At 37.2% G+C, this 63,932-nt stretch overlaps 1 protein-coding gene and 2 non-coding genes across 3 annotated transcripts; 1 reads left to right on the plus strand and 2 right to left on the minus strand.

Moving 5' to 3' along the window:
- Positions 1 to 9,974: 9,974 nt before the first annotated feature.
- LOC112765813 (small nucleolar RNA R71) lies at positions 9,975 to 10,082 on the minus strand. Its single transcript, XR_003183929.1, has one exon. It is a non-coding gene; the product is annotated as a small nucleolar RNA R71 (small nucleolar RNA).
- A 10,215-nt stretch (positions 10,083 to 20,297) lies between these two features.
- Positions 20,298 to 40,376, minus strand: LOC140177130 (uncharacterized). Its single transcript, XM_072209729.1, has 4 exons — positions 40,266 to 40,376; positions 21,643 to 21,946; positions 21,442 to 21,526; positions 20,298 to 20,658 (listed from the first exon to the last, which is right to left on the minus strand). Exons 1-4 carry the CDS (start codon positions 40,374 to 40,376, stop codon positions 20,298 to 20,300), a joined length of 861 nt encoding a protein of 286 aa, XP_072065830.1.
- Positions 32,587 to 32,690, plus strand: LOC112766367 (small nucleolar RNA R71). Its single transcript, XR_003184301.1, has one exon. It is a non-coding gene; the product is annotated as a small nucleolar RNA R71 (small nucleolar RNA).
- Positions 40,377 to 63,932: the final 23,556 nt, after the last annotated feature.

The raw sequence follows: 63,932 nt of genomic DNA on the forward strand, positions 1-63,932 counted from the left end.
AGCTGTCCCTAACCATGTGCTTGTGTCATGAAGGTCCAAGTGAAAAGGTTGAGATTGAGTGGTTAAAGTCGTGACCCAAAGCAGAAAGAGTGTGCTTAAGAACTCTGGACACCTCTAACTGGGGACTTTAGCAAAGCTGAGTCACAATCTGAAAAGGTTCACCCAGTTATGTGTCTGTGGCATTTATGTATCCGGTGGTAATACTGGAAAACAAGATGCTTAGGGTCACGGCCAAGACTCATAAAGCAGCTGTGTTCAAGAATTAACATACTGAACTAGGAGAATCAATAACACTATCTAAATTCTGCATTCCTATAGATGCCAATCATTCTGAATTTCAAAGGATAAAGTGAGATGCCAAAACTGTTTAGAAACAAAAAGCTACTAGCCCCGCTCATCTAATTGGGACTAAGTTTCATTGATATTGTGAGATTCATTGTATATTCTCTTCTTTTTATCCTATTTTGTTTTTAGTTGTTTGGGGACAAGCAACAATTTAAGTTTGGTTTTGTGATGAAAGGATAATTTATATGCTTTTTGGCATTGTTTTTAGGTAGTTTTTAGCATGATTTAGTTAGTTTTTAGTATATAATTATTAGTTTTTATGCAAAAATTATATTTCTGGACTTTATGAGTTTGTGTGTTTTTCTATGATTTCAGGTATTTTTTGGCTGAAATTGAGGGACCTGAGCAAAAATCTGATTTAGAGGCTGAAAAAGGACTGCAGATGCTATTGGATTCTGACCTTCCTGCACTCGAAATGAATTTTCTGGAGCTACAGAAGCCCAATTGGTGCGTTTCAATTGTGTTGGAAAGTAGACATCTTGGGCTTTCCAGCGATGTATAATAGTCCATACTTTGCCCGAGATTTGATGGCCTAAATTGGCGTCAAAACGCCGGTAAAAGACCCTTTTCTGGCGTTAAATGCCAAAACTGGCATAAAAGCTGGAGTTAAATGCCCAAACTGGCACCAGAGCTGGCGTTTAACTCCAAGAGAAACCTATACACGTGAAAGCTTCAATGCTCAGCCCAAGCACACACCAAGTGGGCCCCGAAAGTGGATTTCTGCATCATTTACTTATTTCTATAAACCTTAGGTTACTAGTTCACTATAAATAGGATCTTTTACTATTGTATTTTCATCTTTTGATCATCTTTGATTGTGGGATCAGGTCTTTGAACCCTTTTTCAGTTGTTTCATGTATTTGGGAGGCATGGCCGTGTTCTTATGTATTTTCAACGGTGGAGTTTCTACACATCATAGATTAAGGTGTGGAGCTCTACTGTTCCTCATGAATTAATGCAAAGTACTATTGTTCTTCTATTCAATTCAAGCTTATTGTTATTCTAAGATATTCACTCGTACTTCAACCTAATGAATGTGATGATCCGTGACACTCATCATCATTCTCACTTATGAACGCGTTCCTGACAACCACTTCCGTTCTATTTGCAATAGCTTGATTGTGTATCTCTTGGCCTCCTGGTTCACGATGCATGGTTGCCTCTCCTGACAACAGAGTCTTCCATTCCGTGCGATCAGAGTCTTCGTGGTATAAGCTAGAATTAATTAGCAACATTCTTGAGATCCGAAAAGTCTAAACCTTGTCTGTGGTATTCTGAGTAGGATCTGTGATGGCATGACTGTGATGAGCTTCAAACTCGTGACTGTTGGGCACAGTGATAGTGTGTAAAAGGATCAATGGATCTTATTCCGACACGATCGAGAACCGATAGATGATTAGCCCTACATAACCCGTAGCCGGACCATTTTCACTGAGAGGACAGACGGTAGCCATTGACAACGGTGATCCCCCAACATACAGCTTGCCATGGAAGGGAGTACGCATGACTGGATGAAGGCAGTAGGAAAGCAGGGATTCAGAAGGAACAAAGCATCTCCATATGCTTATCTAAAATTCCCACCAATGAATTGCATAAGTATCTCTATCTTATTTTATGTCTTATTCATCTTTTAATTATTAAAATCCCATAACCATTTGAATCTGCCTAACTGAGATTTACAAGATGACCATAGCTTGCTTCAAGCTGACAATCTCTGTGGGATCAATCCTTACTCACATAAGGTATTACTTGGACGACCCAGTGCACTTGCTGGTTAGTTGTGCGGAGTTGTGAAGAAAGTGTGTGAGATCTCGATTTCGTGTACCAGTTGTCAAGGACAGGTTCTTTGAAGGTCTAGTAGGAAGCCCCTTCCAGTGACCTAGGTTACTAAGAACATGATTCTTAGAGTCTAGTAGGAAAAACCCTATTTATCTATCTTTTGTGTTTTCGCTGTGTTTTTTGGGTGTGCCCTTTACTGAATAATCCTGATCTATTGTGATAAAATCCCTAAGCCCCAATCAATTTCTTATCATTTGGTATCAGTTACAGGTCGTAGGTAAATTCTTATTTATCTGCACGTTCCAGGATTCTTGCTTAGTCTCTTTATTTTTCTCTTCAATTTCTGCAAATTTACTTCAGTTACTTCGAAAAAAAAAAACTAAAATTTCTTACTTAAAATCCATTACTTCAATTTCCATATATTAAAGTTAACATCTGCAAACAAAAAAAGGGATAAAAAATGTAAAAAAAAAGAAGCAAAATTTCAAATTTTTTTCACCTTTGTTTTAGCTTTCTAAATTTTCTTTGGGTTCCAATTAGGATTCAATTTTGCTAGTTTCTGTCATTTTAGTATCACTTCTTGTTTTCCTTCCTTTGTGACATATTTTGATTGTCTTCTTGTCAAGTTGAATGTCTCTATCATTCAGATTATCTTAGTTTGGTATTTCAATTTCTCATTTTATGAAGTACAACTTGTTAAAGTAATCCAAGAGTAGAAAAGGACAAGAGTGGTGAGCTCCACATAGGGTAAAAGCCACGTATTGAGTGTAAATACGAGTGTCATACTCCGAGTGATACACATGATAAGAGTGTTGTGAGGTCTTTTCTTTCACAGATCATTTATGGCTAACAACGAAGAAAATCCCGATCCACAACTAACAATTTGCATCGACACACTCGCTGGCATCCTTGCAAGAATTGAACAACGTCTTGATGACATGGATTCTCAAATCAATTCGTTTTTCCCTAGTCAAAGAGTGCGGTCCGAGAATTTATTCATAATCGTTTTGTGGAGTTTGAGGAGTAGTAGACTTCGCCCAGATCCCGACGTCATGGACCACGGGATGATATTGATAGTAACCTCAATGCTATCAAGATGCACATCCTATAATTTAAAGGCTAAAGTGACCTTGAACCTTACCTGAAATGGGAACGAAAGGTGGAGCTCCTATTTTAGTGTCACAACTACTCTGATGTGAAAAAAGTAAGACTAGCAGCTGTGGAATTCTCAGATTATGCCCTTGTCTGGTGGGCCGAGCTGGACAAAAAGAGAAGATGGAATAGAAAACCACCAATTCAATCTTGGGAGAAGATAAAGAAGGTCATGTGATAATGGTTTGTCCCTTCTTACTATTACAGGAGCTACATCAATGGTCACTTCAAGAAAAAGCAATATTTATAAAAAAAAATTGTTAACAAAAACCGAAATTTTGAAACAAAAAGAATTTGTAACAAAGAAAGGGCCGTTGCAGTATGTCCCGTTACAAAAAAAGTTTTGTAACAAAATGGAACTGTTACAATTCAAACTAATATTTTGTAACAAATATTTTGATACAAAAACCGAAACACGTTACAAAAGTGATAACAAATTTTGATTTTCAAAATATTTTTGGTGACAAAATATTTTTTTCTATCATGAAATTTTGTTACAAAATATAACTTGATTTTGTAACATTTTTTTCTTTAGTTACAAAAGCATAATATTTATTTTTTAATAATTTTTTACTTTTTTTTTAATACAAATTGCTTCCATAATTTACCAAATTATTTTTCTAATTAACTTATATATTAACTAATTTAATGAGCAAGTTGACATGTATATAATATGTAAAAGCATAGATAATTCAAACATGTTTCATTTAACTAAAATTGTTTTAAAACAAAATAGCATTAGTGTCTACGTTGATTAGTTCTACAAGTTATATTTCTTACACTAGTTCATCCAAAAGTTAAAAGTCCAACATAGATTAGTGTATCTATGAGTCAAAATATTCTTGAGTCCTTTAGGTAGTATGTTGTCACCATTTTAGCACTCCTGTAAATGAGAAAAAGCGAAACAAAAAATTAGAAACAAGATATAACACCAATTATAATTTTTTCTATTAACTTTTATCTAAATTTTTTAGAAAAATTTTGGCAAAACCTCCCGTAAAACTTGGATATTTCCACCATCTACGGTTCCATAAAAAACAGCCAATTCATTACTTATTTCTTAGCTAATATACAATAATAATTTCAACGCACAAGTTACTAAGATTGTGAATTTGGAAACAAAACAAAGGCCCTAGATAAAATTGAACATATGATATCTCACTAGTACCTGGATATAGACATGAAAAAACATATAACCATAAAGGTTTTAATTGTTCTTACTTTGGATACAAGGACTAATTCAACAAGCTTTCTAAATATAGAATAGATTGAGCAAGCAGTATTTTTCATTTCACAATATAGCCTACTATCATTCAGATAATATGAATCCCAACAGATAGCTTCATTTTTCATTTGCATACATCCTCCAAAGGTTGTAAGCCACATTTCATAATCATCAACAAATATGCAGGATTACTTATTACCTCTTAATCAAACATGTATAATCAAAATATTTTCAAAATGCTCACTAATTCACTATTCACATATCAACATTCAGAAGAACTTACAAGAATAGCGATTAATTTGCCATCAGGGCTCCACATGGCCTGAAAGTTTTCCCCTTCCTTTTGCAAAGAATATAAATCTCTCTTGTACTTCCCCAATCTCAATCTATGCTGCACCAACAGAAAATGCAATACACTGTCAAGCTTATATTCCATCCTTTAACCCCGCCCTCTCCCCCCCCAAAATAGATAAATCCTATCATAACATTATAGAAACTCTGCTCCATGACACCATAAACACAATTTCAAATGTGCAAAATAACATAATGTAAACCCCAGTAACCACATTCCACAATCACCTCCATCAAAATCCAATTATACATAATAAGTTAAAATCACAATTCTCAACTAGTCTCGAGTCACTTTCACGGCAACAACAACATACCAAACAACATTTCAACAGCCAACAATCAATATTTTAATCATCTACCACACATAGTTACACTCAATTCAATCACAACTCCAAACACAATCTTAACCACAATCCAACATTCATGTAATCAATCAATTACTCACAACTATTAATCTTATTCGCAATTATTCAATAAACCTTGTAGGCATTCTTAAATTAACACCATTTAATTTAAATCCCCTTCCTCAATTAGCTGAATTCACTTAGATTAAACGTGACAACTCCCTTCTCTTTTAATTTCATGGCAGCAGCAAGCATGCAACCGAAACAGTAGCAATGTCAATTTCATATGGCAATGACGATGGATGTATCAAGACAAGGATTCGAATTAGATAAGAATAAAAAACAAACATAACTCTATAAAATTCAAAACAAATCCAAGACTAAAATTGAATTAAAACAAGAACATGGCAATTAAAATTGACAAAACAGAGCATGCAAATTGTTTAAACCAAGGAACAGAACAGACCTGAATCAATGTAACAGAATCAAAACCAGCAGCAGCAACCCCTGGCAGCCCTTTTCCCATACTTAAATATTAGCATGTCCTCATGCTAAGTTCATGTGAGACAAAAGAGTGAAGGGAAAATGGTAAGACTTAGGCAATGCAGTTTAACTACAAGGATGCAACTACATGCTAAATGCTTCTAACTACTTGGTTAAAAGTAAACAAATTCTCCAAGAACACACATAAGCTGGATTCCACTAATTTAAATCTCAAAAATGAAGTAAAAGTATACTTGCAAGAACAAAGCTCATAAAAGCCAAAACAAAGAATCGAGCGTCAAACCCTCTCCGGACGTGTATACACTCGAATCACTCTGATGAGCGGATAATTTGTACGCTTTTTGGCATTGTTTTTAGTATGTTTTTGGTATGATATAGTTAGTTTTTAGTATATTTTTATTATTTTTTAGTTAAAATTCACTTTTCTGGACTTTACTATGAGTTTGTGTGTTTTTCCGTGATTTCAGGTATTTTCTGGCTGAAATTGAGGGACCTGAGCAAAAATCTGATTCAGAGACCAAAAAGGACTGCAGATGCTGTTGGATTCTGACCTCCCTGCACTCGAAGTGAATTTTCTGGAGCTACAGAAGCCCAATTGGAGCGCTCTCAACGGCGTTGGAAAGTAGACATCCTGGGCTTTCCAGCAATATATGATAGTCCATACGTTGCCCAAGATTTGATGGCCCAAACCGGCGTTCAAAGTCACCCTCAGAAATCCCAGCGTTAAACGCTGGAACTGGCACCCAAATGGGAGTTAAACGCCCAAACTGGCACTAAAGCTGGCGTTTAACTCCAAGAAGAGTCTCTACACGAAAATGCTTCATTGCTCAGCCCAAGCACACACCAAGTGGGCCCGGAAGTGGATTTTTATGTCATTTACTCATTTTTGTAAACCTTAGGCTACTAGTTCTCTATAAGTAGGACCTTTTACTATTGTATTAAGGGACTTTGGTAGCTATATTCATTTTTATGCTATCTTAGATCATTGGGAGGCTGGCCATTCGGCCATGCCTAGACCTTGTTCTTATGTATTTTCAACGGTGGAGTTTCTACACACCATAGATTAAGGTGTGGAGCTCTGCTGTACCTCGAGTATTAATGCAATTACTATTGTTCTTCCATTCAATTCCACTTGTTCTTGTTCTAAGATATCACTTGTTCTTCAACTTGATGAATGTGATGATCCGTGACACTCATCATCATTCTCACCTATGAACGTGTGACTGACAACCACCTCTATTCTACCTTCGATTGGGTGAATATCTCTTGGATTCCTGATTGCACGATGCATGGTTGATCGCCTGACAACCGAGTGCTCGTCTGACAAATGAGCCAACCATTCCGTGAGATCAGAGTCTTCGTGGTATAGGCTAGAACTGATGGCGGCATTCAAGAGAATCCGGAAGGTCTGACCTTGTCTGTGGTATTCTGAGTAGGATTCAAGGATTGAATGACTGTGACGTGCTTCAAACTCCTAGCAGGCGGGGCGTTAGTGACAGACGCAAAAGAATCGATGGATTCTATTCCGGCCTGACCGAGAACCGACAGCTGATTACCCCATGCTGTGACAGAGCATAGGCAAACGTTTTCACTGAGAGGATGGGAGGTAGCCATTGACAACGGTGAAACCCTACATAAGCTTGCCATGGAAAGGAGTAAGAAGGATTGGATGAAGACAGTAGGAAAGCAGAGAGACGGAAGGGAAGGCATCTTCATGCGCTTATCTGAAGTTCCTACCAATGAATTACATAAGTACCTCTATCTTTATCTTTATGTTTATTTCGTTCATCACCATATCCATTTGAGTTTGCCTGACTAAGATTTACAAGATGACCATAGCTTGCTTCATACTAACAATCTCCGTGGGATCGACCCTTACTCGCGTAAGGTTTATTACTTGGACGACCCAGTGCACTTGCTGGTTAGTTGTGCGAAGTTGTGTAATGCCATGGTATTGAGCTACCAAGTTTTTGGGGTTCATGACCGGGGATTATGAGAGTTGTGAAAAGTATTGTTCACAATTTCGCGCACCAAGTTTTTGGCGCCGTTGCCGGGGATTGTTCAAGTTTTGAGCAAGCTTTTGGTAACATCAGTGCCAAGATCCGGCAACAGCACCAAGTTTTTGGCGCCGTTGCCGGGGATTGTTCTAGATTGGACAACTGACGGTTCATCTTGTTGCTTAGATTAGGTATTTATTTTTTTTCAAAATTATTGAAGATGAATTCTAGAGTTTCATGATGATTTGTTGAAGTCTGGCTGGCTGAGAAGCCATGTCTAATCTCATTGGACCGAGGTTTCAACTTATCATCACAAAAGCTTGTTGATTTTTATCAATCTTGCTTTTGGAGCAGTGATCTGCTAAGGCTTGGCTGGCCTTTGGCCATGTCTAGTGTTTTGGACCAAAGCTTTCTTTGAAAGCTTGGCTGGCTGTGAAGCCATGTCTAATTCCTGGACCGGAGTCTTAGACTAGCATTGCACTGATTCCTGGAATTCTCATTAAGAATTTTGATACCTTTATTTTCTTTTTCCACTTAATTTTCGAAAAAAGCACAAAAAAAAATTTACAAAGTCATAAAATCCAAAATATTTCTTGTTTGAGTCTAGTGTCTCATGTTAAGTTTGGTGTCAATTGCATGCATTCATTCATGTGTCTTAGTGATCTTCAAGATGTTCTTGATGATTTCTTACACTAATCTTTAAATTCTCTTGACTTGAGTGTTTTGTGTGTCTCATATGCATTCTCATTAGTGTCAGTAGTATACAAACTGCTAAGTTTGGTGTCTTGCATGCATTGTTATTTGATTCTAGTTGCATTTTAATTATTAAAAATCTAAAAATATTTTTAATTTGTGTCTTCTCAAGTCAATAATACAGAGAATTGAAGATTCAGAACATGCTGCAGAGGAATTATACAGAAAAAGCTGGGCGTTCAAAACGCCCAGTGAAGAAGGACAGACTGGCGTTTAAACGCCAGCCAGGGTACCTGGTTGGGCGTTTAACGCCCAAAACTATACCCTTTTGGGCGTTTAACGCCAGGATGGCACAAGAGGGAAGAATCTGTTTTTCAATGCAATTTTTTTCAGGTTTTCAAAGTTTTTCAAAATCAAATCTTTTTCAAATCATATCTTTTCAATCATGAGTTTTCAAAATCAATTTCTTTCCATTTTCAAAGATACTTACTATCAATTAATGATTTGATTCAACACTTCAAGTATGTTGCCTTTTCTGTTGAGGAAGGTTTAATGTTTGAATCATATCTTTTCTTGTTAGTCAAGTTTTTAATTTTCAAAATCAAATCTTCTTTAAAATCAAATCCTTTTAAAATGTTTTTCAAATCATATCTTCTCAATCACATTTTTTTTAAAACTAATCAAATCTTCTTAACCATATCTTTTTCAAAATAATTTTCAATTAAATCGTTTTGATTTCTAATTTTAAAATCTTTTTCAAAAATCACTTGATTTCTTTTCCACTTTCATTTTCGAAAATTAAGTAATGTTTTTCAAAAATGTTTTCAAAATTTTCACTTAATTTTCGAAAATCACTTCCCTTCTTCTCACATCCTTCTATTTATGGACTAACACTATTCCTTAATGCAAAATTCGAACTCCATCTCCTTTGACAAGTTTGAATTTTCTACTTCTGTCTTCTGCTCTTCTTTTCCTCTGACACTTCAAGGAATCTCTATACTGTGACATAGAGGATTCCACATTTCTTGTTCCCTTCTCTCTCATATGAGCAGGAGCAAAGACAAAGGCATTCTTGTTGAGGCTGATCCTGAACCTGAAAGGACCTTGAAGAGAAAGCTAAGAGAAGCCAAAGCACAACTCTCTTTAGAGGACCTGACCGAATTCTCCAAAGAAGAAGAACACATGGCAGCCGAAAACAACAATGCCAACAATGCAAGGAAGGTGCTGGGTGACTTTACTGCACCTACTCCCGATTTCCATGGGAGAAGCATCTCTATCCCTGCCATTGGAGCAAACAACTTTGAGCTTAAGCCTCAATTAGTTTCTCTAATGCAACAGAATTGCAAGTTCCATGGACTTCCATTGGAAGATCCTCATCAGTTCTTAGCTGAGTTCTTGCAAATCTGTGACACTGTCAAGACTAATGGGGTTGACCCTGAGGTCTACAGACTTATGCTATTCCCTTTTGCTGTAAGAGACAGAGCTAGAACATGGTTGGACTCTCAACCTAAGGAAAGCCTGGACTCTTGGGAAAAGCTAGTCAATGCCTTCTTGGCAAAGTTCTTTCCATCTCAAAAATTGAGTAAGCTTAGAATGGAAGTCCAAACCTTCAGACAGAAGGAAGGAGAATCCCTCTATGAAGCTTGGGAAAGATACAAACAATTAATCAGAAAGTGTCCTTCTGATATGCTTTCTGAATGAAGCATCATAGGTATTTTCTATGATGGTCTCTCTGAACTATCCAAGATGTCTTTGGATAGCTCTGCAGGAGGATCTCTTCATCTGAAGAAGACGCCTACTGAAGCTCAAGAACTGATTGAAATGGTTGCAAATAACCAATTCATGTACACTTCTGAAAGAAATCCTGTGAACAATGGGACTAGTCAGAAGAAAGAAGTTCTTGAGATTGACACTCTGAATGCCATATTGGCTCAGAATAAAATATTAACTCAACAAGTCAATATGATTTCTCAAAGTCTGTCTGGAATGCAAAATGCACCAAGCAGTACTAAGGAAGCTTCATCTGAGGAAGAAGCTTATGATCCTGAGAACCCTTCAATGGAAGAGGTGAATTACATGGGAGAATCCTATGGAAACACCTATAATCCTTCATGGAGAAATCATCCAAATTTTTCATGGAAGGATCAACAGAGACCTCAACAAGGTTTCAATAACAATAATGGTGGAAGAAACAGGTTTAGCAATAGCAAACCTTTTCCATCATCTTCTCAGCAACAGACAGAGAGTTCTAAGCAGAATACCTCTGACTTAGCAACCATGGTCTCTGATCTAATCAAAACCACACAAAGTTTCATGACTGAAACAAGGTCCTCCATCAGAAACTTGGAAGGACAAGTGGGTTAGCTGAGCAAGAAAATTACTGAACTCCCTCCTAGTACTCTTCCAAGCAATACAGAAGAAAATCCAAAAGGAGAGTGCAAGGCCATCAACATGGCCGAATTTTGGGAAGGAGAAGAGGCAGTGAACGCCACTGAGGAAGGCCTCACTGGACGTCCACTGACCTCCAATGAGTTCCCCAATGAGGAACCATGGGAATCTGAGGCTCAAACTGAGACCATAGAGATTCCATTGGACTTACTTCTGCCATTCATGAGCTCTGATGAGTATTCTTCCTCTGAAGAGGATGAGTATGTCACTGAAGAGCAAGTTGCTAAATACCTTGGAGCAATCATGAAGCTAAATGACAAGTTATTTGGAAATGAGACTTGGGAGGATGAATCCCCTTTGCTCACCAAAGAACTGGATGACTTGTCTAGGCAGAAACTGCCTCAAAAGAGACAGGATCCTGGGAAGTTTTCAATACCTTGTACCATAGGCACCATGACCTTCAAGAAGGCCTTGTGTGACTTAGGGTCAAGTGTAAACCTCATGCCTCTCTCTGTAATGGAGAAGTTAGGGATCTTTGAGGTGCAAGCTGCAAAAATCTCACTAGAGATGGCAGACAATTCAAGAAAACAAGCCCATGGACTTGTAGAGGATGTTCTGGTAAAGATTGGAGACCATTACATCCCTACTGATTTCATAGTCCTAGAGACTGGGAAGTGCATGGATGAATCCATCATCCTTGGCAGACCCTTCCTAGCCACAGCAAGGGCTGTGATTGATGTTGATAGAGGAGAGTTGATCATTCAAGTGAATGAAGAATCCTTGGTGTTTAAGACCCAAGGATACCCCTCTATCATCATGGAGAGGAAGCATGAAGAGCTTCTCTCAAAGCAAAGCCAAACAGAGCCCCCACAGTCAAACTCTAAGTTTGGTGTTGGGAGGCCACAACCAAACTCTAAGTTTGGTGTTGAACCCCCACACTCAAACTCTAAGTTTGGTGTTGGGAGGTTCCAACATAGCTCTAAGCAATTCTGAGGCTCCATGAGAGTACTCTGTCAAGCTAATGACATTAAAGAAGTGCTTGTTGGGAGGCAACCCAATGTTTTATAATTAACTATTTTCTTTTGTTATTTTATATTTTTGTAGGTTGATGATCATGAGAAGTCACAAAATTAATGAAAAAAGCAAAAACAGAATGAAAAACAGGAAGAAAAACAGCACACCCTGGAGGACGCACCCACTGGCGTTTAAACGCCAGTGAGGTTAGCTGTTGGGCGTTTAACGCCCAGTCTGGCACCATTCTGGGCGTTTAACGCCAGAAAGGGGCACCAGACTGGCGTTAAACGCCAGAAAGGGGCAAGAAGCTGGCGTTAAACGCCAGAAATGGGCACCAGCCCGGCGTTTAACGCCAGAAATGGCACAAAACATGATTTTGCTTGCCATTTGGTGCAGGGATGACTTTTCCTTGACACCTCAGGATCTGTGGACCCCACAGGATCCCCACCTACCCTACCACTCTCTCTCTCTTCTTCACCCATTCACCAATCACCTCAACACCTCTTCCCCAAAAACCCCTCACCTATCAAATCCCATCTTTCTCTTCACCACTCACATCCATCCTTCATAAAACCCCACCAACCTCACCATTCAAATTCAAACCACTTTCCCACCCAAACCCACCCTCACATGGCCGAACATCCCTCTCCCCCTCTCCTATATAAACCCTCCTTCACTCCTTCATTTTCACACACCTTAAACACCATTTCTCTCCCCTTTGGCCGAATACAAAGCCATTCCATTTCTCCTCATTTCTTCTTCTTCCACTCTCTTCTTTCTTCTTTTGCTCGAGGACGAGCAAACATTTTAAGTTTGGTGTGGTAAAAGCATTGCTTTTTGTTTTTCCATAACCATTTATGGCATCCAAGGCCGGAGAGACCTCTAGAAAGAGGAAAGGGAAGGCAAAAGCTTTCACCTCCGAGTCATGGGAGATGGAAGGATTCATCTCAAGGGTGCATCAAGACCACTTCTATGAAGTTATGGCCTTGAAAAAGGTGATCCCCGAGGTCCCTTTTTCACTCAAAAAGGGTGAATATCCGGAGATCCGACATGAGATCCGAAGAAGAGGTTGGGAAGTCCTTACCAACCCCATTCAACAAGTCGGAATCTTGATGGTTCAAGAGTTCTATGCCAATGCATGGATCACCAAGAACCATGACCAAGGTGTGAACCCGGATCCAAAGAATTATCTTACTATGGTTCGGGGGAAATACTTGGATTTTAGTCCGGAAAGTGTAAGGTTGGAATTCAACTTGCCTATGATGCAAGGAGATGAACATCCTTACACTAGAAGGGTCAACTTTGATCAAAGGTTGGACCAAGTCCTCACAGTCATATGTGAAGAGGGTGCCCAATGAAAGAGAGATTCAAGAGGAAAGCCGGTTGAATTGAGAAGGCATGACCTCAAACCCGTGGCTAGAGGATGGTTAGAGTTTATACAACGCTCAATCATTCCTACTAGCAACCGGTCCGAAGTTACCATAGACCCGGCTATCATGATTCATAGCATCATGATTGGAGAAGAAATAGAAGTTCATGAGGTTATAGCCCAAGAACTCTATAAGGTGGCGGACAAGTCCTCTACCTTGGCAAGGTTAGCCTTTCCTCATCTCATTTGCCACCTCTGTTATTCAGTTGGGGTTGACATAGAGGGAGACATCCCTATTGATGAGGACAAGCCCATCACCAAGAAGAGGATGGAGCACACAAGAGACCCCACTCATCATGAGATCCCTGAGATACCTCAAGGGATGCACTTTCCTCCACAAAACTATTGGGAGCAACTAAACACCTCCCTAGGAGAATTGAGTTCCAACATGGGACAACTAAGGGTGGAGCATCAAGAACACTCCATCATCCTCCATGAAATTAGAGAAGATCAAAGAATCATGAGAGAGGAGCAACAAAGACAAGGAAGAGACATTGAGGAGCTCAAGCACTCCATAGGATCTTCAAGAGGAAGAAAGAGCCGCCATCACTAAGGTGGACCCGTTCCTTGATTTCCTTGTTCTTTATTCTTCTGTTTTTCGAATTCTAGTGCTTATGTTTATCTATGTTTGTGTCTTGTGATCATTAGTGTCTTAGTGTCTATGCCTTAAAGTTATGAATGTCCTATGAATCCATCACCTTTCTTGAATAAAAACGTACTTAAATTGAAAAAGGAAAGAATTGCATGAATTTTGAATTTTATAACAGTTTAATTATTTTGATGTGGTGGCAATATTTTTGTTTTCTGAATGTATGCTTAAACAGTGCATATGTATCTTGAATTTGTGGTTCATGAATGTTGGCTTTTGAAAGAATGATGAAAAAGGAGACATGTTACTGAGGATCTGAAAAATCATTAAAATGATTCTTGAAGCAAGAAAAAGCAATGAAAAAAAAAGAGAGAAAACGAAAAAAAAGAGAGAGAAAGAAAAAAAGAAAAAAAAGAAAAAGAAAGAGAAAAGAAAGAAAAGAAGGAAATAAAGTTGTGATCCAAGGCAATAAGAGTGTGCTTAAGAACCCTGGACACCTCTAGTTGGGGACTCTAGCAAAGCTGAGTCACAATCTGAAAAGGTTCACCCAATTATGTGTCTGTGGCATGTATGTATCCGGTGGTAATACTGGAAGACAGAGTGCTTTGGGCCACAGCCAAGACTCAATAAATAGCTATGTTCAAGAATCATCATACTCTACTAGGAGAATCAATAACACTATCTGGATTCTGAGTTCCTAAAGAAGCCAATCATTCTGAATTTCAAAGGATAGAGTGAGATGCCAAAACTATTCAGAGGCAAAAAGCTAAAAGCCCCGCTCATCTAATTAATACTGATCTTCATAGATAATTTTGGAATTCATTGCATATTCTCTTCTTTTTATCTTATTTGATTTTCAGTTGCTTGAGGACAAGCAACAATTTAAGTTTGGTGTTGTGATGAGCGGATAATTTGTACGCTTTTTGGCATTGTTTTTAGTATGTTTTTGGTATGATATAGTTAGTTTTTAGTATATTTTTATTATTTTTTAGTTAAAATTCACTTTTCTGGACTTTACTATGAGTTTGTGTGTTTTTCTGTGATTTCAGGTATTTTCTGGCTGAAATTGAGGGACCTGAGCAAAAATCTGATTCAGAGACCAAAAAGGACTGCAGATACTGTTGGATTCTGACCTCCCTGCACTCGAAGTGGATTTTCTGGAGCTACAGAAGCCCAATTGGCGCGATCTCAACGGCGTTGGAAAGTAGACATCCTGGGCTTTCCAGCAATATATGATAGTCCATACTTTGCCCAAGATTTGATGGCCCAAACCGGCGTTCAAAGTCACCCTCAGAAATCCCAGCGTTAAACGCTGGAACTGGCACCCAAATGGGAGTTAAACGCCCAAACTGGCACTAAAGCTGGCGTTTAACTCCAAGAAGAGTCTCTACACGAAAATGCTTCATTGCTCAGCCCAAGCACACACCAAGTGGGCCTGGAAGTGGATTTTTATGTCATTTACTCATTTCTGTAAACCTTAGGCTACTAGTTCTCTATAAGTAGGACCTTTTACTATTGTATTAAGGGACTTTGGTAGCTATATTCATTTTTATGCTATCTTAGATCATTGGGAGGCTGGCCATTCGGCCATGCCTAGACCTTGTTCTTATGTATTTTCAACGGTGGAGTTTCTACACACCATAGATTAAGGTGTGGAGCTCTGCTGTACCTCGAGTATTAATGCAATTACTATTGTTCTTCCATTCAATTCCGCTTGTTCTTGTTCTAAGATATCACTTGTTCTTCAACTTGATGAATGTGATGATCCGTGACACTCATCATCATTCTCACCTATGAACGTGTGACTGACAACCACCTCCGTTCTACCTTCGATTGGGTGAATATCTCTTGGATTCCTGATTGCACGATGCATGGTTGATCGCCTGACAACCGAGTGCTCGTCTGACAAACGAGCCAACCATTCCGTGAGATCAGAGTCTTCGTGGTATAGGCTAGAACTGATGGCGGCATTCAAGAGAATCCGGAAGGTCTGACCTTGTCTGTGGTATTCTGAGTAGGATTCAAGGATTGAATGACTGTGACGTGCTTCAAACTCCTAGCAGGCGGGGCGTTAGTGACAGACGCAAAAGAATCGATGGATTCTATTCCGGCCTGACCGAGAACCGACAGCTGATTACCCCATGCTGTGACAGAGCATAGGCAAACATTTTCACTGAGAGGATGGGAGGTAGCCATTGACAACGGTGAAACCCTACATAAGCTTGCCATGGAAAGGAGTAAGAAGGATTGGATGAAGACAGTAGGAAAGCAGAGAGACGGAAGGGAAGGCATCTTCATGCGCTTATCTGAAGTTCCTACCAATGAATTACATAAGTACCTCTATCTTTATCTTTATGTTTATTTCGTTCATCACCATATCCATTTGAGTTTGCCTGACTAAGATTTACAAGATGACCATAGCTTGCTTCATACTAACAATCTCCGTGGGATCGACCCTTACTCGCGTAAGGTTTATTACTTGGACGACCCAGTGCACTTGCTGGTTAGTTGTGCGAAGTTGTGTAATGCCATGGTACTGAGCTACCAAGTTTTTGGGGTTCATGACCGGGGATTATGAGAGTTGTGAAAAGTATTGTTCACAATTTCGCGCACCACACTCTAGTATTTGAGGGTCGATTCTCTCGGTTCTCTACTAATCTTGCTTTCTAAGGCTTGCTCTTCTTATACCAATCAACAAAATTTAATACACCAATACACATATCAAGAGGTCTTTTCGAGGGTTGTAATGGGGTTAGGGTCAAGGTAGGAATGTATTTGGTTAAGTGGACTAAAATCCAAATCCTTGATTAACCTAAACTTTCTACCTAACCTAAGACATTCCAAGTCATTACAATGCAAAACCTACTACCCATTTATTGTCTTTACACAAATTTACGCACATTTATATCTTTTGAGTATAAATCATATGCATTAGTTCAGTTATTAGCCTTGGGGCATTTTGTCCCCTTTTTATTGCTTTCTCTTTTTTTTCTTTTCCTTTCCTTATTTTTTTAGTGAATTAATGCATATGAGTAATGTGCTGGATGCATGAACAAGTGCCCAAACTATTTTCATATTTTCATAAAAGAATATAAAATACCCAATTTTCTAACCAAGTATTCCCCAACTCAGTTTCCCCACACTTAATTCATGTACATCTCACTAGTCTAAGCTAACGAAGGATTCAAATTAGGGACATTTATTATTTTCTGCTTAGTTATGTGCTAAAATAAAGAATAAATGAGGTGAAACAGCTCAACATTTGTTTGCAAGGGGGAATGATAGGGTAAGGCCATATGCATATGTGAGCTATAGTAAAACAAGGCCTCAATCACATAAGTGTATGCATACATCAAACAATAGAAACATAGAATCAAGCAAGACAAAGATCACAATTTTAGAGAGAATAACACACACCAAAATAAAACATTGGTTGATAAGATGCAACCAATCAAATAGGTTTAAAATCTCACTGATTTTGTGTGTTTGAGCTCGAAAACCATGTTCCAAAAATAAATTCCTTCAAGCAATGTTCAACAAAAAGTTTTTCAAATTAGTGAAATTCTTTAAAGCAGTGCCTTGTAAAAGAATTTATCACTTCAACAAAATAGTACCTAAATGCAAGCAACTAACTACTCATGCAAGTTATCCTATCTAAGAAAAGAAAATTACAAATTGGTGTTAAGAGAGAGTTGTTACCTTCGGGAGTCAGTTACCGTCCTTCCCTCACTTAATGCTTGGCACGGTCCTCCGTGCCATTAGTGATTCACAAGGTGGGTCTGGGATCGCCACTTCCAATGGCTAAATGATGGGAGGACAGGGGCTCCTCCATGTCCATAGCTTGATCACTTGCATCGCCATCAATAGAAGTAGAGTCCAAGGTGTCAGAGTCCTCTAAGTGAGTACAATTAATGAGCTCCTTCAAGTAGTTATAGTAGTGCTCAATCTGCTCAATCTGCCGGCCTTGCCAGTCCACCTTCTCAAAGATCTCAAGTAGCAACTGGTGGTTGGATGGTGGTAGTGCATGTGGTGTTGATGATGGTAGGGCAGATGATGATGGAGCCTCCAAAGACGGGTCATCATTCAGGCTCTTGGGTGGCACTTGTAGCATGATCCACTTTCCATGGGGAACCAGTTCATCTGCTAAGGGGATTTTACTCTTTATGTCATCCGCTTCGTGTGGAATGCCAGCTGCAGATGCTAGTTTTGTGATCAAGGCTGGGAAAGGAATGTTACCAACCGTGTGAACGCAGCCCATTGCCCGGCGGAGGAGTCTAGGGATGTTAAGCGGCCGCTCAGTCAAAATGCAACATACAAGCACGGCCATGTCTCCGGTAATAGTGGACTCATGAGTGCTCGGCTAGACATAGTGGGACATGATCTGTTGCCATACACGAGCCTCATCTGTCAAAGCATTAGCTAAAAGCCCCTTTGGGTTAACCTTGCTTTGCCCAAAAACCCAAATGCTTCTGGGTTTAACAATTGCCTTTAGGATGGGGTCCCAATCAAAAGTATAACCTTCGAGGGCAATTTCTGCTTCGTGGAAGGCGTCTAACCTTTCTAGATTTGGTGGGATGCCTAGCACTCGGTAAAGGGCGGCTTCTAAAATTGGGACTTGTTTCCGACGCATATAGATTGAGCCAAGGGTCAGGGAGTGGTAATTAGCATAAAATTCATCGACCTAAGACAAGTTAACTTCAATTGAATCTCAGTTTAAGAAACTCTAACGTCTCCTCTTCATTTAATCCTCCAGATATTGTCTTAAATGGTCTGGTACAAAGAAGAGGCACTCACAGTGGAGATTCCTCTCTATAATATTGGAATGAATCCTTTCACAATAAAGGTTGGCGAATCGCGCTGTATCCTTAGCGGGAATATTCTTGTCTAACTCATCAATGTGGATATCCACTTTTGATTTCTTAGAAGGCTGTCGATTGGTGGTTGACTTTAGTGCTTGCCTTTTTGAAACCGTTTTCTTAGAAGATTTATCCTTTCCTTTCGCGATTGTCATATTGAAAATGAGGGAAGAGGGTAATTTTAAAGAACGCGTTAGGATAGTGAAGAATGCATTAATAAGATAAGTGTAGCAAAAAAAAGTAGCAAAGAATGCAAGAATAAAAGCAAAATTAAAGTAAGGGTTCATTAAAACTTTTTCACAAACACGTGGTGTGCATTGTAATATTCAACAAGCAAGTTGATAAAACAAACCTATAACACTATGAAAAGAAAAAATATCCAACAGAGCAAATAGGACCAATCAATCCAATGAATTTATAAAATTAATGAAAATTAGTGATCCAATCCCAATTGCAAACATACAATAAATTAAAAAGAAAAGAACTAAGACTAAGCAAGAAATAAGAACATAAAGTGCAACAAAAAGAAAACAAAGTGATGAGATGTAACTACATTAAAGTAAAATAGAGAAGATAATGAGGGAATAGTGAAACCTTAAATGCAAGAAGGAGTAGTGGTAAGTGGAAGTAAGAGAGAAAGAATAGGGGGGAAGAAAGAAGAGGGATAGTAGAGAGAAGAGAAAAATGATGCTGGAGAACGGTGGTCACAGGTGGAGGTCCGCCGGAAAAAGGGGAAGGGTAGTGAAAAGGGAAGAAGAAAGAACAAAGAAGGAAGGGGGGAGAAAATAAAGGAAACAAAAGAAAGGGGGGACAGCGAAGAACTGGGTCTGCGTGTTCAGAATTTAAAAACAGATAGTGACGCGTAAGTGTCGGCCACGCGTACGAGTGGATTATGAAAGTGACGCGTACGCATCATTCACGCATGAAAGGATGAAATGGCTGGGTGACGCGTACGCGTCAGCGAGGCATATGCGTGGGGTGGGTTGTGTGCCTGGCACGCCACCCGCAGAGTTCCAGCGCAACTCTTTGGTTTTGTACCAGAGAGCGCCAGCATCCATATGACGCATGCGCGTCGATGACGCTTACGTGTGAGCTGCTTCCTTTTTTTTTAAACATAAAAATAATTTAGAACAAAAGGGAAACATGCTTATTTGAAATATTAACAAAGACAACTAATGAAACAAATATAAGCAAATAAATAAAATAGAACTATAAAAAAGGAAGATCACACCATGGTAGGTTGCCTCCCACCTAGCACTTTTCTTTAACGTCCTTAAGTTGGACGGTCCATAGGCTCAGTCCTCTTTCTTTGCTGGATCCTTCAAGAAGAAGATCTCTAGCTCCTTGTTGTTCTTCACTTTTGCACCATGATAAAGCTTTAAACGATGGCCATTGACTTTGAAGAAGGTAGGGCTTGAGGGGTGACTTAGGTGGACAACTCCATACGGCTCAACCTTCTCCACCATGTAGGGTCCATCCCACCTTGACCTCAGCTTGCCCGGCATTAATCCCAACCTTGAGTTATAGAAAAGGACTTAATCCCCAGCTCTAAACTCTCTTCTCTTGATGTTCTTATCATGTACCTCCTTCACCTTTTTTTTGTAGAGCCTTGAATTTTCATACGCTTCTAGCTAAAGGCACTCCAATTCCTCCAGTTGTAATTTTCTTTCAATCTCGGCTCCTCCCAATCCTGAGTTGCATTCCTTCACAGCCCAGTAAGCTTTGTGTTCCACTTCTACCGGAAGGTGACAAGCTCTTTTGTAGACTAGGAGGAACGGAATCATGCCGATTGTTGTCTTGTAACCTGTTCGATAAGCCCATAGCGCATCTCCAAGCCTAGAGCTCCAGTCCCTTCTATGAGGTTTAACAATCTTCTCGAGTATGCACTTGATCTCTCTATTAGACATCTCGGCTTGGCAATTTGTTTGGAGATGGTAAGCCGTCGCCACCTTGTGAATGATGCCATGTTTCTTCATCAAACCTATCATTCTTCTGTTACAAAAATAAGAGTCTTGATCACTCACGATTGCTCGTGGTGATCCAAAGCGACAAATAATATTATTCCTAACAAAAGAGACAACCATGTTAGTATCATCAGTACGGGTAGGAATTGCTTCCACCTACTTAGAAACATAATCAACAGCTAAGAGAATATATAAGAAACCATTCGAGTTTGGAAATGGACCCATGAAGTCAATAACCCAAACATAAAAAATTTCACAAAATAACATGAGTTGTTGGGGCATCTCATCCCTCTTGAATATGTTTCCAAACCTTTGGCATTAGTGGCAAGAGTCACAGAAAAGATTAACATCCTTAAAAAGTGTGGGCCACCAAAATCTGCAGTCTAAAATTTTTCTTGCAGTTCTTTGAGAACCAAAGTGTCCACCACTCTCAGAAGAGTGGCATGCCTCTAAAATAGATTGGATTTCGAATTGTGCAACACACCTAATTATTTGGTCAGCACCACATCTCGATAAATATGGGCCATCCCATATGTAGTACTCGGACTCGCTCTTGAGCTTATCCTTTTTATGTTTAGAAAAATTAGGAGGAAAGATGTGACTAACCAAATAATTAGCTATGGGTACATACCAAGGCACCGCCTTGGATATTTCCTGCAAGCTATCAAGTGGAAATACATCATTAATAGGAGTGGAGTCACTTTTAATATGTTCTAGGTGACTCAAGTGGTCTGTCATTAAATTTTGGGAACCTCTCCTATCTTTGTTTTCTAAATCAAACTCTTGCAATAGCAATATCCAATGGATTAACCTTGGTTTTGACTCTTTCTTAGCTAACAAGTATTTCAAAGCCGCATGATCTGAAGATACTACAACTTTGGTTCCAAGTAAATAAGCTTGAAATTTATCCAAGGCAAAAAAAATTGCTAAAAGTTCCTTTTCAGTGCTAGTATAATTAGACTGGCACCATCTAAAGTTTTAGAAGCATAAGCTATAATATAGGGATCGTTACCTTTGCGCTGAGCCAGCGTCGCTCCTACCGCATAGTTAGATGCGTCGCACATAATCTCGAATGACCTACTCCAGTCAGGGCCTCTCACAATAGGAGCTTGGGTCAAGGCAATCTTCAACTTGTCAAATGCTTCCATGCAGTCTTCACTCAAGTCAAACTCTACGTCTTTCTGCAGCATACGAAAAAGGGGTAGTGCAACCTTACTGAAGTCCTTGATAAAACGCCGGTAGAAACTTGCATGGCCAAGAAAAGAACGGACTTCCCTCACAGAAGAGGGGTAAGATAAACCAGAAATAACATCAACCTTTGCAGGATCAATAGATATACCAGTATCAGAAATAACATGGCCTAGAACAATACCTTGCTTTACCATAAAATGGCATTTTTCAAAATTAAGCACAAGGTTTGAACTAGCACATCTTTCTAATACTCTAGCAAGATTATCCAAACAAAGATCGAAAGAATCACCATATACATTAAAGTCATCTATAAATACTTCCATACAATGCTCAAGAAGATCCAAGAAGATACTCATCATGCACATTTGAAACGTAGCTGGTGTATTACATAAACCAAAAGGCATTCTCTTATATGCAAATGTTCCAAAAGGGCATGTGAAAGTAGTTTTCTCTTGGTCTTCTGGAGCAATATGGATCTGAAAATCACTAGTATAGCCATCTAAAAAGCAATAATGTGATTTACCTGACAGGTGATCAAGCATTTGATCGATGAAAGGTAGTGGATAGTGATCCTTGTGAGTAGCCAAAGTTTCCCACGGATGAGGTTGCTGTTTGGTTATATGCCTTCCCATTTTCTCTTGAGGGAAAGGCAAAGGAGTGGTTCTACACTCAACCCGAAACTGTTGTTACTAATTGAAATTTGCTTAGAAGGAAATTTTTGGACAAGTTCTTTCTACCAGAGGTCACAGATAGATTGAGAAAGGAAATTTCTTGCGTTATTCAACGTGAATCAAAAACTCTCTATGAGTATTGGGAACGCTTTAGGAATCTCCTTGATTCTGCCCCCATCACATGATTGACCAGTTGGTGTTAATTAGTTACTTCTTCCAAGGCATGAAGCCTCAAGATAAAACCCTCTTGGACGCTGCGAGTAATGGCTCTTTGACAAAGTACAAGATGGCAACGGAAGCGTGGCAACTTATCACCGATTTACCCGAGTCTACCTAACATGCAAGGCAAAGGAATAATCATCCCAAGGCTATTGCGGAAGTTTCTTCTAGTATGAGACTGCCACTCTCACCAAGACTTTGGAAGAAATGACCAATATACTCAAGCAAATCTAGCTCAATCAACAACAACCTCCACCCCCTCCACAATAACAATGTCAATAATTAGTCCCTCAGAGAGTATGTAGGATTTGCGCTTGCTATTCTCACTATACTGATGAATGTCCACAACTCCAAGAGGACAACACCTTGGCAGCTACCAATGCTTATTACAACCGTCCGACAAGGACAACAAGGATGGAGAGACAACTACAACCAAGGAGGCAGAGACAATGGTGAAAATCAAAGGTGGAACAATAACTACCAACAAAAGCAATATCAACAAAATCCTTCCTACCAACAATAAAACCAAGTCCAAAAATACCAACCACCTCAACTCAACCAACCACAAGTTTCCCAAATTACCTACCCTCCTTCTTCCTCCAACCAAGACGAAACACTCTGTTCTATTCTTCAAGGACAAAAAGAGCTTCAAACTTCACTTACCTCTAGCCTCACCGGTCTTACATCTACTCTTCATGCTCTTATATCCCATATGGAACCATTCTCTACCTCTAATACTCAACCTTCAGGCTCTAGTGCACTTCCCTCTAAACCTTTACCCAACCCCAAGGGTGGAATCAATGCCATCACTTTGAAGTCAGGCACTACATTGTAAGAGAGGAGTCCCGAGAAGCCAAGCACATGACCAGCCACCCAGGATGAAGATGTTGTTGAGGTAGAAGATGTGGCAGACGAGGATAAGGTACAAAAGGCAGTTGATGAGCGGATATTTTATACGCTTTTTGGCATCATTTTCATATAGTTTTTAGTGTATTTTGTTTAGTTTTTATTAAGTTTTTATAGGTTTTAGTGTTAAATTCATATTTCTGGATTCTACTATGATTTTTTGTGTTTTTCTATAATTTCAGGTATTTTCTAGCTGAAATTGAGGAGCTAGAGCAAAAGTTTGATTCAGAGACAGAGAAAGCACTGCAGATGCTGTCTAGATCTGACCTCCTTGAACTCGTAAGAGCTTTTCTGGAGCTATATAAGTTCAAATGGAGCTTTCTTAATGGTTATGAAAAGGTGACTTTCAGAGCTTTCCAGCAATGTATAATAGTCCATACTTTGCTTCAGATTAGAAGGCTCAAAACTAGCGTCCAACGCCAGATTCCTGCCCCCTTTCAGGAGTCCACAGCGCCCAAAGAGCAGAGACCAGCGTCCAAACGCCCAGAGAGGATCCCCTAGCCAGTGTTTCATGCTCTAGAGACCTCATAGCACATGGATCTCATCAAAACTCAGCCCAAACACTCACCAAGTGGGCCCCAGAAGTAGATTTTAGCACTAGATAGACTGTTTTACCCTTACTAGTCATTTGTTCAGTATTTAAGACTTATTTTACATCTCTCTAAAGGGGGAGATGCACATCATTCACATAATTTTCATTTACTACTTTGTATTTCCTATCAGTATGAGTTTATAAACCTCTTAGGTTGAGGGGAGGAGCCCCGTTGAGTCCTATGAATTAATAAAAGTATTACTATTTCTTCTTCGATCCGTGTTTGATTTATTTTTAAGATGTATACTCGCTCTTTAACATGGTGAATAGGATGATCACTAACAATCAACTCTGTTCATCATATTAAGATGAATGTGCATGACAAACACGTGCGTCTACTTGGGTTCATGTGAATACGTGACTGGAAAGCGCGAACTGCCAGCTATGTTTATACATCTCTCAAACGGCTAATTCATGACTTCGTTAGAGAATTCTCGAGACATCAGTTCAGCTGATTTTTGGGGAGATTAAGGTCTCTGTGGTATAGGCTAGAACCCAAAGAAGCAGCATTCTCTTATCCAAAAGATTCGACCTTGTCTATAGCATTTTGAGTAGGATCGCCAGGAGAATGAACTGCTAGAGCTTTAACTTTCGTCAGATTAGATGACCACAGCCAATGGCGTTCAATCTATAGTAGAGGAGATCAATGACCACGGCCCATGGCATTGATCACATACATCCTACAATTAAAGAAATCACTCACAAGTAAAGAAGACAGTAATACCAGAGTTAATCCAAAAAGACAAAGCAACTCCAATCCTCAACTATATTCCTATTACTGATTCTAATAATCCTAATACAATTTCGTATCCAACAACCTTTTGATTTTGCCTTACTAAGACCTGCAAGATAACCATAGCTTGCTTCAAACCACAATCGTCGTGGGATCCATCTTGACTCGCTCAGGTATTACTTGGACGACCCAGTGCACTTGCTGGTACAGCTGTACAGAGTGTGGGAATTTGTGCACCAGCAGTTGAATAAGAAGAATTCGCTCAACCAAGGGATGGAGTTTCTAAAGAAGACAATGTTTTGAAAGAGGCCATTCCCATTCCTTTTCCACACAAAGCTAGAAGGACTAAAAAAAATGGAGCTAGATCCCAAGATGGTGGATAACTTCAAGAAGGTTGAGGTAACTATTCCCCTTTTTGATGCTATTCATCAGGTACCTGAATATGCTAAGTTTCTAAAGGATTTGTGCATGAATAAGGAGAATGTAACACCCTAATTACCCTAAGCCTTACCTCACGTCATAAAGCAAAGATTAATCAAAGGTTACGATAGTTCTAAGCTCATACATATAATATATAGAAAGAAATAATATATTCTAGAAGCCTGATGAAGGATATAGCTCAAAAACAGGATTTGAAAAGCGCAAAACGTACTCACGAAGTTACAAACTTATCGCACAAGGTATAGATATGACATAACAAAATAATAGAGTATAGTAGTATAAGAATCTAGCCATGACTCGCGGAGTTTAAGCTGGCTAGCTATATACAGACCATATAGAAATCTGAAAGTTAAAACAACTTATACAAGTTTTTCTCTCAAAATAATGCCTCTAGGCAAAAGTAAAATACAAAAGATGAGAGACATATACAAAATAAACAAAAGACATCCAAAACAGAATGAAGATCCTCTGCTCTATCACCACTAAGAAACTCACCAAGGCGGGTTGCGACCTGCATAAAAAAATAACAAAATATGGTATGAGAACCGGAGGTTCTCAGTATGGTAACAGTGCCTAGTGATGTAAGATATAAGACCCCGGGATGCCAAAGGCAATCATAGAACTTCATATCCATCACAGATTCATCTTAAAGCATAACTAAAACAGTAATGCATAACTTAAAACCTCAACATAATAAAAGGGTAATCTAACTTAGGAGATTTTCTGGTCTAACAGTTCTCCGCTGTCCCACAGCCTTCACCAACCTATCCTCTGTGCGATCCCATCGCCACCGCCTTTCGAACATCCTCAATCCCAGTAGAAAACACAGATAATTTCAAAGCAAGTAAAACACAAGTATAAGCATATACAGCATGTAAATCAAGTATGCAATTAGGCATGTTATACAATTAGGCAAGCAATTACGAGTCGACAAAGCAAACAAACAGATAGAAGATGCACATGATGAATGCCTGTCCTATTGGCTGTGATATCACATTGTCGGTTCAACTGCCAAACCGACACATCTCCATGGAGATGTCGCCCTTCAAAATCATCATTGGGAACCCCCGAGATATGGTGCTCGGAACACGGTCCAGGATTTTGTGCCTGCACACTCTATTGATCCGAAGGGATACGAGCGGGATACTCTTGCCACAGACCTCTGGTGGACAAAATTGTGATTCATACTTAAATTGTTGTTCGAAATTGATTCCTGGTAATGGCCCCAAAAACTTGGTGCTCAATACCATGATCTAACATAATTTCACAACTTCGCTCAACTAACCAGCAAGTGTACTGGGTCGTCCAAGTAATAAACCTTACGTGAGTAAGGGTCGATCCCACAGAGATTGTTGGTATGAAGCAAGCTATGGTCATCTTGTAAATCTCAGTCAGGCGGATAATAAATGGTTATGGAGTTTTCGAATAATAATAATAAATAAACTGAAAATAAAGATAGAAATACTTATGTAAATCATCGGTGGAAATTTCAGATAGGCGTATGAAGATGCTGTGCTCCTTCTGAATCTCTACTTTCCTACTGCTTTCATCCAATCCTTCTTACTCCTTTCCATGGCAAGCTGTATGTAGGGCATCACCGTTGTCAATGGCTACATCCTATCCTCTCAGTGAAAAAGGTCCAAATGCTCTGTCATGGCACGGCTAATCATCAGTCGGTTCTCGATCATGTCCGAATAGAATCCCTTGATTCTTTTGCGTTTGTCATCTTGCCCAACAATCGCGAGTTTAAAGCTCGTCACAGTCATTCAATCCCGGAAATCCTACTCAGAATACCACAGACAAGGTTTAGACTTTCCAGATTCTCATGAATGCCGCCATCAATTCTAGCTTATACCATGAAGACTCTGATCTCACAGAATGGAAGGCTCGGTTGTCAGGCGAGGGCAACCATGCGTCGTGCATCAGGAATCCAAGAGATACACACTCTAGCTTTCGCTTGTAGAACGGAAGTGGTTGTCGGGCACGCGTTCATAGGGACGGATGATGATGAGTGTCACAGATCATCACATCCATCAGGTTGAAGTACGAATGGTATCTTAGAGCAGGAATAAATCAAATTGAATAGAAAATAGTAGTAATTGTATTAAAACTTGAGGTACAGCAGAGCTCCACACCCTTAATCTATGGTGTGTAGAGACTCCACCGTTGAAAATACATAAGTGAAGGTCCAGGCATAGCCGAATGGCCAGCCCCCAAAATATGATATGAATTCAAAAATAGGGAGAAGGACCTATGGTCAAAAGACCGAATGGTCAAAGACACCGAATACAATAGTAAAAAGTTCTATTTATACTAGACTAGCTACTAGGGTTTACAGAAGTAAGTAATTGATGCAGAAATCCACTTCCGGGGCCCACTTGGTGTGTGCTTGGGCTGAGCTTGAACTTTACACGAGCTGAGGCTTCTTTTGGAGTTGAACGCCAAGTTGTAACGTGTTTTTGGCGTTCAACTCTGGTTCGTGACGTGTTTCTGGCGTTTGACTCCAGAATGCAGCATGGAACTAGAGTTGAGCGCCAGTATACGTCGTCTAATAACAAATAAAGTATGAACTATTATATATTGCTGGAAAGCTCTGGATGTCTACTTTCCAACGCCGTTGAAAGAACGCCATTTGGAGTTTTGTAGCTCCAGAAAATCTATTTCGAGTGCAGGGAGGTCAGAATCCAACAGCATCAGTAGTCCTTTGTCAGCCTTTTATCAGAGTTTTGCTCAGGTCCCTCAATTTCAGCCAGAAATTACCTGAAATCACAGAAAAACACACAAACTAATAGTAAAGTCCAGAAATGTGAATTTAGCATAAAAACTAATGAAAACATCCCTAAAAATAGCTAGATTATACTAAAAACTATCTAAAAACAATGCCAAAAAGTGTATAAATTATCCGCTCATCACAACACCAAACTTAAATTGTTGCTTGTTCCCAAGCAACCAAAAATCAATTAGGATAAAAAAGAAGAGAATATACTATAAATCCCAAAATATCAATGAATATTAATTCTAATTAGATGAGCGGGACTTGTAGCTTTTTGCTTCTGAACAGTTTTGGCATCTCACTTTCTCCTTTGAAGTTTAGAATGATTGGCATCTATAGGAACTTAGAATTTCAGATAGTGTTATTGACTGCACTAAAGCTAAGGATTTATTTTCTTAGTTACATGAGTTCGATCCCTTTCTTGTCCTCTTCAATCTTTGAAAGCTCAGCCAATCCGAGAGTTTGTTTAAGATAAGAGTCTTTCTATGGGAATAAAGAGAGGGTACTGATCACTAGCCGAATCTGCTACTGTAGGAAAGAAGATCTATGTGACCAAATTTTTCTTTCCATCTAATCTACTAAGTTTGCGGAAAAGAGAGAGCAGACGGTTCTCGGCGTCATGATGCAAGAATGACATCTGAGATCGCTCATTCCATTGCTTTACAGTCATGATAGGAATGATTCTATTTACTAGAAAGAGACAGCACCCTATTCTTAGCATCGAAGAGGTAATTTTGTATTCTCCTAGTTAAGTTTGTTGATTCTTGAACACAGCTACTTTTATGAGTCTTGACCGTGGCCCTAAGCACTTTGTTTTCCAGTATTACCACCGGATACATAAATGCCACAGACACATGACTGGGTGAACCTTTTCAGATTGTGACTCAGCTTTGCTAAAGTCTCCAGTTAGAGGTGTCCAGAGCTCTTAAGCACACTCTTTTTGCTTTGGATCACGACTTTAACCACTCAGTCTCAAGCTTTTCACTTGGACCTGCATGCCACAAGCACATGGTTAGGGACAACTCGATTTAGCCGCTTAGGCCTGGATTTTATTTCCTTGGGCCCTCCTATCCATTGATGCTCAAAGCCTTGGATCCTTTTTACCCTTGCCTTTTGGTTTTAAGGGCTATTGGCTTTTTCTGCTTGCTTTTTCTTTTTTTCTTTTTTCTATTTAATTTTTTTCACTTTTTTTTTCGCAAGCTTTTGCTATTCACTGCTTTTTCTTGCTTCAAGAATCAATTTTCATGATTTTTCAGATTGTCAATAACATTTCTCTTTGTTCATCATTCTTTCAAGAGCCAACAATTTTAACATTCATAAACAACAAGATTAAAAATATGCACTATTCAAGCATTCATTCAGAAAACAAAAAGTATTGTCACCACATTAATATAATTAAAATAAATTCAAGGATAATTTTGAAATTCATGTACTTCTTGTTCTTTTGAATTAGAAACATTTTTCATTTAAGAGAGGTGAAGGATTTATGAAATTATTTATAGCCTTAAGATATAGTTACTACATATTAATTATCATGCAATAAAGACACAAACATAGATAACATAAAGCTTAAAAATCGAAAAATAGAGAATCAAGAACAAGGAAGTTAAGGAATGAGTCCACCTTAGTGAGGGTGGCGCCTTCTTGAAGGACCAATGGTGCTTTTTGAGCTCCTCTATGTCTCTTCCTTGCCTTTGTTGCCTGATCCCTAGTGATTTTGGTGCTCCTATCCTTAGTTGCTCCTAATAATTATGTGGAGGAACATGTATCCCCTGAGGTATCTCAGGGATCTCTTGATTTGCAGTCAAATGCACTACTACTGAGCTATGGATTCTTGAGATGAATCTCTCCATCTCTCATGACTCGGAGGTGGAAGCAATTGTCTTTCCTTTTCTCTTTTCTTTTTTTTTTTTGAGGTTTCTCTGGCCTTAGGTGCCATCAATAGTTATGGAAAAGCAAAAAAAAAGCTATGCTTTTACCACACCAAACTTAGAATGTTGCTCGCCCTCGAGCAAAAGAAGAAAGAATGGAAGGAAAAGAAGAAATGGAGGAGAGGGAGAGATGTGTATGGTTCGGCCATATGGGTGGGATTGGGTGGGGAAGAGATCGATGGAGGTGAGTGGTGAAGAGGTGATGGGGAAGAGGGATTAAGGTGATTGGTGAAGAAGAGAGAAGGTGAGTTGAGGTATGTGGGGATCCTGTGGGGTCCACAGATCCTGAGGTGTCAAGGATTTACATCCCTGCACCAATTAGGCGTGTAAAACGCCTTTGTATGCACTTCTGGCGTTTAAACGCTAGAGTGATGCTTGTTTTGGGCGTTCAACGCCCATTTGCAGCATGTTTTTGGCGTTGAAGGCCAGTTCCATGCTTGTTTCTGGCGTTCAGCGCCAGCTCTCCTCAAGGTATTTTCCTGGCGTTTAAACGCCAGGATGTTGCTTGTTTCTGGCGTTCAACGCCAGATCCATGCTCTGTTCTGGCATTGAACGCCAGCCAGATGCTCCTTACTGGCGTTTGAACGCCAGTAAGTCCTTCCTCCAGGGTGTGGTTTTTCTTCTGTTGTTTTTTATTCTGTTTTTAATTTTAGTATTTTTTCATGACTCCACATGATCATGAACCTAACAAAACATTAAAGAACAATAAAAGAAAAATAAAAATAATTAAAATAAAAATTGGGTTGCCTCCCAATAAGCGCTTCTTTAATGTCAATAGCTTGACAGTGGGCTCTCATGGAGCCTCACAGGTGATCAGGTCAATGTTGTAGACTCCCAACACCAAACTTAAAGTTTGAATGTGGGGATTCAATACCAAACTTAAAGTTTGGCTGTGGCCACTCAACACCAAACTTAGAGTTTGATTGTGGGGGCTTTGTTTGACTCTGTACTGAGAGAAGCTTTTCATGCTTCCTCTCTATTGTTAAAGAAGAAGATCCTTGAGCCTTAAACACAAGGTAGTCCCCATTCAATTGAAGGACTAATTCTCCTCTGTTAACATCTATCACAGCTCCTGCTGTGGCTAGGAAAGGTCTTCCAAGGATGATGCATTCATCCTCCTCCTTCCTAGTGTCTAAGATTATGAAATCAGCAGGGATGTAAAGGCCTTTAACCTTCACTAATACGTCCTCTACTAATCCATAAGCTTGTCTTACTGACTTGTCTGCCATTTGTAATTAGAGCATGGCAGGTTGTACCTCAATGATTCCCAGCTTCTCCATTACAGAGAGTGGCATAAGATTTATACCTGACCCCAGGTCACACAGAGCTTTTTCAAAGATCATGGTGCCTATGGTGTAGGGTATTACAAATTTGCCAGGATCTTGTCTCTTTTGAGGTAAAGTTTGCTGAACCCATGTATCTAGTTCACTAATGAGCAAGGGAGGTTCACCTTCCCAAGTCTCATTACCAAATAACTTGGCATTCAGCTTCATGATAGCTCCTAAATATTGAGCAACTTGCTCTCCAGTTACATTTTCATCCTCTTCAGAGGAAGAATAGTCTTCAGAGCTCATGAATGGCAGAAGGAGGTTTAATGGAATCTCTATGGTCTCTATATGAGCCTCAGATTCCCTTGGGTCCTCAATAGGGAACTCCTTCTTGCTTGAGAGACGTCCCATGAGGTCTTCCTCATTGGGATTCACGTCCTCTCCTTCCTCTCTAGGTTCGGCCATATTGATTATATCAATTGCCTTGCACTCTCTTTTTGGATTCTCTTTAGTATTGCTTGGGAGAGTACTAGGAGGAGTTTCAGTGATTTTCTTACTCAGCTGGCCCACTTGTGCCTCTAGATTTCTAATGGAGGACCTTCTTTCACTCATGAAACTTAAAGTGGCTTTAGACAGATCAGAGACTAAGTTTGCTAAGTTAGAGGTGCTCTGTTCAGAATTCTCTGTCTATTGCTGAGAAGATGATGGATAAGGCTTGATACTGTTGAGCCTATTTCTTCCACCATTATTAAAGCTTTGTTGAGGCTTTTATTGATCCTTCCATGAGAAATTTGGATGATTTCTCCATGATGAATTATAGGTGTTTCCATAAGGTTCACCCATATAATTTACCTCTGCTATTGCATGGTTCTCAGGATCATAAGCTTCTTCTTCAGAAGATGCCTCTTTAGTACTGTTGGAAGCATTTTGCCATCCATTCAAACTTTGAGAAATCATGTTGACTTGCTAAGTCAACATTTTGTTCTGAGCTAATATGGCATTCAGAGCATCAGTTTCAAGAACTTCCTTCCTTTGAGGCATCTCATTATTCACGGAATTCTTCTCAGAAGTGTACATGAACTGGTTATTTGCAACCATGTCAATAAGTTCTTGAGCTTCTGCAGGCGTTTTCTTTAGGTAAATGGTTCCACCTGCAAAATGGTCCAGTGACATCTTAGAGAACTCAGCTAGACCATAATAGAATATATCTATCATGGTCCATTCTGAAAACATGTCAGAAGGACATCTTTTGGTCATCTGTTTGTATCTTTCCCAAGCTTCATAGAGGGATTCACCATCTTTTTGTTTGAAGGTATGAACATCCACTCTAAGCTTGCTCAGCTTTTGAGGAGGAAAGAATTTAGCCAAGAAGGCCATGACCAGCTTATCCCAGGAGTCCAGGCTATCCTTAGGTTGAGAGTCCAACCATGCTCTAGCTCTGTCTCTTACAGCAAAAGGGAAAAGCATGAGCCTGTAGAGTTCAGGATCTACTCCATTAGTCTTAACAGTCTCACAAATCTGCAAGAACTCAGTTAAGAACTGGTAGGAATCTTCTAATGGATGTCCATAAAACTTGCAATTTTGTTGCATTAGAGCAACTAATTGAGGTTTCAGCTCAAAATTGTTTGCTCCAATGGCAGGAATTGAGATGCTTCTTCCATCAAACTTGGAAGTAGGTGTAGTATAATCACCAAGCATCCTCCTTGCATTATTGTTGTTGGGTTCGGCTGCCATATCCTTTTCTTGTTCGAAAATTTCAGCAAGGTTGTCTCTGGATTGTTGTAATTTAGCTTCTCTTAGTTTCCTCTTCAGAGTCCTTTCTGGTTCAGGATCAGCTTCAACAAGAATGCCTTTTTTCTTATTCCTGCTCATATGAAAGAGAAGAGAGCAGAAAAAGAAAAGGAATCCTCTATGTCACAGTAAAGAGGTTCCTTATTGTTAGTAGAAGAAGAAAAGGAATAAAGAAAGGAGAATCCAAATACAAAGGTGAGGATAGGAGCAGAGATTTGAGATGAAGAGAAGTGTTAGTGAATGAATAAATAAATAAGATGAGAAACAGAAGTTTTTGAAAATAATTTTTGAAAAGGAGTTAATGATTTTCAAAAATTAAGATAAGAAATAAAATTAAAATTAAAATTTAAAACAATTAATTAATTAAAAAGAATTTTTTTGAAAAAGAGGGAGGTATTTTCGAAAATTAGAGAGAGAAAAGTTGTTAGGTGGTTTTGAAAAAGATAAGAAACAAACAAAAAGTCAAATAGTTAGAAAAAGAATTGAAAATTAATTTTGAAAAGATAAGAAGATAAGAAGTTAGAAAAGATATTTTAAAATCAAATTTTTGAAAAAGATAAAATTTTGAAAAAAAATATGATATAAAAGATAAGATAAAAAGATATGATTAAAAAGATATGGTTAGAAAAGATTTAATTTTTAAAATTAAAATTAATTACTTAACTAACAAGAAACTAAAAGATAAGATTCTAGAATTTAAAGATTGAATCTTTCTTAACAAGAAAGTAACAAATTTCAAATTTTTGAACCAATCACATTACTTGTTAGTTAAGTTTCGAAAATTTTGAAATAAAATTAAGAAAAGATTTTGAAAATAATTTTTGAAATTTTCGAAAATCATAAAAGAAAAATGAAAAAGATTTGAATTTTGAAAAAGTTTTAAAAAGATAAGATTTTTAAAATTTGAAACTTTGACTTGACTTACAAGAAACAACTAATTTTAAAAAATTTTTTGACTAAGTCAACCCAAATTTTCGAAATTTTGAGAGAAAAAAGGAAAAGATATTTTTTTTATTTTTGAATTTTTAATTATGTGAGAGAAAAACATTAAAAATGACTCACAACATGAAAATTATGAATCAAAACACATGATGCATGCAAGAACACTATGAATATCAAGATGAACACCAAGAACACTTTGAAGATCATGATGAACATCAAGAACATATTTTTGAAAATTTTTTATGCAAAGAAAACATGCAAGACACCAAACTTAGAAATCTTTAATGCTTAGACACTATGAATGCAAAAATGCACATGAAAAACAACAAAAGATACAAAACAAGAAAACATCAAGATCAAACAAGAAGACTTACCAAGAACAACTTGAAGATCATGAAGAACGCCATGAATGCATGAGTTTTCGAAAATTGCAAGAACAAGATGAATATGCAATTGACACCAAACTTATAAATTGACTCAAGACTCAAACAAGAAACACAATATTTTTAATTTTTATAATTTTATTTTTTTTGGATTTTATTTTATATTTTTCGAAAAACATATAGAAAAAAGGAAGTAATGAATTCAAAGTCCTCAATCAAAATCCCAGGAATCATACCAGGTTAGTCTAAAGCTTGATGGCCAGCCAAGCTTCAGCATACCATTTTGAAACTCTAGAATTCATTCTTAAAAACTCTGAAGGATTTTTTGAAAATAGAGGGAGAAAATCTTTGAAAAATATTTTTGAAAACTTTTTGAAAAGAAAATAAAAAAAGAAAATTACCTAATCTGAGCAACAAGATGAACCGTCAGTTGTCCATACTCGAACAATCCCCGGCAACGGCGCCAAAAACTTGGTGGACGAAATTGTGATTCATACTTAAATTGTTGTTCGAAATTGATTCCCTGGTAATAGCCCCAAAAACTTGGTGCTCAATACCATGATCTAACATAATTTCACAACTTCGCTCAACTAACCAGCAAGTGTACTGGGTCGTCCAAGTAATAAACCTTACGTGAGTAAGGGTCGATCCCACAGAGATTGTTGGTATGAAGCAAGCTATGGTCATCTTGTAAATCTCAGTCAGGCGGATATAAATGGTTATGGAGTTTTCGAATAATAATAATAAATAAACTGAAAATAAAGATAGAAATACTTATGTAAATCATCGGTGGGAATTTCAGATAGGCGTATGAAGATGTTGTGCTCCTTTTGAATCTCTGCTTTCCTACTGCCTTAATCCAATCCTTCTTACTCCTTTCCATGGCAAGCTGTATGTAGGGCATCACCGTTGTCAATGGCTACATCCCATTCTCTCAGTGAAAAAGGTCCAAATGCTCTGTCATGGCACGGCTAATCATCTTTCGGTTCTCGATCATGTCGGAATAGAATCCCTTGATTCTTTTGCATTTGTCATCACGCCCAAAAATCGCGAGTTTGAAGCTCGTCACAGTCATTCAATCCTGGAATCCTACTCGGAATACCACAGACAAGGTTTAGACTTTCCAGATTCTCATGAATGCCGCCATCAATTATAGCTTATACCACGAAGACTCTGATCTCACGGAATGGAAGGCTCGATTGTCAGGCAAGGGCAACCATGTGTCGTGCATCAGGAATCCAAGAGATACACACTCTAGCTTTCGCTTGTAGAACGGAAGTGGTTGTCAGGCACACGTTCATAGGGACGGATGATGATGAGTGTCACAGATCATCACATCCATCAGGTTGAAGTACGAATGGTATCTTACAACAGGAATAAATCGAATTGAATAGAAAATAGTAGTAATTGCATTAAAACTTGAGGTACAAGCAGAGCTCCACACCCTTAATCTATGGTGTGTAGAGACTCCACCATTGAAAATACATAAGTGAAGGTCCAGGCATGGCCGATTGGCCAGCCCCCAAAATATGATATGAATTCGAAAATAGGGAGAAGGACCTATGGTCAAAAGACCGAATGGTCAAAGACACCGAATACAATAGTAAAAAGTCCTATTTATACTAGACTAGCTACTAGGGTTTACAGAAGTAAGTAATTGATGCAGAAATCTACTTCCGGGGCCCACTTGGTGTGTGCTTGGGCTGAGCTTGAACTTTACACGAGCTGAGGCTTCTTTTGGAGTTGAACACTAAGTTGTAACGTGTTTTTGGCATTCAACTCTGGTTCGTGACGTGTTTCTGGCGTTTGACTCCAAAATGCAGCATGGAACTGGAGTTGAGCTCCAGTTTACGTCATCTAATCACGAATAAATTATGGACTATTATATATTGCTGGAAAGCTTTGGATGTCTACTTTCCAACGCTGTTGAGAGCGCGCCATTTGGAGTTCTGTAGCTCCAGAAAATCCATTTCGAGTGCAGGGAGGTCAGAATCCAACAGCATCAGCAGTCCTTTGTCAGCCTTTTATCAGAGTTTTGCTCAGGTCCCTCAATTTCAGCCAGAAATTACCTGAAATCATAGAAAAACACACAAACTCATAGTAAAGTCCAAAAATGTGAATTTAGCATAAAAACTAATGAAAACATCCCTAAAAATAGCTAGATTATACTAAAAACTATCTAAAAACAATGCCAAAAAGCGTATAAATTATCCGCTCATCAAACTCACATCTCAACACAAGCAGGATGAACCACCGCCCTTACGCCGCCGCCACTACCTCAACAGGTGGGATCCAACCACCGTCCCTGTCGGGCGCATAGCGTCTTAACAATCGTAGTATAAAACAATTGTTCAGTGGTTTTCATAAAACATTTTTCAGTATGGCATGTATCCATCATTTCATTCCGAGTCCCCGACTCATCTCAACCACTGACAATTCAACATTTCCATTCTGAACTCATTAGTTCGTCACTTTCTCAATTTATTTTCAATAATCATCAATTCACTACTCTTCCTTCTCTCTCAACCAAACCCATCCTCAGTACACCAGAAACCTAAGCCTCTGTTCTCTAACTTTTCACAATAATACCAAATTAAATCTCCTAAGACCTTTCCCATGTTCTAATACCCGAAAACAAGTCAAAGCATCTGAAATTAGTGTCACAGAAGTTTACAAACTCATTGGGAAGGTGAAATAGTTTAAAAACAAAGTTTAGTTGAAAAACAAGACATGTGCGTACGCATAGGGGTGTGCGTGCGCATGCCCAGAGAGAATTTCAAAACATGTGCGTATGCATAGAGGTGTGCGTACACACAGGTACCAAATTTTACAATTCTATTCGCTCGCACAAGGTGTGCTAGTGTCCTCCACAGAATGCACCTTCCAACGTATCCGTGCGCACATGTTGTAAAACTTCGTTGGTTATCTGCGCGCACAGGTTGTGCTAGTGCTCTAAACAGAAAGCCTTCCACTGTGTGTGTATGCACAAGGCTGTGCGTGCGCACAGGTTTGAAAAATCATAGAGGTGTGCGTGCGTACAAGGCTGTGTGTGCACACACAAACCAGAAATCACAAAATTCTGCAACATTGCAGAATTTCAGATTTTGACACCAAACTTTCCACAATCATATCTTTTTCTACCAAATTCGGATTTCTATAAAATTTACACCATTTTAAAGCTTGTTCATATTTCTTTCATTTGATATAAAATAAATTGAATTTCAAGCACGGTAGCTCAAGATGTGATTCATGGAAGTTCACTAAAATTTCAGTTTTACCAAAAGTTCTCAAAGTTTCAATTTTCCACGATCCTCAACCAAAATCAAACCAAAACCATACCAAACTTCCATTTACCTCATAACTCACCCTTCGTATCACATTCCACCATTCATACCAAACTTTCCTTCACATTTCAATATTATCAACCATCAAACATCAAATATATAACACTATAATCAATTATCCACCAACACCTTCATCAATAATAAATCTATCAATACTAAACATCATAATCAATCTCATTTCATCCCAATTTAAATATTTAACACCATATTTATCATTTCAACATCATAATTCATCAATATACTCAAAAATCATCAATCCATCATAATTCATCATAAATCATCATTCAACAACTCAACAACCAATTCAATTCAAACCTATCCTATGGGTCAATAGCCTAAGTATCCACAAATATTATATATTACATAGAGGAAACCAAAACAATACCTTGGCTGATTCCTAATATGTTCCAAAACTCAAATTGAGTGCAAAATCAAGCCTCCAACCATAATTCAAGCCACCAATCAACCCCAACAAGCATCATCTCAATTCCAAAGGCTTCCAAACTCACAATAATCAAGCTATATACACACAAATCATAACCAATCAACCTAGGACTCATCATAATTAAAACTTCACAAGAGTTCAAGACCTCTTGCCTTGCCCAACAATTTTGGAAGCCAAACCCAACGTTAATCAAGTGTTAGAGTGTACCTAATCAGTCAAAATCATAAAATTTCACTTAATCAAAAATCCTAGAATTTCGAAATTTTGAAGGACGAACTGAGAGGGATTCGTGATTTTCTTACCAGTTTCTTGGATAGATTTTGTAGAGCTCTTCGCAAGGATCGCGTGGCCCCAAACGGTGCGACGATCGGAGCTCCGTAGCTCAAGTTATGAGCTTGGGAAGTTCTATGTGAATAGTGACAATGGAGTCTTCTCTCCTTCCTCTCTTATCAGCTGGTGTGTGTTGTGTTTATGAGAGTAGTGTGCTGAATGGGTTCATTAAATGAACCTATATATATGTTGGGCTTGGGCCCAACTTGGACCCGGTCCAACCCATTAGCGTTTTTAGCCCATTTGTCCCAACTTTGGGCCAAAATTTTAAAATTAACGCCTCATTTTCCATTTTTAATATTTTTCTAAGGTTTTTGACTGTTTTAAATTTTTCTCATATGGTACCGGCAGACTTGAACCGGTTCAACCAGTTCGGCTGCCAATTCGCGGGTTTTTTCGGTTTTTCGTAGAAAATACATTTTCTGTCTCAGAAAAATCTACTAAGTCCAAAAATCATATTTAAATCCTCAAATTCTCATTCTAAATTTTCGAAACCTAATTTGGGCGATATTAATTAACTAACTAGATGATTAATTAGTCGCAGTTCTTACAGAGAAGATTCATGATTTAGAAACTATTCCTTTGGGTAGCTCGATTTCTGCACTATAGGTGGTATGCAGTTTGTGGATTGTATGTGTGACTTAGGCGCCTGTGTCAGCATTATGCCGTTATCTGTATATGATGCTTTGAAGATTCCACCGTTGAAAAGGTCGGCAGCTCATTTTGTTTTGGCAGATAAGAGCATAATCTCTGTGGTTGGCATTGCGGAAGACATCTTGGTGAGCATTAAGGGGTTAATTTTTCCTATTGATTTCTACATTCTTGAGATGCCCCCTAATGACTCAGGAAGACCATCATCTATGCTGTTTGGGAGGCCATTCTTGAAGACCTCTCGGTTTAAATTGGATGCCTTCTCAGGTACATATTCCTTTGAAATAGATGGAAGAGCAGTGAGTTTCAACCTTGATGAAGCTATGAAGCATCCACCGGAAGACCACTCTATCTTCCAGTGTGATATTATTGATGAAGTTATGGCTGAAGTCCACCACGATACAGTTGATGAGAAGAACATGGTTCAAGATGCAAGTGTGGGGAAGCTCTCTGAGTATACTAAAGACACCTTGCCACCTCCAGTGGTTCCAGATGATCAAGTGCCAAGCCATGACCTAACTATGGAGTTAAAGCCCTTTCAAACCTCACCTCAAGTATACTTATCTTGAAGATAATCAAAAGCTCCCAGTGATCATTACAAAGGAACTTACTTCCCAACAAGAGGAGCGACTGTTTATTGGGGAGAGTTTGGTGGACATAGTTGGTATAACCCCTCAAGTTTGTGAGCACCGCATTTTTCTAGAGGAGGGAGCTAAGCCTATCCGTCAACCTCAAAGGAGGTTGAACCCAACAATTCAAGAAGTTGTAGAAGGAAGTGACGTGATTTCTTGAAGCCAACATTATCTATCCAATCTCGGATAGTGAATGGGTTAGTCCAGTACAAGTGGTTCCGAAGAAGTCTAGCATCACAATAGTGAAGAATGAGCATGGTGAACTCATGGCTACAAGGGTACAAAATTCCTAGGGAGTGTGCATTGACTACAAGCGCTTGAAAGTCTCTAAGGTGCTTGATAGGCTCTTGAGCGGGTAAACCATAGAATTTAGGAACTAGATTGATCAATACGGTCTTCAGTTCAAAATCGGCAGTCAAATTCGGATGATGCACTTGAAATGGTCGAAGAGTAAAATCTAGAGCTCCCGCTTCCTTGAGAGTGATCCTTCTAGGAGTATCCATAGTATCTGCACCTAAATCAATAGAAGAGACGTCAATGGATTTAGTAGGAGAGGAGTTAGTTTTTCCTCAAATGACGCTTCAGACTCAACCTCGGGTAAGTTTGGTGAATTGGACGAAACCCCTTCACCACCCTCGGAGGCTAACCGACACCGAGCTCGCCTAATACGTGAAATGGTTTTTTCAATTTCAGGATCAAATGCGGCTAGGCTCGGATCCGGTAATGAATGCATCATTCAATAAAAGAAACATAGAGCTCATCGCAACAAAGTATACTAAGAAAAATAAATAATAAATACTACTAATAAACAAAAAGCACACAAATAAAAGATACAATTATGTAAATATAAATATATTTACACCAACCAATTACTTAGCACATATATGCAACTCCCCGGCAATGACACCAAAAGTTGATAGGTGGATAAATGCCGGTTAAGAATTTCTGAAAAGTAGTTTCTAAAACAACATTGCAAGTACAGCCTTAACCGACGAAATTTCCACTATCAATTTTGAATGTGTCACAATTAATAATAAATAACCGGGAGTAGAATCTCGAGTCCTTTTCCTAAGAGTTGACACAAGATGCAAATTACTGGTTAGAATTTTTCTGAATATTTTTGAAATTGATAATGGAAAAATAAATAGCTAGAAATTAAAGCAATGGATAGCTAGCAAAAGTTGATAATTAATCAAAATAAAAGGCCTTGGTTAGGTGAGAAAATTGGAATTTCTATCCTTGTTGTCTTTCCCAAGTGTAATGATAAAGGTTCATTGCTCCCACTTAGTTATCCTCTAGCAACTGAAGAAAGGTCAAGTGGGCTGACGATCAGATTTTCTATCGGTAAAGAATTTCACAAATATGATCGCGTTGTAAGTATAGTTTTTAAACCAACAGAGAATCCTTTCGTACAAAAATTTTGTTTGTCACTTAAGAAAACCCAATAAAAATAAATAACCGAAGTATTCAAACCCCGGGTCGTCTTCTCAAGGAATTGCAGGGAAGTATGATTTATTATTGGTTATGGAAAAAGATATATTTTATTTTGGGTTTTTGAAATAGGAAACAAGTAATATAAAATAACAAGTCATTAAAATAATAACTAATAAAGCTCTTGGCAAGGTATGAGACTTGGAAGTTATATCCTAGTTATCCTTATCAATTGAGATGAGAATTGGCTTTTGCTTCCACTTGGTCAACCTCTAACTATGAAGTTAAGTGGATAAATCAATTTGATTCCTCAAGTCCTAGTCTTTCCCTTGGAAAGGCTAGAGTTAGTGGTATCCAAATTAATTAGCAAGGAATTCTAATTTTCAGTCAACACCTCGAGTTTGATAACTCAAGCGTCACCAATTACTTAACCAAAGCCAAAAGGGAATAAAATCTACTTGAATGAAAATAATTTGGATAAATTGAAAGCGTCCATAACATAAATAAAATAAAATAATGTTATATCTGAAATACCTCAAATTATATTAAATAGAATATTTAAATCTAACATGGAAAGGTTCACAAGCTAAATTGAAAAGATATATATCAATTAAAGTAATAAAATAAAAGTAGAAAATAAATTAAAGGAACATTGAACCTGTGATGAAGAAGAAATAATCCTAAATTGAAATCCTAATTCCTAAAACCTAAGAGAGAGGAGAGAACCTCTCTCTCTAAAAACTACATCTAAATTATGAAAAGTGAATTATGAGTCGTATATGAATTGTTCAATTATGAATGCATGCATTCCTCCACTTTATAGCCTCTAATATGTGTTTTCTGGGCCGAGAAATGGGTCAAAAACAGCCCAGAATTCGCTGGTTATGAAATCAAACATGCTGATTTTCGTCACTGCAATGCGTCCGCGTGGAGAACGCATTCGCGTCGCCTAGCTGTACGGTCACTATGGAAAATTATATATCAAATCAAAGCCCCGGATGTTAGCTTTCCAACGCAACTAAAACCGCCTCATTTGGACCTTTGTAGCTCAAATTATGACCGTTTGAGTGCAAAGAGATCTAGCTGACAGCTTTGGCAATTCCTTCAGTTTCTTGTATTCATTCCACTTTTGCATGTTTCCTTTCCATCCTCTAAGCCATTCCTACCCTTTAATCTCTGAAATCACTTAACACATATATCACGACATCGAATGGTAATAAGAGAGGATTAAACATAGCAAAATTAAAGTCCAAAGAAGCATGTTTTCAATCATAGCACAAAATCCGAAAAGAAAAAGTAAAACCATGCAAATAGTATGAATAAGTGGGTAAAGAGTTGATATAAAACACTCAATTGAGTACAAGATAAACCATAAAATAGTGGTTTATCATGGGCGTCACTAACTCTAGCTCACTAGTCATAGTCATTTCATAGGGAAGGACTATAGTTACTGAGAATTGAGCTAGACAGCAATTTCCAATTACAGATTAATACTTAGGTATAAAAACTCAAGGGGTTCCAATTACTCAACCCCCACCCAATTTGGAAAATTTACTCCATTAACGTGAATGCCATTTCCAAAAACACATGGTGGGTGTAAATAAAAGACATGATAATTATGAAAAATTAATTTAATCGAAATTAGCACTATCAATAATTAACTATGATCAAACAAGTAATAAAAATAAACATAAAAATAATTCAATGCATTAATAAAATTCAAGAGTAACAAGATCCAAATATAAATTCAATAACCAAATGAAAAAGAGTATTAAGGGAATTAAAGAAGAAACTAGAAATTAAATGATGAGGAATGAAGGTAGCAACAGCTCTCCCAAGATCCAATTCGAAATAAAAATAAGAATGCCAAAACCCTAGAGAGAAGTAGAAGTTTCGCTCACTAGAATTCAAAACTAATCAAAAACTAAAGTGAAAAGTGAAGTATCTTCAGTCTCAGCTCCATCCCAGCCTCTAGTATGCGTTTTCGGGCTTGAAACTGGGTCCAAATCAACCCAGAAATTGCCCCAACGAGTTTTGTTAACTGCATCACGTGATGCTCTGTCACATGTACGCGTCACTGAACGACGCTCCTGGTCATGCGCACGCGTCATCCATGCGCACGCGTCAGCCATGCGTGCGCGTCGTTCTTCGCTTCTCAAGTCTTTAATTTCTTGTGTTCCTTCCACTTTAACATTCTTCATCTTCATCCTTTAAGCCATTCATGCCCTATAAACATGAAAACACTTAACAAACACATCACAACATCAAATGGTAATAAAGGAGAATTAAAACTTAACAACATTAAGGCCTAGGAGGCATATTTTCAATCATAGCACAAAATTGGTAAGGAAGCTTAAAAACATGCAATTTACATGAATAAGTGTAAGAGTAGTTGACAAAACCCACTCAATTCAATCCAAAATATATGATAAAATAGTGGTGTATCAGATCGCGACACGGGTAGGGGGTGACAGCACAGACGACGCGAGCTCGCAGTAGCTCTCCTGACAGCCAGCCCGCGACGGCGCTCTTCCTTTCCTTGGCCTTTCTCCCTCGCACGCTCTCCGTCTCAACATCTCTCTTTCTCTTCTTCGTCAACGCTGGCGGAGACGCGTGGGTCAGCGGCTCCAAGGCAGATCGGCGGTTCAGCGGCGACGGTTTGGGCTAGACGGCGCAGAGTGCGGCTCCCTTTTTCCATTCCCGATCTCTCTTCTCTGATTCCCACTGTGTGTATTTTTCCGTTTTTCTTTTCTCTTTTATTCTTTTCTTTCCTGGTGGGTAAGGGTTTTGGAAAGGGGAAGGTTGCGGCTACTAAATTAAAGGGGGTGGGGTGTCTGAGTTGTATTAGGATTAGGAATTGGGTGATTTAGGTATTCTCAATAAAAATAAGGCTAATATAGTAACTAAAAATTAATTTTAATTTAAGAATAATTATATAAAGATATTATTTAACTATAAATTTTTAAATTATTTGTAAATAAATATTCTAATTTTAATAATTAGAGTAATTAAATTAATTATTCTTGAAATATTATTTTATTATTAGAACTTTAAATTAATTATTCTTGAAATACTATAAATTTTTATATTTTTTAATTACTAAAACTTTAAATTATAAATAAGAAAATACCCCGTTTAATATATAAATCTCTAAAACTTTATTTTGAATAAATATAATAAATCATAAATGACTTATTATTTAATTTTTAAAATAATTTTAAACTCAAAGTATCATTAATTTGACTTAAATATTTTTATTAAAATAAATTTTTGAATATAAAATTTTAAATAAATATAATAAATCATAAATAACTCATTATGTTAATTTTCAAAAATTCGAAGTATTATATTTAATATGTTGAAACAAAATTTGTTATTAATTACAAAAAATCTTTGAATTTTGTGACAAATAAATAACTTGTGACAAAATTATTGTATTTTGTGATAAATTAATTTTAGTTAAAAAATAATTAGAGCTTTTGAAATAAATAGATATTTTGTTACAAAATGTTTTGAATTTTTACAACAGTATAATCTTTTGTACAAAATATTATAACATTTTACAACAAAATAACAATTCGATACGAAAGCCAACATAATTTGTAATAAAAGAAATCATGTTGTTACAAAATATTAAAATATTTTATAACAAATTTTTCTGTTGTTATAAAATATTCTTATTTTGTAATGATAACTAATTATTATTACGAACAAACTATCATTTGTAACAATTTTAAATTTGATACAAATTTTTTGTTACAAATGTTCTATTTTCTTGTAGTGGGCTTCAATGGTTTATACCAAGGTTCTAAGTCTGTAGATGAGTATCATAAGGAAATGGAGATGCTGCTTATCCAAGCAAATATTGAGGAGCAGTCTGAGGCTACTATGGCACGTTTCTTGAGTGGGATGAATTGAGACATGGCAAATACTGTTGAAGGTCACCCATTTGTGAATATGGAAGACATGGTGAATATGGCTATCAAGGTGGAAAAACAACAAAAGGCAAAATGGCTGCGTACTTCTTCCAACTCTACTTCAAGGTGGGATTCTAGAGGTGCTAATTTCGGGAAGAAAACTGGATCCAAACCTATCGAATCGAAGGAGAAATCTACAGACCAGCACAGGAAGATGCACATGCCTAATTCCACTTCTAAACCTCTTGCACGACATTGTGATATTACCTGCTTTAAGTGCCGCAGATTAGGCCATTATGCTTTCGAGTTGATATTTTCTTGGAATTTAATAACTCAGATGAGTGTGAGGACCTGCCACACTCGGATGATGCTACAGATAATGATGATATCGTTGAGTATGCTGTTAGTGGCGAGGCCGTTGTTACTAGGCGGATCTTAAATGTACAAACCAAGGATGATCATCTAGAATAGCATGAGAACATCTTTTATACAAAAATTTTAGTGGGATAGAATCATGATCATTGATGCTGGAAGTCATACAAATGTTGCTAGCTCTACATTGATCACAAAATTGGGGTTGAAATGCACCAAACACCCTAACCCTTACAAACTGGAGTAGCTAAGTGATGTTGGTGAACTGAAGGTTATGAAGCAAGTCCGCATACAGTTCTCTATTGGGAGATATACTGATGGGGTACTTTGTGACGTGGTTTCCATGCAGGCTTGTCATCTACTCCTAGGACGTACATGGCAGTATGATAGGAGGGTGGTCCATGATGGTTTCACAAACTGATACTCTTTTACTCAAATCCTTGCACTTTTATCCCTTAAAGAAGTGTACTTAGAGAAATTGAGAATGTGCAAATCCACAAAAGAGTCTTTAAGATGTGAGAAATTTGAAAATCAATAGGGAGAAAAAATGGCTCTGAGAGAAGAAAAGAGTGAGAAAAAGAGTCAGGATTTGAGTGAAAAAGAGAGTTGTAAGAGAGAAAAACCTGTAGAGAGTAAGAGTACTCACAAGATGTGTTTTTATGCAAAAGCGAGGGATCTGAAGCATTCTAGCTTAAGAAAAAAAAAAGCATTGGTGTTAGTGAGATTTAAAGTATCTTTACTTTCTACCATTAAAGGTAACCATGAACTGCCTAGTACTTTTATTTCACTTTTGCAGGAATTAAGAGATGTCTTCCTGAAAGAGATGCCCCCAGTTTACCTCTGTTACAAGGAATTAAGTATCAGATTGACTTTGTCTCTGGATCAAGCATTCCTAATCGGCCAGCTTACCGGACCAGTCATAAGAAGACGAAGAAATTGCAATGACAAGTCGAGGACCTTTTGGCTAAGTGTTTTGTTAGAGAAAGCATGAGTCCTTGTGTTGTTCTGGTACTGTTGGTGCCCAAGAAGGATGGCTCATGGAGGATGTGTGTTGACTGCAAAGCTATAAATAAGATTACGGTAAAGTATCATCATCCTATTCCTAGACTTAATTATATGCTTGATGAATTGTATGGTTCTGTTATTTTTACTAAAATAGATTTAAGGAGTGGTTGTCATCAAATATGAATGAAACTCGGTGATGAATGGAAAACAGCTTTCAAAACTAAATATGGTTTGTATGAGTGGTTAGTTATGCCATTTGGATTGACTAATGCACATAGTACATTCATGAGATTAATGAATCATGTTTTGAGAGAATTTTTAGGTAAATTTGTAGTTGTTTATTTTGATGATATCCTTATCTATGGTAAATGTCTTGATGATCATATTTTGCATGTTCAATCTATTTTAGAGGTACTTAGAAAGGAAAAATTGTATGCTAATCTCCAAAAATTCTTGTTTTATCTTAGTAAAGTAGTGTTCCTAGGTTTTGTGATAAGTTCTAAAGGAATTGAGGTAGATGACGAGAAGGTGAAGGCTATTAGAGAATGACCCACACCTAGAGTGTCTCTGATGTTAGATGTTTTCATGGTCTTGCAAGTTTTTATAGGAGGTTTGTTAAAGATTTGTCCACTATTGCTGCACCTTTAACTGAAATCATCAAGAAACATGTCGGCTTTATATGGGATCAAGAACAAGAACTCGCCTTTAACACCTTGAAAGAATTATTGTGTTCTGCCCCCATTCTTATTTTACTAGAATTTTCTAAAACTTTTGAAATAGAATGTGATGCTTCCAGAATTGGTATAGGTGCTGTTTTGATGCAAGAAAAGCGAGCAATTGCCTATTTCAGTGAGAAGTTGAATGGAGCCCCTTTCAACTACTCAACTTATGATAAGGAGCTTTATTCCATGGTGAGAGCTTTGGAAGTGTGGTAGCATTATTTGCTACCTAAGGAATTTGTGGTGCATACTGACCATGAATCCCTCAAACACTTGAAGGGCCAAGGGAAGCTGAACAAGAGACATGCAAAATGGATAGAATTCATTGAATCCTTTCCATATGTAATCGCCTATAAGCAAGGTAAAGATAATGTGGTTGCTGATGCATCATCTAGAAGGTATTCCTTAATCACAACCCCTTACTTCTAAGTTGTTAGGTTTTGAATGTATGAAGGAATTGTATGCAACTGATTCTGATTTTGCATCTATCTATGTTGCATGTGAACATGGTGCACATAACGAATTCTGTTAGCATGATGGTTTTCTTTTTCGGGGTAATGGGATTTGTGTACCTACTTGTTCTATTAGGGAGCTACTTATTCTAAAATCACATAGTGGGGGTTTGATGGGTCATTTTGGTGTGCATAAGATATTGGATGTTTCATATGAGCATTTTTACTGGCCCCACATGCATAAATATGTTGAAAAGTTTTGTGCTAAATGCATTGCATGTAAACAAGCTAAATCTAAGTAACTACCACATGGCTTGTATACTCCTTTACCTGTTCTTGTGCATCCATGGGTTGATATTTCTATAGATTTTGTTCCTGGTTTACCTAGACCTAGAAGAGGTCGAGATAGCATTTTTGTTGTGGTAGATAGATTTAGTAAAATGGCTCATTTTATTGCTTGCCATGAAAATGATGATGTCACAAATATTGCTGACCTATTCTTTAAAGAAGTTGTGCGCTTACATGGTGTTTCCCAAAGTATTGTTTCTGATCGTGATGTGAAATTCTTAAGTCACTTTTTGAAAGTTTTGTGGAGTAAGTTATGAACAAAATTGTTATACTCAACTACTTGTTACCCTCAAACTAATGGTCAAACTGAAGTGGTAAATAAGACATTGGGAACCTTATTGTGTGTTGTTGTCGGTATGAATTTGAAAACCTGGGAAGATTGTTTATCTATTGAGTTTGCTTATAACAGGATAATCCATTCTTCCACTGGTTTTTTTACCTTTGAACTTGTCTATGGTTTTAATCCTCTAACTCTCTTGGATTTAATATCTTTACCTTTGAGTGATCTTATTAGCTTAGATGGAGCAAGCAAGGCTGAAAAGGCTAAAGCAATACATGCAAAGGCTCGTGACCTAATTGAGCGGAAGAACAAAGCCATGACTAAAAGGATTAACAAGAGCTGAAAGCATGTAGTCTTCGAGCCCGGACATTGGGTTTAGGTACATTTGAGGAAGGAGAGATTTTCTACTCAAAAGAAGTCTAAACTTGATACTATAGGGGATGGTCCATTCCAAGTGCTTGAGAAGATCAATGATAATGCCTACAAGATTGACCTACCAGGTGAGTATAATGTCTCTACTATCTTCAATGTTTCTGATTTCTCTCCTTTTGATATGGACACAGATTCGAGGACGAATCTTTTTGAGGAAGGAAGGAATGATACATGCTTGGAAAGACAATTGGAGAATTCTAAGGCAAAAGGACAGAATAGAAATTTCACACTTTCAGAGGGCCCCATCACTAGAGCACGTGCAAAAAAAATCAAGGAGAGCTTTGGAAACTTGGCAGTACTTATGCATAAGGAGTTACATCAAGTTCTAACCAAAGAAGAATGGGCAAGGCCCATTGGGCTAAGTCAGGATATCAAGAAGCTCAATAATGCTTTCCAAATTAAGTGAGAAGCATAATTTATCATTAAATTTTGAATATTTAGGCCTTTGTTTTAGTTTTTTGTGGTTAGAGTTTATTAGAAGATTTGTTTAGTTCTGATTTGTTTAGTAGTATATTTTTTGAAATTTAAAATTTAAATCAAATTTGGTATAATCCATCAAAGATCAAATCTGATTTAAATTTCAAAATCTTATCTTATCTTTTTTTAATTTGTTAGGGGCCTATTTAAACATCTTTGGTGAGACCATTTATACAACTTTTGATGAATAAATCTTCTGTTGCTTTAAGCACATTTTTATTGTGTCATTAAGTGAGGTGAGTGATTTGCTTTGCTTGTTCCATGAAGAAGATTGAAGGATCCAATACTAAGGTGATCTACGTGGTGGTTGTTTTCAATTTCATCCCTCTAATCTAGGTTGTCAAGGATAGGTTCTTTGAAGGTCTAGTAGAGAGCCCCTTCTGGTGACCTAGGTTGCTAAGAACAGGATTCTTAGAGGTCTAGTAGAAAAAACCCCATTTATCTATCTTTTATGTTTCTGTTGTGTTCTTTTGGGTGTGCCCTTTACTGAATAATCATCATCTATTGTGATAAAACCCCTAAGCCCCAATCAATTTCTTATCAGCCATGATCTTCTTTCATCATTATCTTGACGAAGGATTGAAAAATGAATATCTCACATTTAAAGATCCTGCAAATCTGTGGAAAGACCTTGAAGAAAGGTATAATCATCAAAAGACGGTGATACTTCTTCAAGCCCGATATGAATGGACGCACTTGTGTCTACAAGATTTTAAATCCATAAATGAATATAATTCAGCAATATTTTAAATCACCTCAGAATATTTTTTAAATCATTTTTCTTGATACTACTACTGCAGGAGCACATTCGAGGCATAGAAGGTGAGAATGTTTTCTCGAATGTGCTCCTGCAGCAGTAGCATCGAGAAAAAGGATTTAAAAAATATTCTGAGTTAACGCAACAATGAGTTGCTTTTAAAAAATCATGAAGTGCGTCCATCTGGCGCCGCCCCATTTTCTGAAGCAAATGCGACAAATCATTACACCAGAAGAGGTAAATGGTAAGGTTTTAGTAACAAGAAAAATTTTGGAAGGAAGAAGAATTATGTTCACAAGAAAGGATCTCACCAGAAGTGGGATAAAGAAAAAAATACTGGGCAAAATAAATCAACAGAGGATAAATATTTTCATTGTTGTGGAAAGGGTCATTGGTCGCGTACCTGTCGTACCCCAAGGCACCTAGTCAATCTTTATCAAGCATCTTTGAAAAACGACGACGAAGGAAAGGAAACGAATTTCGTTTCAAATGATGTTGAAAATTACACCACTCATTATGAAGTATCTGATTTCTTTGAGGATCCTGAAGAAAATATTGGTCATTTTATCAATAATGAAATAGTTTAATATGTGAAATTGTTAAGTATTCATGTAAATAAATAATGTAGGAAATTTAATGTTTTAAGTTTTATTTTCTATGCATCTGAATTTCAAGTATGAGGTATAATAAAATATTTATGAATTTCTAAATTACTAAATGTGCCAAATTCTAAAATAACAATAATAATAATAATAATAATAATAATAATAATAATAATAATAATAATAACAAAAAATTTTAGTATACGATACTATGTACAGTACTTCTTATAAAAACGATTTCAATTAAGAAAATAATTTTATTGTGCATATACTTTTACTCATTTTGTATTATTATTTGTCTTTGAAGAAAATGGCAAGGACATATAGTGAAGATGTTTGCCTTACGGATAGTGCGAATTCGCATACCATTCTCAAAAGTAATATATATTTTACTCATCTTGTGCCAAGAGAAGAGTATGTTAATACTATTATTGGTTCAGGCAGTATGATAGAAGACTCTGGAAGAGCTATAATTTTGTTTTCTATAGGAACAAAATTCATAATAAATAATGAACTATTGTCTACTAAGTCTTTAAGGAACTTATTGAGTTTCAAAGATAGTCGCCGAAATGGATATCATATTGAAACAATGAATGAGAGAAATCATGAGTACTTATGTATCACATCTCATGATTTGAATAAAAAGGTTATATTAGAAAAGTTACCCTCACTTTCATTTAGGGGTGGCAACAGGACGGGTAGGGGCAGGTTTTTGCTCTACCCGATCCCGCCCTGCCGTACAAAAACCCGCATCGAACCCACCCCGCTTCTACCCGCGGGTAGTAAAATATTAAATCCTAAACCGCCCCTGTGGGTACCCGTCCCGCCCCTACCCACTCCTATAATTATTAAATCCAACAAATAAAATTAAATTTTAAAAATTATATAACCATCATTTACATACATAACATAAATTAAAGTAAAAATTTAAATATGATACAATATTATTAATCATTTTACTAATTATTTTATATATATTATATATACCGGGTTGGGTAGGGGCGGGTTTAACCTAAACCCGACCTGCCCCACCCGCCCCGTTAAAATCCACCCCGAACGGGTAGGGGCAGGGTGGGTACCCGCAGGTTTGGGTAGTGTTGCCACCCCTACTTTCATTTGGGTTGTATTATACTAGAATTAGTGCAATTGAAATTACATACCATTGTAAACCCAAAGTTTACCAGCCCAAATGAATTTATAATTTGGCACGACCGATTGGGTCATTTGGGAATAACCATGATACAGAGAATTATTGAAAACTCCCATCGACATTCACATAAAGAACCAAAAAATTCTTAAATCTAGTGAATTTTGTTGTGCTACATGTTCTCAAGGAAAGCTGATTTTAAGGCTATCACTAGTAAAGATTGGATTTGAGTACCCTGAATTCCTAAAAAGGATTCAAGGCGATATATGTGGACATATTCATCCATCATGTGGATCTTTTAGACATTTTATGGTCCTAATAGATGCATCTTCAAGATGGTCACATGTGTACTTGTTGTCTTTTCGCAACCTGGCATTTGCGAGATTACTTGCTTAAATTATTTGATTAAAAGCACAGTTTCCAAAAAATTCAATCAAAGCAATTCGTCTTGATAATTCTGGTGAATTTAATTCCCAAGCCTTTGATACTTATTGTATGGCTAATGGAATAAGCATTGAACATCCAGTAACTCATGTTCACACACAAAATGGGTTAGCAGAATCTCTTATTAAATGCCTCCAATTAATTGCTAGACCCTTACTTATAAGAATAAATCTCCCAACTTTGACTTGGAGGCATACTATTTTACATGCCGTAGCACTTATTCGTTTGAGGCCAATAAGTTACCATCAGTTCTGTCCTATGCAATTAGCTTTTGGCCAACAGGCAAATGTTTCCCATTTAAGAATATTCGGGTGTGTGATATATGTTCCCATTGCACCACCTTCTCGCACCAAAATGGGACTCCAAAAAAAGTTGGGGATATATGTTGGATATGATTCTCCCTCTATAGTGAGGTATCTTAAGGGACAAACTGGAGATGTACTTAAAGTCTGATTTGTGGATTGTGATTTTGATTAATCAAAATTTCCAACATTAGGGGAGAGAGTAAGCTTCCTGAAATAGAACTTAATTGGACTGCATCATCTTGATGCATTTAGATCCTCGATCAGGGCAATATAAACTAAAAGTTCAAAAGATTATACATTTGCAAAGAATAGCAAATGAATTGCCTGATGCATTTTCTGATACAAAGAGGATAACCAAATCTTATGTACCAGCTGAAAATGCCCCAATTCGAATTGATATCCTAGTTGGACAAGTAGCCACTAAAACAAATTCACGTCAGAAGCGTGTTAGGCCTATCGTTTCCAAAGACAAAAATTCTCAAAAAAAAAGAGGTAAATATTGTTCTTGTTGAAAAAGACATAGTAAAGACACCTGCAGTTGTCCAAAATTCTGATATAGTTTTAACGCTAGAAGACGATCAGGTACCTGACAATTGTGAAAATGATGAGATCTCGATAAATTATATCTTTACAGGAAAAAATGGGACCAAAATAATACAGTTGTCGATGAAATATTTGCATATAATATGGTATTAAATATCATGCATGAAAGTAAGAATATTGAGCCAAGAACAGTCGAAAAATGTTGACAAAGAAATGATTGGCCAAAATGGGAAGAAGCTATGAAGGCTGAGTTAGACTCACTTGCAAAACGTGAAGTCTTTGGACCTGTAGTCCATACACCAGAAGATGTAAAACCTGTTGGATACAGATGGATATTTGTGAGAAAATGAAATGAGAAAAATGAAGTTGTACGCTACAAAGCTTGACTTGTGGCACAAGGTTTTTCACAAAAGGTACGGGATAGATTATGAAGAAATATATTCCCCTGTATTAGATGCAATAACGTTGCATTATTTGATCAGTTTATCCGTATATCATAAATTACATATGCATTTAATGCATGTGGTAATAGCCTACTTATACGGCTCATTAGATCGTGATATTTATATGAAAGTCTCTGAAGGACTAAAAATGTCTAAACTATCCAATGAATATTTGCATGGGTTATACTCAGTTAAATTGTAAAGATCTTTATATGGTCTAAAACAATTTGGACGAATGTGGTATAATCATCTTACTGAGTATCTGGCTAAAAACATATTTAAGAATGATGATATTTGCCTATGTGTTTTCATAAAGAAATCTGCATCTAGATTCATTATAATTGCTGTGTACGTTGATGATTTAAATATCATTAGAACTCCTAAAGAGATTCCAACAATTATAAAAGCTCTAAAAGAAGAGTTTGAGATGAAAGACCTTGGAAAGACTAAATTTTTTCTTGGTATGCAGATCGAGCATACAAAAAAATGGGATCTTTATTCATCAAACAACATACACATAAAAGATCTTGAAAAAATTTTATATGGATAAGTCACATCTATTAAGTACCCCAATGATTGTAAGGTCTTTGGATATGAAAAAGGATCAATTCCATCCTAAAGAAGAAATTGAAGATATCTTTGGTCCTGAAATACCATATCTTAGTGCTATTAGAGCGCTAATGCATCTTGTTAATAATACACGACCTAATATATCATTTGCTGTGAATTTACTAGCAAGGTAAAGTTCCTCTTCAACCAAAGGACATTGGAATGGGATCAAACAAATCTTTTGATATCTTCATGAAACGGTTGATATGGGATTATTTTATCCCTATGGATCCAAGTCACAATTGGTTGGCTATGCAGATGTAGGATACTTGTCTGATCCACATAAAGGGAGATCTCAAACAATGTACTTGTTCACATATGGTAGTACAGCTATATCATGGAAGTCCACGAAACAAACGATTGTAACAACATCCTCTAATCATGCTGAAATACTAGCGATACATGAAGCAAGTCGTGAGTGTTTTTGGCTCAGGGGTTTGATCCGATATATTCTGTCATCATGTGGACTGATTGATCATAACATAGCTCCAATTGTCCTATTTGAAGATAATACAGTATGCATTGTTCAACTTAAGGGTGGATACATCAAAGGTGATAGAACAAGGCATATTTCTCCCAAATTCTTCTTTACTCATGATCTTTAAAATCAAGGAACAATTGATGTCCAATAGATCTACTCAAATGATAATTTGGCAGACTTATTTACAAAGTCACTTCTAAAATCCTCCTTTGAAAAATTAATACATCAGATTGGGATACGCCAAATTTGAGACATTTAATGATGTCGACAAGAGAGAAAGACTGTACTCTTTTTTCATTGGTCAGGTTTTTTCGCATTGGATTTTTCTTGATAGTGTTTTTAATAAGGCAGTCCCCATCAAAGGATATTGTACTCTTTTTCCTTCACTAAAGGTTTTTTTCTATTGGGTTTTTCTTTATTAAGTTTTAACGAGCATAATTCTAAATGGTCATTCAAGGGAGAGTGTTATGATAAGGATGAGAGTTGAGTTGGATGTCCATTAATATTCCGGCGGCTCAGTTTCTCAATGAAAGAATATCTACTGTGTGATTAATGAAGTTTGAAAATTCAAAGTTTCGTGCATGTATAAATAGAGGCTTAAGCCTCTAACAATACACACAGCAATAAAACAATTCTCTCTCTTTTTTTATGTTACAACTATTCTGAATATTCCTCTCTCTCACTCTTTATATATAATAGTAGTAAATATATTAATCATCTCTATTATATTGAGATAGTAATTGTGGTGAATATTGTTATCTAATTATACTTCTTTATTTTATATTTATAACTTCTTCCTTATTTATTTATTTATTTATTTCACAACAGTACCCAGGATACATACAAATTGTATAGTTGTTCAGAAATCGGGTACTCAATACCCGAGATATGTGTATTTGTATATCTAGGTGTTTCAATACCGGAAATACGTATTTATATATAACTAGTTGACTTAAGTTTAGTTTGGGTAAACAGCTTAATTAAGCTCTTTTTGAAAAAATAGCTTAAACAATAAATGCTTATAGTAAAAGTAACTTATAAATAATTTATTTTATGTTTAGTTTTTTAGTTCTGAAAGTGCTTATTTTAAAAGAAATGTGATAAAAAGTGTAACACCCTAACTTTTATCACCTCATGATTGTACTAAAAACTCAAGCGTTACTTATCTCTAAACCTTTTTATTTTATACTATCTTTATTTAATATTGAGCCTTTGCGAATACGAACTGAAACTTTAATTAAGAAAACAAGAGGAGACTTTATTTTATATATATATCCACATAGCTTTATATACATAGACTTATTCAAAGAACCTCAATTACAAGTCCTACCCCTCTAAAAACCAAAATAATAGACGAGGGAAAAAAATTCTACAACTCAACTCGTGAATATATTCTTCTATGCTCTTGTAGCTCCGCACTAAACCTTCACACCTATAGCTGAAAGGGATGCAAATAGGGGGTAAGAACTGGGGAGTTCTTAGTATGGTCGGGGTTAGAAGTTAAGTTCGTTTTATTATGTTCTCAGTCAATAGCAACAGTCAACAAAGTATAATCCAACTCAGCAACTGCAGAACATAGAATCCAATCACAAGCACACATAATCATAGAAAATACAATCACAAACAAATATGCGCAAACAAGTATGATGCATGTCTAGTCCTATACAGGCCATGAGCTCATGTGTCGGTTTGTTGTCCGATTCCTGACATTAGTCCTGAGATGAGCGTTTCGTATCGCCGTCCCTATTCCAGCCAACGACCCTTCCATGAGCATTACACATCTCTGTCCTCATGGGAGAACCTTCCTTTCGGTCTCTAATGAGCATTACGCATCGCTGTCCTCACTAGACACTTGGCACTAAAGCCCAAACAACACTCAACTTCTTTTCTTATCTTTGCTCTCTACTATATTACGGTAGATATCCCTTTAAATAATACGTTCTTTTCTATCTGCTCTACTGTGGCAGTCGTTCATTATAATCTTTTCAGTCACTACTCTCTGCTCTTCTATGGCAGAGATCCTGTTACTTAATACATCCTTCTCTTTTTGTTCTTTTTCTTTTCTTTTCTTTCTCATCTTTCTCTTTCCTATCACTCCATAATATAAATTATCTTCACATTATTATCTTGTCTTTTCCTAAATGTTTTATAAACAAGAATTAAAATGTACTTTAATTAAGTCTGCATTCTCTAAAGCTTTTAAGATCATTCTGTTTGCTCTTCTCTGACTTATAATAATATTAATAATATATTTACTAGATAATATTCTTAATAAAATATCTTTAAAGGAGGTCTATGGAATTCTATGGGTATTTGCCCCTATCTTTAGATCGGGAAAATCGTACGGGTTTTTTGAAATTATGTGCTATTGCTCAAATCCGTAGTCAATCCTATTTCCGTCTTTCCATTTTTTGTAAAAAAATGACCTACTTAACTCAGTGGTTAGAGTATTGCTTTCATACGGCGGTAGTCATTGGTTCACTTAGTTTCACCCAAGCTTCATCCTGGTCATAGATAGATCACCCAGGTTCGGGAGAAGTAACAAGGGATCAATTGAGACTGATTCAAATTGGAGATACATGATTCTACTCATCCTATTCCTATTAACTGAACATATAATAACAATAATATAAATAAAATAATTTAAATGGCAACTAAATAATATTTATATCTTTTCTTAAAAACTTAGCTTCGTAAAGCTTTTATTCTTAAACTCTTATTATCTACGTTTTAAACTTCAAACTTTTAAATATTTTATTTTTTTAACCCAAAATTTTTATAAAATTATATTTAAAACCTCACTTATCTCAGTATTTATAAAAGTAACCCTAAACTTTTATAAAATACCTATTTTCAACCCCGTATTTTATTTATTACCCAAAATATCCCAAAACATATATAATTACAAAACTAACTTCAAGTTTTTATTAAATTACTATTTCAATCTCAAATATAAATTTTATTTCCATGATTATAGCTTTACCAAAGGAACGAACCCCATTCCTAAAATTCTTTAAATTTTCTGCTTGATTTTTAAGTCTGTTTTTGAGCTTTACATCTATCGATTTCTCACAGTTTTTCATTCAATCTTCCAACCACCAAATCTCATTAATTTCATCAAAATACCACATCACAACAGTCCTAAAATCATTAAAACAATTATAGTTGAGCTGTTTCTCATAGCCAAACTAACAAATCACAAGCAACAACAATAATTCAACATAAATTCATTCAAACTTAAACAATAATCAACCAAATCAACAATCACTTATAAAATTCACATTTAATTATTATAAAGTTACCAAATCCTACCTCCATACAAAATCAAAACAACGGAAACTCCAGTGAAGCTTTTTGATCGAGCTGCTGAAGAAGAAAACGTCAAAAATCGTCTGTGCCTCCTAGAACTCCAATTGGCCAAATTAAAGGGAAATAGAAGCTACGTCACCATCAACTTCTACCAAATAAAAGTGATCCCAATGTGTATAGAAGGAGGATACGAACACTTTTATCGGATTAGATTTTTTATTGGAGTTACGGATCTCAAGAAATAAAGCTTGGAAGGGTTGAGGTTCCATGGTTTTCTTTCTTTCTCTCTCACAGACTTCTTTCTTTTTCTTTCTTAAAAATTAACCATCCATGCGTGTTTGATGATTTTTAATGGGAGAATGATGATTTTGAATGGTTTTCTGGCACGTAGGGGGTTGGGTGTCAAATATATAGGCTGTTGAGTCAACGGTTCAAATTATAAATTTTTTAGTGTCAAATATATGTGAATTACTAATATAAATGACATTACGAACATAATAATAAAAGATATACGGTGAAGTATTAACAAAGCTAAGTTCATCGAAGAGTACCAATATTTACTCATATCAGCGGATATTTAGCTCGATAATAATATTATTAACTAAACTTTATTTTAAATTAAAAATATAAATTACTCAAATTAATATATATATATATATATAAATAATTTTTATTATTTATAAATTACTAAAATTATAGTTTTAATTATGTACGAAAAACATTTCATCATAATATATATATATATCAAATAGTTATAAAATTAATTTAATTACTTTTAATAAAATAATTTCTAAAATTAAGGAACTCCAATTTATAAAATAAATTATAGCTTATTTATATTTAGATTTTTAAAAATATTGGTCGTTACAAAAAGTTTTTTATTATGAGAGAAGTCATTTCTTTTAACTTCTTCATAAGCACTTAAATAGATTCTTAGAAAGCTATGATTTAGTTTTGAAAATTGCACCAAACATTAATACTACTACTTTTCATAAGTCAAAAACTCAAAAAAGTAGCTTTTGAAACTTTCCAAATGAGCCCTCAGTATCCGAAATACGTGTATTTATATCTAGATGTCGTAGTACTCAAGATATATTGACAAAATACAATATATAAGGAGGTTTTTGGCTCATCACATTACACAAATCCCACTAATTTGTATTTTTTCTCTCTCTATTCTCCATACACATGGCTAGTAATAAATTCTTTTTTGTAGTAGTTTATCCGAATGAGATAATTAGAAATGGTAAAGGAAAAGTGATATTTGAGTGCAATTCACCTGCGACGTTACGCATTTGTCATCTTGATTCATTAGACGCGTTAAAGAGTCTCATATCGACTGGTATGGGTGCACTAGATTCTAAGAAAGTTGGGAGAGATGCATATAGGTTTCCATCAGTACTCCCGAGTAGAGGGTTTCGAAACAGGATATTTTAGGTCAAAGCTGATCAGCATGTGACAGTCATGTTCGATGTACATGCGAGGCTAATGCCATAGCAACTGATGGAGTGGTACGTTGAAGTTTGTGATTTGCATCTATTTCTAATGGGTGATGGTACACGAAATCGTGATACACACACTTTCTTCACAACTCCGTGTAGCTGACCAGCAAGTGCACTGGGTCGTCCAAGTAATACCTTACGTGAGTAAGGGTCGATCCCACAGAGATTGTCGGCTTGAAGCAAGCTATGGTCATCTTGTAAATCTTAGTCAGGCAGATTCAAATGGTTATGGGGATTTGATAATTAAAAGATGAATAAGACATAAAATAAGATAAAGATACTTATGTAATTCATTAGTGGGAATTTCATATAAGTGTATGGAGATGCTTTCTTCCTCCTAACTCTCTACTTTCCTACTGCCTTCATCCAGTCATGCATACTCCTTTCCATGGCAAGCTGTATGTTGGGGATCACCGTTGTCAATGGTTACCGTCCGTCCTCTCAGTGAAAATGGTCCGGCTACGGGTTACGTAGGGCTAATTATCTGTCGGTTCTTGATCGTGTCGGAATAAGATCCATTGATCCTTTTGCACACTGTCACTGTGCCCAACAGTCATGAGTTTGAAGCTCATCACAGTCATCCCATCCCAGATCCTACTCGGAATACCACAGACAAGGTTTAGACTTTCCGGATCTCAAGAATGCTGCCAATTAATTCTAGCTTATACAATGAAGACTCTGATCGCACAGAATGGAAGACTCTGTTGTCAGGAAAGGCAACCATGCATCGTGAACCAGGAGGCCAAGAGATATGCATTCAATCTTGTTTTCAGGTAGAACAGAAGTGGTTGTCAGGTACGCGTTCATAAGTGAGAATGATGATGAGTGTCACTTGATCATCACATTCATCATGTTGAAGTGTGAATGGATATCTTAGAACAAGAATAAGCTTGAATTGAATAGAAAACATTAGTAATTACATTAATTCATGAGGAGCAGCAGAGCTCCACACCTTAATCTATGAGGTGTAGAAACTCCACCGTTAAAAATACATAAGAACAAGGTCTAGACATGGCCAAATGGCCATGCCTCCCAAATAACATGAAGCAATCAAAAAAGGTTTCAAAGACCTGATCCCAAGATCAAAGATGATCAAAAAGATGAAAATACAATAGTAAAAGGTCCTATTTATAGTGAACTAGTAACCTAGGATTTACAGAAATAAGTAAATGATGCAGAAATCAACTTCCAAGGCCCACTTAGTGTGTGCTTGGGCTGAACATTGAAGCTTTCATGTGCATAGGCTTTTCTTGGAGTTAAACACCAGCTTTGGTGTCAGTTTGGGCATTTAACTCCAGCTTTTATGCCAGTTCTGGCGTTTAACGCCAAAAAAGGGGTCTCTGACCGGCATTTTGACGCCAATTTGGGCCATCAAATCTCGGACAAAGTATGAACTATTATACATTTCTGGAAAGCCCAAGATGTCTACTTTCCAACGCAATTGAGAGCGCGCCAAATTGGGCTTCTATAGCTCCATAAAATCCATTTTGAATGCAGGGAAGTAAGAATCCAATAACATCTGCAGTCCTTTTTCAGCCTATGAATTAGATTTTTGCTCAAGTCTCTCAATTTCAGCCAGAAAATACCTGAAATCATAGAAAAATATACAAACTCATAGTAAAGTCCAGAAATGTGATTTTAGCAAAAAAAACTAATAATTATATACTAAAAACTAACTAAATCATACTAAAAACTACCTAAAAACAATGCCAAAAAGCGTATAAATTATCCGCTCATCACAACACCAAACTTAAATTGTTGCTTGTCCCCAAGCAACTGAAAATAGAATAGAATAAAAATAAGAGAATATACAATGAATCTGACAATATCAATGAAACGTAGTCCCAATTAAATGAGCGGGGCTAGTAGTTTTTTTCTTCTAAATAGTTTTGGCATCTCACTTTATCCTTTGAAATTCAGAATGATTGGCATCTATAGGAACTCAAAATTTAGATAGTGTTATTAATTCTCCTAGTTCAGTATGTTGATTTTTGAACACAGCTACTTTATGAGTCTTGGTCGTGACCCTAAGCACTTTATTTTCCAGTATTACCACCGGATACATAAATGCCACAAACACATAACTGGGTGAACCTTTTCAGATTATGACTCAACTTTGCTAAAGTCCCCAGTTGGAGGTGTCCAGAGTTCTTAAGCACACTCTTTTTGCTTTGGATCATGACTTTAACTACTAAGTCTCAACCTTTTCACTTGGACCTTCATGACACAAGCACATGGTTAGGGACAGCTTGATTTAGCCACTTAGGCCAGGATTTTATTCTTTTGGGCCCTCCTATCCGTTAATGCTCAAAGCCTTGTATCTTATTTACCCTTACCTTTTTGTTTAAGGGGCTATTGGCTTTTTCTGCTTGCTTTTTCTTTCTTCTTTCTTTTTTTTCACTGCTTTTTCTTGCTTCAAGAATCAATTTCATGATTTTTCATATTATCAACAACATTTCTCTTTGTTCAACATTCTTTCAAGAGCCAACAATTTTAACATTCATAAATTTCACTATCAAAAATATGCATTGTTCAAGCATTCATTCAGAAAAACAAAAAGTATTGCCACCACATTAAAATAATTAAACTAATTTCAAGATAAATTTGAAATTCATGTACTTCTTGTTCTTTTGTATCATTTTTTATTTAAGAAAGGTGAAGGATTCAGGGAATTATTCATAGCTTTAAGACATAGACAATAAACACAAATGATCATGTAATAAAGACACAAACATAGACAAACATAAAGCATAAAAATCGAAAACAGAAAGATAAGAATAAGGAAATCAAAGAATGGGTCCACCTTAGTGATGGCGGCTAGTTCTTCCTCTTGAAGATCCAATGGAACGCTTGAGCTCCTCTATGTCTCTTCCTTGCCTTTGTTGCTCTTCCCTCATGGCTATTTGATCCTCTCTAATTTCATGGAGAATAATGGAGTGCTCTGGGTGCTCCATCCTTAGTTGCTCCATATTGGAACTCAAATCTCCCAAAGAGGTGTTGAGTTACTCCCAATAGTTGTGTGGAGGAAAATGTATCCCTTGAGGCATCTCAGGGATTTCTTGATGAGGGACTTCCTCATGCTCTTGTTGAGGTCCTTGAGTGGGCTCTCTTATTTGCTCCATCCTTTTTTTATTGATGGGCTTTTCCTCTTCAATGAGGATGTCTTCCTCTATGACAATTCCAGCTAAATTGCATAGGTGACAAATGAGACGAGGGAAGGCTAACCTTGCTAAAGTAGAGGTTTTGTCAGCAATTTTATAGAGTTCTAGAGATATGACCTCATGAACTTCTACTTCCTCTCCAATCATGATGCTATAGATCATGATAGCCCGATCTACAGTCACTTTGGATCGGTTGCTAGTAGGAATGATGGAGCGTTGGAAGAATTCCAACCATCCTCTAGCCACGGGTTTAAGGTCATGCCTTCTCAATTGAACCGGCTTGCCTTTGGAGTCTCTTTTCCACTGAGCTCCTTCTACACATATATCCATGAGGACTTAGTCCAACCTTTGATCAAAGTTGACCCTTCTAGTGTAGGGGCGTGCATCTCCTTGCATCATTGGCAAGTTGAATGCCAACCTTACATTTTCCGCATTGAAATCTAAGTATTTCCCCCGAACCATTGTAAGCCAATTCTTTGGGTTCGGGTTCATACTTTGATCATGGTTCTTGGTGATCTATGCATTAGCATAGAACTCTTGAATCATTAAGATTCCGACTTGTTGAATGGATTGGTGAGAACTTCCCAACCTCTTCTTCGAATCTCATGTCGGATCTCCAGATACTCATTCCTTTTGAGCATGAAAAGGACCTCAGGGATCACCTTCTTCTTGGCCACAACTTCATAGAAATGGTCTTGATGGACATTTGAGATGAATCTCTCCATCTCTCATGACTCGGAGGTGGAAGCTTTTGCCTTCCCTTTCCCCTTTCTAGAGGTTTCTCGGGCCTTATGTGCCATAAATGGTTATGGAAAAACAAAAAGCAACGCTTTTACCACACCAAACTTAAAAGGTTTGCTCGTCTTCGAGCAAAAGAAGAAAGAAGGGACGGAGAAGAAGAAGAAATGGAGGAGATGGAAGGTGAAGAAAGGTTCGGCCAAGGAGGGGAAAAGTGTATATGAGGTGTGAAAATGAAGGAGTGATGAGGGGTTTATATAGGAGTGGAAGAGAGGGGTGTACGTGTGTGAGGGTTTGGTTTGGGAGGGAAAGTTTTTAAATTTTGAATGGTGGGGTAGGTGGGGTGTTTGAGGAAGAGTGGATGGAGGTGATTGGTGAAGGGTATTAGGGAAGAGAAATGGAGGTGATTGGTGAAGGGTATTTGGGAAAGGGTATTATTGGAATGTGTGAAGAAGAGAGAGAGTGAGTTGAGATAGGTGGGGATCCTGTGGGGTCCACAAATCTTGAGATGTCAAGGATTTCTCATCCCTACACCATTCTAGTGTGTAAACGCCCTTTGAGTGCTAATCCTGGCGTTAAACGCCA

Source organism: Arachis hypogaea, chromosome 2 (genome assembly GCF_003086295.3).
Source record: "Arachis hypogaea cultivar Tifrunner chromosome 2, arahy.Tifrunner.gnm2.J5K5, whole genome shotgun sequence".
Lineage (NCBI taxonomy): Eukaryota > Viridiplantae > Streptophyta > Magnoliopsida > Fabales > Fabaceae > Arachis > Arachis hypogaea.

Coding starts and splice junctions, on each gene's coding strand:
- LOC140177130 (XM_072209729.1), bottom strand. CDS start 40,376: ATGGATACTCCTAGAAGGATCACTCTCAAGGAAGCGGGAGCTCTAGAT. Junction 21,947..40,265: donor CCGATTTTGAACTGAAGACC/GTATTGATCAAT, acceptor GATCCTGCAAAG/GTTGATGTTATTTCTGGTTT. Junction 20,659..21,441: donor AAGAAAGAGTCAAAACCAAG/GTTAATCCATTG, acceptor TTTTTGTAACAG/AAGAATGATAGGTTTGATGA.